Genomic DNA, 72,089 nt, shown 5'->3' on the forward strand with positions numbered 1-72,089 from the left:
CACTCTGCTGCTGAGCAAGCATGGTCTGGATCTTTTCCAGCATGCCTCCTGCTTTTGCCCTAACTTTTAGTGCTTCCAGTCTGATCACTGTCTTCCTCAACTCTGATGTGGCTTGGGGGAGGGTCAGGTCATTCCTTTGCAGGGTGAGGCTAAGTGAGGATAGCTCCTCAAACATGTCTGAAAGATAATGGCAGAATACACAAGAGTGCATTCTCCATTTCCCGCTTTTAAAGTTAAGTAGTAAGTAAATAAACTGTCACCTGTGAATTACTTGATTCTGAAAGTTAATTTGAGTCTTGAACCTATTTTTTAAAACTAGTGTGGTATGTGGTTGTTGATTGATGCTATACCAATACTATTTTCCAGTGTTGTTCACCATTGTCTCTCTGACTGGACTACGTCATCACAGAAAACTCTACTGTGGTTGGTGCATGCCGCTTGTGGAATGTGGGACTTGTAGTTTTTAAACAATTAGCAGCGGGAGGGGGGGGGTAGATTACGGTAGGTTGTAATCTTTAACCGCACACTGTGCTCGTAAATATTTTTTCCAGTTCACACATATCTATTTTTAGGGGCAAATACAAGTGAAATACTTGCACTGAACTTGTTAGGTTCATATTCGGCATCCCAGGTGGAACCTGGGTCCTGGATTGTAATAATTTTGACATGTAAAATGTGCATTTTTACATTAAATTCCAGGATTTTGCATTGGAGGGTTCCCTTTCCCGTTTCTACCACTGGTCATAGTCTAGGCTGGTGATTAACTGTTCTGTACCTGGAGTATATCAAGTACCTAGAGACAACAGATGGAAAAACTGCTGGGACTACCATACACTTGAGTCCCATATCCAGTACATAATATTATGCAGTAGATGGCAGTCATATCCTTTCTAAACTCTAGGCAAATTCGAATCAAACTCCTGTATTCATAAAGTGTCTCACAGTAGGAGTGCTGATCTGGGAACAGGTCGCTCTGTCTGTGTAATATTGTTTGTGATCTTAAAGGCAAAACTGATCCTAAATCAGCAGCCCTATCCTCGACACCAAGCTTAGTACTCTGGGTCTTGTCATGTTTTGTCATAGATTGTCATGTCTTGTCCCTGTGCTTTCTCTTCTATTCGTTTCCCCCTGCTGGTCTTATTAGGTTCTTTCCCTCTCTCTATCTCTCTCCCTCTCTCTCTCTCTCTATCGTTCCGTTCCTGCTCCCAGCTGTTCCTCATTCTCCTAACTACCTCGTTTACTCTTTCACACCTGTCCCCTATTTTGCCCTCTGATTAGAGTCCCTATTTCTCCCTCTGTTTCCGCTTCTGTCCTTGTCGGATCCTTGTTTGCTATACTGTGTCCTTGTTCCGTCCTGTCGTGTTTTTGCCTTCTTCAGATGCTGCGTGTGAGCAGGTGTCTCTATCAGCTACGGCCTGCGCCAACCCGAAGCGACCTGCAGTCTGTGGTCGCATCTCCTGTTGTTCCCCTCTACTGACTAGAGGATTTCAGTTATTCCTGTTTGGACATTACCAGTGAAAGAATTCAGGATTTATCGTTTTTTTGTTAAGACTGGAATAAACTCTGTTTCTGTTAAGTCGCTTTTGGGTCCTCATTCACCAGCATAACAGATCTGAACATCTCCCTCTGCAACTGGAACCTGGACTTCCTGACAAGCCGCCCCCAAGTGGTGAAGGTAGGCAACATTACCACACTGATCTGTTTGGGAAAGGCGTGCCGCTAGCGGGACACCTCGACAACATCCGGTGAAATTGCAGAGCGCCAAATTCAAATGAAACGACTACAAGTATTTAACATTCAAGAAAATACAAGTGTAATACATCAAAATAAAGCTTAACTTGTTGTTAATCCAGACGCCGTGTCAGATTACAAAAATACTTTACGGCGAAAGCAAACTATGAGATTATCTAAGGACAGCGCCCTTTCAACCAGGCAGATGCGACACGAAAGTCAGAAATAGCGATATGAACAATGCCTTACCTTTGATGATCTTCTTCTGTTGGCACTCCAAAAGTTTAAAATTAAAGTGAGCCGCACACTCTAGGAGCTCAGATGCAAAAATGTAATACCAATGTTATGACAGCCAAGCTGTCTTCATCAGGGCACTCCAAAAGTTACCAGTTACATCGCAAATGGTCCTTTTGTTCTATAATATCCTTCTTTGTATCCATAAAAGGTTTAGCTGGTGCGCTTCAGTTAGCTGGTGCGCTTCAGTCAATAATCCATCCAGTTTCCCTCCATCAAAATGCATACAAAATTAATCCCAAACGTTACTAATAAAATATTCCAAACAAGTCAAACAACGTTTATAATCAAACCTTAGGTATCCTAATACGCAAACAAACAATAAAATTTAAGACGGAGAATAGTATGTTCATTACCAGAGATAAATAAGAAAGAACACACTTTCCTCCACGTGCTTGGAAACACTACAGCCAAAATGGGAGCCACCTAGAAAAACTACCATTTCTGGGTCATTTTTTCGAAAAAACCAGCCTGAACCTCTCTCTAAAGACTGACATCTAGTGGAAGCCCTAGGAACTGCAATTTGGGAGGACTTATAGCCATTGAAAACAGTGGTAAGGTGAATTATTTGGGTGGGGGGGGGGGTTGTCCTCGGGTTTCGCCTGCCATATCAGTTCTGTTATACTCACAGACATCATTTTAACAGTTTTAGAAACTTTAGAGTGTTTTATATCTAAATCTAACGTGAAAATACTTCCCCCCTATTCCAAATAAGTTTTAACTTCACTAGGGCAGGGGGCACTATTTTCACTTCCGGATGAAAAGTGTGCCCAAAGTAAACTGCCTGCTACTCAGGCCCAGGAGCTGTGCATATAATTTGTAGATTTGGATAGAAAACACTCTAAAGTTTCCAAAACGGTTAAAATAATGTCTATGAGTATAACAGAACTGATTTGGCAGGCGAAAACCTGAGAAAAATACATCCAGGAAGTGGGATTGTTTTATGTTTGTGGTTTTCTATTGAATGCCATTACAGTATCCATTGACTCAAAGGACTCAAATTGCACTTCCTATGGCTGCCACTAGATGTCAACCGTCTTTAGAAATTGTTTCAGGCTTGTATTCTGAAAAATGAGGGAGTAAGACTACTCTGAACGAGTGGACACTACAGTGTCCCAGAGCTTTTTCATGCACCTGACCGAGATCGCGCCTTTCTTGTTTACCGTTTATATTGACAACGTTATTATCCGGTTGAAATATTATCGATTATTGAGGCTAAAAACAACCTGAGGATTGTTTATAAACATCGTTTGAAATGTTTCTACGAACTTTACGGACTCAATTTGGATTTTTAGTCTGCCTGTTGTGACTGCGTTTGAGCCTGTGGATTACTGAAAAGAACGCGCAAACAAGGTTTTTGGATATAAAGAGGGACTTCATCGAACAAAACAAACATTTATTGAGTAAATGGGAGTCTTGTGAGTGCAACCATATGAAGATCATCAAAGGTATGTGATTAATTTTATCTCTATTTCCGACTTGTGTAACTCCTCTACTTGGCTGGTATGCTTTCGCCGTAAAGCCTTTTTGAAATCTGGCACCATGGTTGGATTAACAAGAAGTTAATCTTTAAACCGATGTATTACACTTGTATGTTTTATGAATTTTTATAATGAGTATTTCTGTTTTTGAATTTGGCGCACTGCAATTTCACTGGATGTTGGCCAGGTGGGACACTAGCGTCCCACGTACCCTAGTGAGGTTAACACAGGGGCCCCACAGAAATGTGTGCTTAGTATGTATTCCCTGTTCACCCACAACTGGGTAGCAGCGCTCGACTCCAAGACCATTATCTATTTCTTTGACAACACGACGGTGGTAAGCCTGATCTCCGGCGACGAAGAGTCAGCCTACAGGGAGGAGGTAAGTGACCTGGCAGTGTGATGCAGGAGCAACAACCTCTCCCTCGGGCCTCCCAAGTGGCGCAGTGGTCTAAGGTACTGCATCGCAGTTGCTAACTGTGCCACTAGAGATCCTGGTTGGAGTCCAGGATCTGTTTCAGCCGGCCGGGGCCCGGGAGACCAATGGGAAGGTGCGCAATTGGTCCATCGTTGTCCGGGTTAGAGGAGGGTTTGGCCGGCAGGGATGTCCTTGTCCCATCGTGCTTTAGCGACTCCTGTGGCGGGTCGGTCGCATGCACACTGACACGGTCGCCAGGTGTATGGTGCTTCATCCGACACATTGGCGTGGCTGGCTTCCGGGCTAAGCGGGCATTGTGTCAAGAAGCAGTGCAGCTTGGTTGGGTCGTGTTTCGGGGGACGCATGGCTCTCGACCTTCGCCTCTCCCGAATCCGTATGGGAGTTGCAGTGATGAGACAAGACTGTAACTACTAATTGGATACCACAAAATGGGGAGAAAAAAAGGGGTAAAAGAAAGAAAACTCTCCCTCATAGTCAGCAAGGCCAAGGAGCTGATCGTGGACTACAGGAAACGGAGCAATCACCCCCCCCCCCCATCCACATCGCCTGGGCGGGAGTGGAGCAGGTAGACAGCTTCAAGTTCATTAGTGTGTAAATCACTAAAGACTTCAAATTGTACAAACACACGCACAGTTGTGAAAAAGGCGAGACAGTGCTTCTTTCCCCTTAGGAGGTTGAAAAAGTTTGACATGGGCTCTCAAATCCTGAAAAGGTTATACAGCTGTACCACTCAGAGCATACTGACTGGCTGCATCACTGTTGGTATGGCAATATCACTGCCCTGGATCACATGGCGCTACACAGGGTGGTGCGGACAGTCCATTACATCACTGGGGCCGAGCTCCCTGCCATCCAGGACCTCTATATCAGGAGGTGTGAAAAGAAGGCCCAGAAAATCGTCAAAGTCCCCAACCACCCAAAGCCATAGACTATTTTCTCTGTTGCTCCACGGCAAGATGTACCAGTGCATCAAGTCTGATACCAACAGCCTCTTGAACAGTTTCTATCCCCAAACAATAAGACTCACAGGGCCATACACACACACTGTCACTCCAACACACACACACAAACACTCCATCATTTGCTCACTCACACATAATATGCACATACATTTATACTGACTGTACACACACCCACTCACATGTAAGCTGCTGCTACTCTGTTTATCTAATATTCTGTTGCCTAGTCACCTTACCCCTATACATAAGGGATGCAAACTTCTGAGGGCCCAAAAAGGTGACATTTTCTTCTTCTTTTTTTTGCACTGAAACGTGCAAAAAAATCCCTGACAGGGGGAAATGCAGGTTTTAACTAATGAACCAACAAATAATATTATCTACAATGCCTTGCAAAAGTATTCGTCCCTCTTGGTGTTATCCTATTTTGTTGCATTACAACCTGTAATTTAACTGATTTATATTTGGATTTCATGTAATGGACATAGAAAATAGTCCAAAATGGTGAAGTGAAATGAAAAAATATATATATATATATTTTTTTTAAATGTAAAACGGAAAAGTGTTGCGTGCATATGTATTCACCCCTTTGCTATGAAGCCCCTAAAGAAGATCTGCTGCAACCAATTACCTTCAGAAGTCACAATTAGTCCACCTGTGTGCAATCTAAGTGTCACATGATCTGTCACATGAGCTCAGTATATATACACCTTTTCTGAAAGGCCCCAGAGTCTGTAACACCACTAAGCAAGGCACACCACCAAGCAAGTGGCACCATGAAGACCAAGGAGCTCTCCAAACAGGTCAGGGACAAATATGTGTAGAAGAACAGATCAGGGTTGAGTTTTTTTTATTTTATTACTTTGAACATCCCACGGAGCACCATTAAATCCTTTATAAAAAAATTGAAAGAATATGGCACCACAACAAACCGGCCATGAGAGGGCCGCCCACCAAAACCCACGGACCAGGCAAGGAGGGCATTAATCAGAGAGGCAACAAAGAGACCAAAGTTAACCCTGAAGGAGCTGCAAAGCTCCACAGCGGAGATTGGAGTATCTGTCCATAAGACCACTTTAAGCTGTACACTCCACAGAGCTGGACTTTATGGAAGAGTGGACAGAAAAAAAAGCCATTGCTTAAAGAAATAAATAAACAAAGATGTTTTGTGTTTGCCAAAAGACATGTGGGAGACTCCCCAAACATATGGAAGAAAGTACTCTGGTCAGATGAGACTAAAATTGAGCTATTTGGCCATCAAGGAAAACGCTATGTCTGGCACAAACCCAACACCTCTCATCACCCCGAGAACAACATCCACACAGTGAAGCATGGTGGTGGCAGCATCATGTTGTGGGGATTTTGTTCATCGGCAGGGACTGGGAAACTGGTCAGAATTGAAGGAATGATGAATGGCACTAAATACAGGCATATTCTTGAGGGAAAACTGTTTCAGTCTTCAAAGATTTGAGACTGGGATGGAGGTTCACCTTCCAGCAGGACAATGACCCTAAGCATACTGCTAAAGCAACACTCGAGTGGTTTAAGGGAAAACATTTCAATGTCTTGGAATGGCCTAGTCAAAGCCCAGACCTCAAATCAATTGAGAATCTGTGGTACGACTTAAAGATTGCTGTACACCAGCAGAACCCATCCTACTTGGAGGAGCTGGAGCAGTTTTGCCTTGAAGAAAATCCCAGTGGCTTGATGTGCCAAGTTTATAGAAACATACCCCAAGAGACTTGCAGCTGTAATTGCTGCAAAAGAGGGCTCTACAAAGTATTGAATTATGGGGGGTGAATAGTCTTTTATTGTTTCACAAGAAAAAATATTTTGCATCTTCAAAGTGGTTGGCATGTTGTGTAAATCAAATGATACAAACCCCCCCCCAAAAAACTAAATAGGAAAAATGCCAAGGGGGGTGAATACTTTCGCATGGAACTGTACATGATCAGTCTCTGTGTGTAAAATGAAAAGTGGTTCATGTGAACCTAACTCACAGCTAAAATAATGTAAAGAAAGCAAACCAATGTTATTTGTCGCCTAGACTTCACCACAAATGAGAAAGAACAATACACTAATATTGCAGTTAGCCATGATAGCCTTTATAATAGAAAGCTTGTGATCAATATTACACTTGGGGGGGGGGACATCTTAAAGTAGAAATAGAATGAAACAAACAAGCATTCTATTTTTGATCTATTATAGTGGCCACTATAGACATTGATCAAGTGCACAAAGGCTACATGTGTGCAGAAATAATGTTCACAGTGTAAAAAATGTAATAATCCCCCCCTCACTCTCACACAAATGTTTCTGTCAAGTTCACACAACAAAGCAATATCTTTAGGCTACACTGCACATCATTACATTGTACACTTTCTGTCTGTGGAAATCTACTCTACAACGTGCCAGAAGAGCATGATACCCTTTCTTGGCATAATTGATCTCTTTCAGGCAGAGAGTACACCTGGCATACCCCTTTTTTATGCAATGTATTAACAAAGTGAGAAAGAGGGAAAGTGTGTGGCGTTCCTTTCACCTCTATAGTTGCATCCAGCCAGGCCCAGCTCAAATCAAAGTTAATGCGAGTGCAGCGAAATGCTTGTGCTTCTAGTTCCGACCGTGCAGTAATATCTAACAGTAATCTAACAATTTCACAACAACTAACTTATACACACAAGTGGAAAGGAATGAATAAGAATATGGCCGAATGGCATAGGCAAGATGCAGTAGATGGTATAGAGTACAGTATATACATATGAGATGAGTAATGTAGGGTAACATTATATGAAGTGGCATTGTTTAAAGTGACTAGTGATACATTTATTACATCCAATTTTAAATTATTAAAGTGGCTATGTTGGCAGCAGCCACTCAATGTTAGTGATGGCTGTTTAACAGTCTGATGGCCTTGAGATAGAAGTTGTTTTTCAGTCTCTCGGTCCCAGCTTTGATGCACCTGTACCGACCTCGCCTTCTGGATGATAGCGGGGTGAACAGGCAGTTATTGTCCTTGATTATCTTTTTTGCCTTCCTGTGAAATTGGGTGGTGTAGGTGTCCTGGAGGGCAGGTAGTTTTCCCCTGGTGATGCGTTGTGCAGACCTCACTACCCTCTACCCTCTGGAGAGCATTACGGTTGTGGGCGGAGCAGTTGCCGTGCCAGGCGGTGATACAGCTCTCGATTGTGCATCTGTAAAGGTTTGTGAGTGTTTTTGGTGACAAGCCGAATTTCTTCAGCTTCCTGAGGTTGAAGAGGCGCTGCTGCGCCTTCTTCACCACGCTGTCTGTGTGGGTGGACTATTTCAGTTTGTCCGTGATGTGTACGCCGAGGATCTTAAAACGTTTCACCTTCTCCACTTACTGTCCCGTTGATGTGGATAGGGGGGTGCTCCCTCTGCTGTTTCCTGAAGTCCACGATCATCTCCTTTGTATTTTTGACGTTGAGTGTGAGGTTATTTTCCTGACACCACACTCTGAAGGCCCTCACCTCCTCCCTGTAGGCCGTCTGGTCGTTGTTGGTAATCAAGCCTACCGCTGTAGTGTCGTCTGCACCTTTAATGATTGAGTTGGAGGCGTGCATGGCCACGCAGTCATGGGTGAACAGGAAGTACAGGAGAGGGCTGAGAACACACTCTTGTGGAGCCCCAGTGTTGAGGATCAGCGGGGTGGAGATGTTGTTTCCTACCCTCACCACCTGGGGCGGCCCGTCAGAAAGTCCAGGACCCAAATGCACAGGGCGGGGTCGAGACCCAGGGTCCCAAGCTTACTGACGAATTTGGAGGGTACTAAGGTGTTAAATGCTGAGCTGTAGTCGAACAGCATTTTTACATAGGTATTCCTCTTGTCCAGGTGGGTTAGGGCAGTGTGCAATGTGATTGCGATTGAGTCGTCTGTGGACCTATTGGGGCGGTAAGCAAATTGGAGTGGGTCTAGGGTGTCAGGTAGGGTGGAGGTGATATGATCCTTGACTAGTCTCTCAAAGCACTTCATGATGACGGAAGTGAGTGCTATGGGGCAATAGTCGTTCAGCTCAGTTACCTTAGCTTTCTAGGGAACAGGAACAACGGTGGCCCTCTTGAAGCATGTGGGAACAAGCAGACTGGGATAGGCAGAGACTGAATATGTCCGTAAACACATCAGCCAGCTGGTCTACGCATGCTCTAAGGACACGGCTAGGGATGCCATCTTGGCCGGCAGCCTTGCAGGGTTAACACGTTTAAATGTTTTACTCACGTTGGCTGCGGTGAAGGAAAGCCAGCAGGTTTTGGTAGCGGGCTGTGTCAGTGGTATTGTATTGCCTCAGCTACACCTGTTTAATAACAAACAACGCCTCATTTTGACCTAATTCTCTCATTCTGAAAATTAACCACATAAATTACTGTAGAGGAAAAACAGTTTGTTCGTTAGCTAACCATAACTCGCAAACATTCCACAGATTGCCAGGGTCCAGTAAGCAACTAACGCGTTATAACTTGAGGAACGGCAAGGAGTCGAGGCGAATTGGGTTAGGTTACCAACGTTAGCACATCTGTTGAAACATTAGACTTTATTAGCCAGCCAGTTTTCACACCACAAACTCAATTATTTGATCAATTACGTTGGCCAACGCTCATCATTTCTCTGGCTAGCTAACAGATCATTCGAAACAGCTAGCAAGATACTTAACGCGATGATGACCTGGTACACCACACTTTCTCCCTCACCTCAAACTTTCCGATAGCTAGTTGTTGTTTTTTCCGGTTAAGGCTAATTAAGTACGCTTCATCACCTTCTCACCCCCGTCTCTGTGGTCAGACTTCTCACCTACCCCTTTGTTATCGTTCAGGGGACGCACTGCTGTAAATGAACTGACAAACTGCCTTTCCCCTCTCCTGCTGTATTTCCAGAGCTGATGCTGTAACTCCTGTGGCAAATCGGCTGTCTTTTCTCTGTTGTTATGTATGTGAACTGACTGGCTGAGCCCTGCATGCAGCCAGTATTGCGCCAAACTATTGGAACGGACTTTAAATATATATTTTTCCTGTATAGGGTATGCTTATTTACTTGTTTCTTTCATATTTCTCCTGTGCTTTTTTTAAAAATTGATTATTGTATTGTTGGGTTTTGAGTTTGAAAGGCATTTCGCCGTCCTTGTCCATGTGACATTGACACTTTAAACTGTTCAGAGACGCTCGATACATATGGCCACAGATCAGTACTGTTGGAAGGAACTGAACCCATTGTGTTGTATTGCATCCCTCAGATCTAGTTCTGCTAATCGAGCCAATATTTCTTTGCAACTGTAAGTACCTGATGTAGCGCGCACCACAACATGTTGTTTCATTTCACCCACAAGGAAAGAACAAACACACATGATAACACATCTGAGAGGTGTGAAGACTTGACTGAGGCTCCATTGCCACCTGCTACATCGGCACAGTTACACAAGTGTGCTTCAGTTTCCTCGTCTATGATTGGTTTAGATTAAGGAACATAGTGTCAACGCCTGCCAATGTCTGTCCTCGACTGGCACCTTCTGGTACACATTCAAATGAAATTACATTTACAATTAAACATGACCATTTCTCACATTAATAAACAAGTTTATTAATTCTTGCCATTATTTTTTGTTTGTTTTTCAATAACATGACATTAAATACAGAAGGCACTTACAAAAAAACAGTTCAATTATAGACATGTTATTATATAAACATTAACTTATCAATGACTTTTTTTTAAAACGTACAGATTGATGAAGGACCAGAGATGACGGCACCCTTTGCCTTTTTACAGTACATCTCATATAAGTGGTCAAATCTACCGCGCAATACAGTAAAAACAGTATTAATCGTTATAATTGTTAATGCCCCTATTATGCTTTTACATGTATAACTTAATCTAAAAAACGTAAAATATAGAAAGCATAAAACATGTTGTTTATTTTTTATCACTAGTCAGTGGTTCATTTGTCATTTTTACATGTTAGGCTTTATGGTTTCTTTGTGCAAGCCCTGGTACATCTCTGTAAGACGAGTGGCCTCTCTCTGTCCTGACAGCAATGCACCATGGGTAGTGGAATAGTATTTCCGGTGGGTGGCTTCCCCAGCGAATAACACCTGTAGAGGCTGAGAGGGTAAAGAGGAAAGGAAGGGTGAGGAGAGAGGTTGAAAAAAAAAGGAGAGGATAGAGAAGAGATATGATATACAGAAGAATAGAATAGAGAAGGAGATAGGTGGATAGAGGAGAGGGCAGAGATAGAGGTGATGAGCGGCGAGAGAATAAAAGACAAGATCTAAACAAACCAGTGAATGTCCGTCATGACCCAACATATGGCATTACTGCCTCCGGGCCATGGGCTGCATCCCAAATGGCCCCCTATACTCTACATAGCACACTGCCTTTGGCTAGAGCTCTATGGTCCCTGGGCAAAATTAGTGCACTATATTGGGAATAGTGAACCATTTAGACGCAGCCACGGGGAGCTATTTTAGGCTCTAGACAGAGTGTATCTGTCTATATGTAATAAGGCTGCTTGTGACGATCTGTCGCTCTTTTGACGGTAGGGTGTATTCCTCAAAGGTCACACTGCTCATTTAGCAGTCTTTAAGTGGCCACACACACAGTAGATACGCGCACACTCTAAGATAAGGACACATGCATCAAGTTTCAGGGGCTACGCTGCTGGCCAACAACCATGATTCATAATCGATCCAACACGGACTGTCATGTCCCTTGCTGCCTTATTAGGTGACATAGTGATGACACAGGCACTTTGACAACATGCTACGAGTTCCTCTGGTGGCTGTAAACAAGCGTCACGCCTCCAAAGACCAATGAAAGTTTTAAAACGTCTTGCTACGGTGTGCCCTAATTAACCCGACTCAGCTGATATACACTATATCCAGTCTGGGTTCAAATACATACATACATATTTAACTATGTGTTATTTAAAATACTTATTTTCTGTTAGAGTATTTTCAAATAATGTGGCCAAATCAACTTCTTCTATTTGAAGTATTTTTAAGTATTTTCAAACGACTTCCTATGAAATATACAAAACCATTTTCAAATAGCCCTAGGACCAAACAGACCTGGGTTAAAATGCATGGAGTATTTAAAATGGAAAGAAACGTCCTCTCACTATCAACTGCGTTTATTTGCAGCAAACTTAACATGTAAATATTTGTATGAACATCACAAGATTCAACAACTGAGACGTCAACTGAACAAGTTCCACAGACATGGGGGGGGTGGCCACACCAGATACTAAGTACTGCAGTGCGTCCCCTCCTCATGGACTGCACCAGATTTGCCAGTTCTTGCTGTGAGATGTTACCTCACTCTTCCACCAAGGCACCTGCAATTTCCCGTACATTTCTGGGGGGGGGGGGATGGCCCTGGCCCTAGCCCTCACCCTCCGATCCAACAGGTCCCAGACGTGCTCAATGGGATTGAGATCCGGGCTCTTCGCTGGCCATGACAGAACACTGACATTCCTGTCTTGCAGGAAGTCACGCACAGAATGAGAAGTATGGCTGGTGGCATTGTCATGCTGGAGGGTCATGTCAGGATGAGCCTGCAGGAAGGGTACCACATGAGGGAGGAGGATGTCTTCCCTGTAACGCACAGCGTTGAGATTGCCTGCAATGACAACAAGCTCAGTCCGATGGTGCTGTGACACACCGCCCTAGACTACGCGCCCTCCAAATCAATGTACATGCCTCGGTGTAACGCTCATTCCTTCGACGATAAATGCAAATCCGGCCATCACCCCTGGTGAGACAAAACCGCAACTCATCAGTGAAGACCACTTTTTGCCAGTCCTGTCTGTTCCAGTGACAGTGGGTTTGTGCCCATAGGCGACGTTGTTGCCAGTGATGTCTGGTGAGGACCTGCCTTACAACAGGCCTACAAGCCCTCAGTCCAGCATCTCTCAGCCTATTGCGAATAGTCAGCACCGATGGAGGGATTGTGCGATCCTGGTGTAACTCTGGCAGTTGTTGTTGCCATCCTGTACCTGTCCCGCAGGTGTGATGGTCGGATGTACTGATCCCGTGCAGGTGTTGTCACACGTGGTCTGCCACTGCGAGGACGATCAGCTGTACTTCCTGCCTCCCTGTAGCGCCATCTTAGGCGTCTCACAGTACGGGCATTGCAATTTATTGCCCTGGTCAGATCGGCAGTCCTCACGCCTCCTTGCAGCATGACTAAGGCACGTTCGCGCAGATGAGCAGGGACCCTGGGCATCTTTATTCTGGTGTTTTTCAGAGTCCGTAGAAAGGCCTCTTTAGTGTCCTAAGTTTTCATAACAGTGACCTTAATTGCCTACCATCTGTAAGCTGTTGGTGTCAGAACGACCATTCCACAAGTGCATGTTCATTAATTGTTTATGGGTCATTTTATGGGTCAACCCTTTACAATTAAGTTATTTGGATTTTTACAATTTTTACATCTTTGAAAGACAGGGTCCTGAAAAAGGGACATTTCTTTTTTTTTGCAGAGTTTAGTATTTTCAAATACAAGCCAATACTTTCCAAGTGTACTTCCAGATGCATTCCAAAATACTTACTTTGAAATGTCTTGAAAAATAATTGAAATAACCTAAATAGTATTTGAACCCAAGTCTGCATCCAGATCCAGATGCGGTTCTTACCGGAGCCTTGGTGCTCTTGGTGTAAGGCAAGGGCATGGCTAGCTTCTCCACGTCACCCCCACTGGAGCCCACCCGGGTGAAGGAGTAGGAGCCCCGGATGTAAGGGTTACTGCCCCACGACGAGCGCAGGATCCGCCTTGGCTTCGGAATGTTGGGGTTCCCTGAAGGAGGGAGAGAAAAGAACGGTGAGGTGGATGGTGAGGACGGTCAGTCCAATATAAACCCTTTGGATGGACACGGAAACATCAAGATCCTCTCACACACACACACACACACAGGCATGTGCGCGCACACCCTCTCTTACAACTCTTCCGCAGGTGGAAATAAGCCATTGAAAACTTCCTAAGGTAATGGCGATGCATGGTGAGTGATCCTCTACCAATCTCCCATAGGCGATCCTCCAACACATCCAATCCAACCTCCTGTATCGGTAATAAGCTACGGTCCCTCTCAGAGGCCATACACACTCACACACACTCTAGTCTGTCTGATGAATGTGCTTCGTAGGGGGATTAAACCGCACTGACCTACATCAGGGGAGTGTGTCAGTGTGTGGGTAAATGAGTTCCCGTGAGTGTGTCCTTCCTATGGAAGTAAACAAAGAGTTTTGCTCAGAGCGGAAGGCGGGGTTTAGGGTTTACTGTGTCCGTTGGCTTGGCTGCATAGGGTAGAGTAACTGCAGTGAGCTGTGTGTGTGTTTGTGTGTGTCCAGGAAAGCCTCTGACGTCATCATTAAGTGATGGTAACAGGGTCGGAGACATATGCTAAGCTTAGACCTGACTCTACTTTGACCTGTTTGTCATGCTAACTGGCTTGAGCAGTGGATAACTTACTCACTTACTGTCTGCCGTAATACCAAGATTTGTCCACCCATGAGATGGAATGCATCCCAAATGGCAACCTATTCCCTAGTGCATTACTTTTGAGCAAGGCCCATCAGACTCTGGTCAAAAGTAGTGGACTCTGTATTTTATGTTAATTCCACAGACATACACACACCTTTATCTAAACTATTTATACCAGGACAGCATTCTTATCTCTTAACCTATTTTCTCTGTCAATATGAAACAGACTGAAGCTGTACAGAGCCACATACAGAGGGCTTATCTCTATCAATGGTCATTATTTTCTTACCGGTGTAGGGCATCCCAAGAACGACTGTGTGTGTGTGTCCTGTCTGCACTATCATTTACAGTGTTTCCCAGGGAGCAGAAACTTAATATGGCCTTAACGTAAGAGAGCAATGATTCCCGTCTCATGTAGAGACCCGTCGAATCGAACAATTGATTTTCTGTCAGGTTTTCTTTAAAAAAGGCCGGTTAGTCTCGACGAAAGTTACAGCCAATTTCAATTTGCTGTGTTTCTTTTTGTCATCATTACTCTTAAAAGGGGGCTGCTCATGGGTGAAAGACAGAAATTAACAACTTGATAAAGTCGAGCAGCTATGGCATTGACTCACTCATCTCTTCTGTGAGAATACTGGGTCATTCATAAAGTATGTCTGGGATGCAGACACACAGGCAACTCCTCTACCAACTTGTGTAGGATCAGCATTTCTTCATCTGATCCGTATTCCACCTATAAAGAGCACAGTGACTAAAACTGACCCTGGACCAGTTGTTGCAGGATGCACATGTATTCAACACCTCCACTCTGCCAGACATCTATGTGACTGATTCAGCATCAGCCCCCCAAAAGCCCCTTCTGGGAAAGGCCATAACTCAAGGCTCGGGAATGATGTCCCATGATGTCATTTCCTGTATCTAATGTATACCTAGAGGCCCACTAAGGCTGAATAAGTGGAATTGCTCTTCAGTGCGTCACTGTGACTCACTGGGAGTACAGTAGTGATGCACCCATTCAGCCCTCAAGGTCACAGTGCTCGTAACAGTGTGCGTAATGTGTGTGAGAGTATTCCTGCCCTATACTGATGAGTTGAAGCACAGAGCTTGATTCATACTCAGTGAGGGAATGCTGATGATGGCTTATCTCAGTGAGTTATTTAGGTCTGTGGTCCCTCACTCCATCAAGAACATATGATTTGATTCATCAACAAGGCCTTTAAGTACCTGAAATCTAGTGTTAGTGCAAGACGTGTACAAAAGCTGCGGGTTCGATTCAGAAAACTCTGATTGTTACTGCATATCACACACACACACACACACACACACACACACACACACACACACACACACAATGTCAACTGACCTAGGTCAACGTCACAATGACAAACACACAGACATGCACACTGACCTGTGAAGCGTCGCAGCAGCTTGGTGCAGGTCTCAGCCACCGTCTCGTCATCGCAGCGCTCCATGAGCAGTGCCTCCTGGCCACAGATCCAGCCACTCAGCATGTGGCCGTAGCGCTCGGGCGGGTACAGCACATCAAATGAGCAGATCTTACGGTACCACAGCTCCTCGGGGTAGACCGGCTGCTCCAGCTGCGCCTCGTCCTCCCACACAAACTGGATGCTGTTGCACTCGGGGCTCCAGAAGGGATCGGCGAACTCCAGGAAAATCTTGTCAGTGGTGCTGATGCCGAGCTTCTCGATGGCGAGGACTTTGTCCTCGGGCAGCGAGGGTGAGAAGAGCTCCTCATGGCGGTTCTTGAGGACGCCGAGAGAGGCGGTTACGATCACGTGGTCGGCGGGGAGCGACTCAAGGTCCTCGCACTCTACGCTGATGGGGTACGCGTGACCCAGATTGGGGTTGGGCTCACCATGGCAACGTCGGTCGTCGTTATGGTCGCCATCGTCGTGCCGATTGTTGTTGTCGCCATGGGCGATCTCCTCCTGTCGCTGGGCGGAGTAGTTCCAGTGGACACAGCGGACGGGTTTCCCCAGGCGCATCACACGGGACGGAATGTCCTGCGCCAAGAGGTCCACGATCTTCATGAAGCCTCCCGGGATGACGTGGTGGGCCCCGGGGATCTCCGTCCACTCGCCAAACTCACTCAGCGAGACCTCATCCATGCTGGGGGACGAGCTCTCACAACTCTCCACCTTGGGAACGACACACAAACAAACACAGTCAGTTTGACTCAGATCAAATTGAGCTCCTTTATCAGCTGCTCTCACAACTCTCCACCTCTTTCCATCAATCAATCAACTCATCAATCAGTGAATCAGTCAAATGTATTTGAGCTCTTTTTAATATCCAAGCCTAGAAGCCCAGAGAGGAAGCAGCAGAACAGTTGAAAAACTTATTGGATGGAAGAAACGTAAAAAGAGGAACCAGACACTGGCTTTACCGTATAGAAACACAGACAAATAAGTCGGTTCAATTCTGGTCAAATGTATATCCTCCATCTTGGTGTATCTACTTATTTTCAAATATATACACTGCTCAAAAAAATAAAGGGAACACTTAAACAATACAATGTAACTCCAAGTCAATCACACTTCTGTGAAATCAAACTGTCCACTTAGGAAGCAACACTAATTGACAATACATTGCACATGCTGTTGTGCAAATGGAATAGACAACAGGTGGACATTATAGGCAATTAGCAAGACACCCCCAATAAAGGAGTGGTTCTGCAGGTGATAACCAGACCACTTCTCAGTTCCTATGCTTCCTGGCTGATGTTTTGGTCACTTTTGAATGCTGGCGGTGCTTTCACTCGTGGTAGCATGAGACGGAGTCTACAACCCACACAAGTGGCTCAGGTAGTGCAGCTCATCCAGGATGCCACAGCTCACATTGATGTGCCAAGAAGGTTTGCTGTGTCTGTCAGCGTAGTGTCCAGAGCATGGAGGCGCTACCAGGAGATAGGCCAGTAAATCAGGAGACATGGAGGAGGCCGTAGGAGGGCAACAACCCAGCAGCAGGACCGCTACCTCCGCCTTTGTGCAAGGAGGAGCAGGAGGAGCACTGCCAGAGCCCTGCAAAATTACCTCCAGCAGGCCACAAATGTGCATGTGTCTGCTCAAATGGTCAGAAACAGACTCCATGAGGGTTGTAATAGGGCCCGATGTCCACAGTTGGGGGTTGTGCTTACAGCCCAACACCGTGCAGGACGTTTGGCATTTGCCAGAGAATACCAAGATTGGCAAATTTTCCACTGGCAAATTCTCCACTGGCGCACTGTGCTCTTCACAGATGAAAGCAGGTTCACACTGAGCACATGTGACAGACGTGACAGTCTGGAGACGCCGTGGAGAATGTTCTGCTGCCTGCAACATCCTCCAGCATGACCGGTTTGGCAGTTGGTCAGTCATGGTGTGGGGTGGCATTTCTTTGGGGGGCCGCACAGCCCTCCATGTGCTCGTCAGAGGTAACCTAACTGCCATTAGGTACCGAGATGAGATCCTCAGACCCCTTGTGAGACCATATGCTGGTGCGGTTGGCCTTGGGTTCCTCCTAATGCAAGACAATGCTAGACCTCATGTGGCTGGAGTGTGTCAGCAGTTCCTGCAAGAGGAAGGCATTGATGCTATGGACTGGCCCGCTCGTTCCCCAGACCTGAATCCAATTGAGCACATCTGGGACATCATGTCTCGCTCCATCCACCAACGCCACGTTGCACCACAGACTGTCCAGGAGTTGGCAGATGCTTTAATCCAGGTCTGGGAGGAGATCCCTCAGGAGATCATCCGCCACCTCATCAGGAGCATGCCCAGGCGTTGTAGGGAAGTCATAAAGGCACGTGGAGGCAACACGCACTACTGAGCCTCATTTGGACTTGTTAAGGACATTACATCAAAGTTGGATCAGCCTGTAGTGTGGTTTTCCACTTTAATTTTGAGTGTGACTCCAAATCCAGACCTCCATGGGTTGATAAATTTGATTTCCATTGATCATTTCTGTGTGATTTTGTCGTCAGCACATTCAACTATGTAAAGAAAAAAGTATTTAATAAGAATATTTCATTCATTCAGATCTAGGATGTGTTATTTTAGTGTTCCCTTTATTTTTTCAAGCAGTGTATTTTTTTCTATTACTCTTTGATTGGCTAAAACTCCTTATTGAATTGAGGCCAATTGAACCTCCTCTATCAAAGTGCTACTTAGTCCAAGTTGAATGACCTATTTATTGGCCATTACGTATTAAACTCTCGTTGGGATATCGTTTTATGGCTCAAGTCTATGAACCCAATAGCTTATTTACCGAACTAGAGAGACAGTAAAGATGTCATCTGCATCGGTGGCTATGTAGCCTCAACAATAGAGCCTAACGTTTCCCGGAGGAAAAGTTTTAATCATGGCCTTGGCTGCCACTAAAGGAAACTTTTGACATCAGGCGATGCATCTTAAGTGGCACATTATTCCCTAGATATTGCATAGGGTTTTGGTCAAAGATAGTGCACTACATTGGTAATATGGTGCCATTTGGGATATAGCCCTAATAATTGAGTACCGGCGGACCAGGAAATTAATTGAATAAATATACAAACATAATAAGGCTTGCGATAGCTACATTTCCTGAGGAAATTGTTGGATGCCCTGCTGTACCACAGTTGGCTCTCGGTGTAATAAAAAGGGCGTCCATTTTGTTGTCCGCTGTGTTTCTATTTCATTAGCAGACTGACCTTTAAGTGATCAACACTAATTTGAATCCAATGGGTCATTGGGTATAATTACAAGGAGCAAGGATCACCGACGGAGCAATAACATTAACAAGCTAATTAAGCTATTGCTAGCATAAACAAGATAATGTAGCTATAGCTAACAGCAATGACAACATTAGCACTTGGGGATGTAGTAAGTCAGAGTTTTACACTTGATTTCCTGACCTGCTTGTTCAGTTGAGTTCTAAAACATGCCGTAAACTCTTATACTGTGTGAGACTAAACATAGCAGGAGCATTACATGTGCTACTTCAGCCATTGATCAGAGTATAAAGAACTGTGTTGAATCAGAACTGTGAGAGAGGCCACAGAGGTGCACCAATTCTCGGCAGAGATGAGTGATTCAGAATACAGCACTGTAGATTTAATATGGGGAAGAAAAAAAAAGTCATGCCTTCCGTGACGATTTTTACAACTGTTTTTCTTGCAACACAGAGCAAACCTACATACCGAGAAGGAAACCATCATTTTCTCTAATTTATTGGATTTGCATGTTTGTCTAGGCTTACCACTGCATTCCAACCATAAACCAGAGCTCTAGCATCTTTATTGCCTCTTAGAAGGACCCCCCCCCCCACACACACACACACACACACACACACACACACACACACACACACACACACACACTTGAGGTACTGCTGGAGCATGGACAGCTTGAGCCTCTTGGTGCTCTCCGAGTCGTCGGGGTCCAGCATGATCTTCTTGCGCACCACGTCCCTCGTGAACACCCCAACGCTGTTCTGGCTTTCAGCACACACAGGCTTCCCACTCTGGAAAAACTCCTGAGTCAGCTCGTACACCTAGGGAGGAGAGGGGGGAGAAGAGGAGAGGGTAGAGGGGATGGCAAGAGGGGAGAAAAATGTGAGTTTGATGGTCATGGAGTAAGCACCAGTAATGAATGTGCTGAGGGACTGCATCCCAAATGGCACCCTATTCCCTTATAGGGCACTACTTTTGACCATGGCAGATAGGGCTCTGGTCAAAAGGGTTTGTTACCAGGGTTTGTCTGGTTGCCAGTCTGTTTTCATTCTGGTTCTACACTGGACAACCCAGAGTTTCATAGACAGGCAGTATTTTGCTACTACCTTATCCAACAGCCAAGCAATCCAAAATAGCATAGAGTGTTCCTGCTACTGTGGCTATAACATTCAGAATCTACTGGGGTGCTCCTAAAACTTTAAAAGGGGCAATCTGTAAGGTGATCTCTTTGTGATCACGTTGTTTGAATGCCAAATTTGCCCTTTAAAGGGTGCCGCCAGGAGAGAATTTATAACATCATTTAACACCTTGGCATGGCTACATGGGAGGGTGGACCATAGTACATTATTCAACAACAGATCGTTTTTTAATTTATCAACACTTTCTTCCGAGGTCCGTGACTTCTACAGTACAGGATATATAGCAACACGCATGACAGAACTTCTTTATCCAAAGCACACACCTCTTTTAGAAGGAACCGCCCACTCATTGCACAATAGGGGGAGCATCATTGTGTAGGAGGTCACACAGTGAAGGGGGTAGCACTATATCCATTGGTATTTACATGGAATTGACTAGGAAATTATGTTTTTTTTAATGAATACCTTCTGGTACTTAGTTAAAACAATTCAACACAATTGGCAATGACCTGGTACCAATTGGTGCCCGTTTGAAAAACAAACAAGTCATTTATAGATTATTACCATGCACCATTTCACATGTAATTTCTCAGTAAATACCTGGGATGATGCCAAATGGCAACCTATTCCATATTTAGTGCACTACTTTTGACCCATAGGGCTCTGGTTAGAAGTAGTGCAGTATAGGCAATATGGTGCCATTTGGCATGCAACCCCTAGCCAACCGTGAAGGTGTCTTATTTAAATAAGTTAAACAGTGAGCTGAAAAAAAAAGAGGCAGGAGCGAACTGGAGCTGAGCCGTCAGTCAGTCACGAGACTGGTGATCGCCTGGGGGCCATTCCTAGGGAGTGCCGGGTTACAACAGGTAGACACCACTGGCACTGGGAAATAAGATCTATGGTAGGCTACCGCAAAGAAGCCGAAAGGCGTCCGCCTATTCAATAACCTGTGGGTATTCTGCCCATGTATGAGGGTGATGGCGGTAGGCTACCACAGAATATCTTCGGTTGATACAGCTCCAAAACCTGTGTGGCATGAGTGATACCATGCCTTGAAGCCAAAGGCATCCATCCACCTATTCCGATGCCTGTGCGGGTGATGTGATTCTGCCAAGTTATGAGTGTGTTGTAACCACATATTATTATTGTGTGCAATAATAATCATTAAAAAATGGTGTTTTTCAAGGACGCTTTTCAAGGACCCAAAGTCACGGTTGATACAGTACTGTCACGGATACACCCCCCCCCCCGGTATTGCTGCTCATTCCGTTCACCAGCTCAGGAGGTCTACGTCGCGGTCACCGAACTGGATCATTACCACCAAACCGTCTTCTCTCATTACGCACACCTGGTTCCCATTCCCCCTGATTAGTATGTGTGTATATATGTCCCTGTTCCCCATTGTCCTTGTCAATCATTGTCCTAGGTCCATTGGTCTTGTGAGCACCTATGCTCGTTTTTTAAAAATTATTATTTAGAGGTTTACACCTCGCTCTTTTGTTTTGGGTAGCGAATTCAAAAACCCTATTACTTATTTATTGCACATGTCTCCCCTCCTTATGCAACGTGATAAGGCTAAATAAATGTGTCATGTTGGGGTGTGAACGTTTAAACGTTAAAAGTTTAAATAACATTGGGATACTTAACTTTAACTATGAAACAGAAAGCATGTGTTGGAACGTGGTAACAGCTTCTTTTTATAACAACAAAACAAACATTTAGCAGACACTCTTGTCCAGAGCAATTAGGGTCATGCTCGAGGGCACAGACAGATTTTTCACATCAGGGATTCGAACCAGCAATCTCTCAGTTACTGGCCCAACCTATTAACCGCTAGGCTCGCTGCCACCCTTTACACTTAGATAGTGGCTATCTAGAACCTAAAAGGATTTTTCACCTGTCCCCATATGATAACCCTTTGAAGAACCCTTTTTGGTTCCATGTAGAACCGTTACCACAGAGGAAAAGGGTTGCCCGTAGAACCAAAAAGGGTGCTCTTATGGGGACAGCTGAAGAACTCTTTTGGAACCTTTTTTTCTAAGAGTGTAGCCTAAACATCCTTATAAGCGCCAAGTGTGCTTGATAAATAGTGAAAATCAGCACAAAAGAAATAAATGGCATTATAATGAGTAAGCTCCGATATGACAATAGTAAAAAAAAAATAGTCAATTATTGTCAGGTCTTGCTTACATGGTGTGTGTCTTAACGCAATTGCATCAGTTGGAGCATGTCCATGTCACATAAACAACAAAGCTGGTGAGCGCGTTACTGATGTTGTATTTTGCTTGAGGGCTTGCTCTCAGTGATTACATTTTGTGCTGATAATAGTCCCGTAGCATTATCACCGACTTGTTCTATCCAAACCGTGCTGTCCCTTCCTCTCTCACCGTTTCATTTGGTGGTGGCTCGGACACCTGCTCAGTGCGCACCGTTCAAGCTTTTTTGTGCTTAGGCAAACTCAGATGGTGGAAAGAAATGAATCATGACATCTCTGATGATTATTCTTCTGATTCTGAGCCTCAGCCTGAACACCGCCGAGGCCTAAGCACAAAAAAAACTAGAACGGTGAGCACTGAGCGGGTGTCCGAACAACCACCAAATGAAACAGTGTGGATATATAGAAACAAAGTGGCGCCAACAGAGAGGGGCGCCTCGCTTCTAGTCCTTAGGAAACTTCGCAGTATATTGCTTTTTTATGTATTATTTCTTACATTGTTTGCCCAGAAAATCTTAAGTGTTATTGAACAATTACATATCAGAGCAGCGTCAACTTACCAGCACTTCGACCAGGAATATGACTTTCCCGAAGTGGATCCTTTGTCCGAACTACCCAAGACCTAATTCCAGAGGCTGACCCAAAACAATGCCGCCAGAGAAGAGGTAGACGGAGCGGTCTTCTGGTCAAACTTCAAAGACGCGCAGACCATATTACTCACTAATGTCCAGTCTCTAGATAACAAGGTAGATGAAATTGGGGCAAGGGTTGCTATCCAGAGAGACATCAGGTATTGTACCATACTCTCTCGTGATATGCTGTCGGAGTCGATACAGCCACCAGGATTCTTTGTACATCGCGCCAACAGGAATAAACATCTCAGGGAAGAAGGGCGGGGTTGTATGTTTCATGATTAACGACTCATGGTGTAATTTTTTTATTTAACTAGGCAAGTCAGTTAAGAACAAATTCTTATTGACAAAGAAGGCCTACCCCGGCCAAACGCGGACGACGCTGGGTCAATTGTGCCCCGCCCTATGGGACTCCCAATCACAGCCGGATGTGACTCAGCCTGGAATCAAACCAGGGACTGTAGCGATGCCTCTTGCACTGAGATGCAGTGCCTTAGACCGCTGCACCACTCGGGAGCCCCCTAAACATACAGGAATTCAAGTCCTTTTGTTCACCTGACCTAGAATTCATCAATCAAATGCCGACCATATTATCTCCCAAGAGAATACTCCTCGGTTATTGTGACAGCCGTGTATATCCCCCCTCATGCCGATACTACGACGGCCCTCAAGGAACTTCTCTGGACTTTATGCAAACTGGAAACCATATATCCCGAAGCTGCATTTATTGTAGCTGGGGATTGTAACAAAGCAAATTTGAGAACAAGGCTACTAAATTATATCAGCATATTGACTGTAGTACGCGTGCTGGCAAAACTATAGATCACTGCTACTCTAACTTCAGCAATGCATACAAGGCCCTCCCCATTCCCTCCTTTTAGCAAATCTGACCACGACTCCATTTTGCTCCTCCCTTCCTATACACAGAAACTCAAACAGGATGTACCCGTGTTAAGAACTATTCAACACTGGTCTGACCAATCGGAATCCACGCTTCAAGATTGTTTTGATCACGCAGACTTGGACATGTTCCAGGTAGCCTTACAGAATAATATTGACGTATACGCTGATTCAGTGAGTGAGTTTATAAGGAAGTGCATAGGAGATGTTGTACCGACTGTGACTATTAAAACCTACCTTAACCAGAAACCGTGGATAGTGTGCGCAAAACTGAAAGCACGAACCACCGCATTTAACCATGGAAAAGTGACTGGGATTATGGCCAAATACAAATAGTGTAGTTATTCCCTCCGCAAGGCAATCAAACAAGTGAAATATCAGTATACAGACAAAGTAGAGTCACAATTCAACGGCTCAGACACGAGACGTATGTGGCAGGGCCTACAGACAATCACGGACTACAAAAAGAAAACCAGCCACGTCACGGACACCGACGTCTTGCTTCCAGACAAACTAAACACCTTCTTTGCCCGCTTTGAGGATAACACAGTACCACCAACGCAGCCCGTGGGCTCTCCTTCTTCTTGGCCAACGTGAGTAAGACATTTAAACGTGTTAACCCTCGCAAGGCTGCCGCAAGGCTGTCACCCTTGGACCCTTGGACCACTTCAATTTGTTTACCGCCCCAATAGATCCACAGACGATGCAATCGCCATCAAAAGGCCCTATCCCATCTGGACAAGAGGAATACCTATGTAAGAATGCTGTTCATTGACTATAGCTCATCATTCAACACCATAGTACCTTTCAAGCTCATCATTAAGCTTGAGGCCCTGGATCTCAACCCCACCCTGTGCAATTGGGTCCTGGTCTTTCTGATGGGCCGTCAACCTCAGGAGGCTAAAGAAATGTTGTCACCTAAAACATTCACAAATTGAAAGCATCCTGCCGCCTGGTACGGCAACTCCACAGCCCACAACCGCAAGGCTCTCCAGAGGGTGGTGCGGTCTACACAATGCATCGCCAGGGACAAACTAACAGGACACCTACAGCACCCAATGTCACAGAAAGGACAAAATGATAATCAAGGACAACAACCACCCGAGCCAATGCCTGTTCACCCCGCTAATCATCCAGAAGACGAGAACAGTACAGGTGCATCAAAACTGGGACCCGAAAGAATGAAAAACAGCTTCTATCTCAAGGCCATCAGACTGTTAAACATCCATCACTAACACAGAGGCTGCTGCCTACAGACAGACTTGAAATCATTGGCTACTTTAATAAATAGATCACTAGTCACTTTAATAAATGCCACTTTAATTTAATAATGATTACATATCTTGCATTACTCATCATGTATTTTATACCATATCTTGCATCTTGCCTATGCCGCTCTGCCATTGCTCATCATGTATTTTATACCATATCTTGCATCTTGCCTATGCCGCTCTGCCATTGCTCATCATGTATTTTATACCATATCTTGCATCTTGCCTATGCCGCTCTGCCATTGCTCATCCATATATGTATTCCTTTACTTACAGTAAACATTAGTAACTTTTGTGTGATTAGGTAATATTAGGTAGTTTGTGTGTATTACGTAGTTGTGGAATTGTTAGATTACATGTTAGATATTGCTGCACTGTCGGAACTAGAAGCACAAGCATTTCGCTATACTCGCAATAACATCTGCTAACCATGTGTATGTGACCAATACAATTTGATTTGATTTAGACTTATATAGGAGAAGGCAAGGACAGAGGGGGGCATGACTTTAAAAATAATATATATATATATATTTTTGTTTTATTCAAGAGCAGTTCAAATGAGTTATTTATGCTGATCAAATTAGTTAATTATGCTGATTTCCAGGTGGATTAGCGCAGTTGTAATGATACATGGTGGGGATAACCGTTTCCTGCTACTGTAAGGATGCACGTTAGGGGGGGGTTAGCCTATTTTTATTTATTTTTTTGCCTTTATTTAACCAGGCAAGTCAGTTAAGAACAAATTCTTATTTTCAATAACAGCCTAGGAACAGTGGGTTAACTGCCTGTTCAGGGGCAGAACGACAGATTTGTACCTTGTCGGCTCGGGGGTTTAAACTTGCAACCTTCTGGTTACTAGTCCAACGCTCTAACCACTAGGCTACCCTGCCGCATAGCAATGCTCTGCTGTGTCGATGCTGCTGCAGCACAGAGGTATGCAGACTGACACGCAAGCAATCAGGAGAAAAGCATGGATCACACTGTATGTTACAGCTCCCTAATTATTACCAACCATGGTTTTAGTATGAAGATATGTAGAAACGGCTTCCAGTAGGACTCCTCATACGCGCTTGTAGGCGATGCCTTGGAGACGTTGGCTAGCTAAGCTCGTCTCACGCCGAACTGTGCATGCGCAGGCCGTCTAAATCAAAAGGCACTCCTTGGACACGAAGTCATTTGGAACACTTTCACCATGTTGTAGTCATAACAAGTTCAGTTACTTATCGGCTCGAATCAAAGACGTGCTTTTAGATTTCAAGAAAATCAACAGCTGAAAAGGAAGAATTTTCCCACTTCTCATTAACTTCTCAAATTAACTTCTCGGAAGTCTCACAATGTTGCGCCTCTGGGTTTGGAAACTGCGTTATTGCCGTGTATTATTCCTGTTCGTACAGTGTGTTTTTAAAGGAACGGGTGCTGCTGTGGAGAATGCTGTGTGAAGGTGAATAGAGAAAGTGCTTCTGTGTTCAAGTGCCTTGAAATGGTTCCAGTTCCGTAAGCGTTCCCGAACATCCGTCATCACCACAAGCTTGATACACCGCTTTCTGGCCCACCCAATGTGAATCCTTTAAGAACTGACTGGCATGTGTTCTTTATTGGAACTATTGCGAGATTTACTCAGGAACACAGAAAAAGGGAAGTGTGTCGAAAGCGTCCCCCTTTGCTCTGCACCGTGTCGAATTGCACAGATCTGAATGGTAGTGGGGGGGGGAAGCCAATGGTGTGTGACTAACACAACGCTCTGAGGTAGCTGAACAGGGAATGACACGCTTCACGGTGAGTTTCCCTGCACACCTGTATTATACACATGCACCTGTATTATACACACACACGCACCTGTATTATACATACACACGCACCTATATTATACACACACACACCTGTTGTCACGCCCTGGTCTTAGTATTTTGTGTTGATATATTTATTTGGTCAGGCCAGGGTGTGACATGGGTTTATTTTGTTGTGTTTTCTTATTGGGGTTTTAGTAGGCATTGGGATTGTGGCTGATTAGGGGTGTGTCTAGCATAGGCTATGGCTGCCTGAGGTGGTTCTCAATCAGAGTCAGGTGATTCTCGTTGTCTCTGATTGGGAATCGTATTTAGGTAGCCTGGTTTCGCTTTGTATTTTGTGGGTGATTGTTCCTGTCTCTGTGTAGTTTCACCAGATAGGCTGTAATTAGGTTTCATGTTCCGTTTGTTGTTTTGTATTTTGTATCGTTATTTCATGTGTCACTTTTTCTATTAAAGTCATGAGTAACCACTACGCTGCATTTCGGTCCGACTCTCTTTCCACAAACGAAGAACGCTGTTACAGAATCACCCACCACACTCGGACCGAGTAGCGTGTTAACAGGCAGCGACAGCTTGAACAGTGAAGGGAGGACGTTATGGATAGCAGAGGCATGGAGTATATGACGTGGGAACAAAATCGACAGGTGGGCGGCCGACCCAGAGAGAGTGCAGGTGCCCGCCTGGGATTTGCTGGAGCAATGCGAAGAGGGCTATAGGCGAATGGAGTCAAAAAGAAAGACACGTCGGCGCAGAGCGAAAACCGAAAGTAACCCCCAAATATTTATTGGGGCAGGGCGCAGAGAGAGAGTGGCTGAGTCAGGGTTCAGACCTGAGCCAACTCTCCCTGTTAATCGTGAAGAGCAGTTGCAGTGGGAGAGGCTGCACCACTTGGAGAATTGGACATGGGAGGATGAATTAGACAGAAAAGGACCCTGGGCTCAGCCTGGAGAATATCGCCATCCCAAGGAAGAAATAGAGGTGGCTAAAGTGGAGAGGCGCTGGTATGAGGAGGCAGCACGTCGACGCGGTTGGAAGCAAAACTTATTGGGGGGGTGGGCTAAAAGGGAGTATGGCTATGCCAGGTAGGAGACCTGCGCAAACTCCCTGTGCTTACCGGTGGGCTAGAGAGACCGGGCAGACACCGTGTTATGCTATGGAGCGCACAGTGTTTCCAGTGCGGGTGCATAGCCCGGTGTGGCACATACCAGCCCTTCCTATTGGCCGGGCTAGAGTGGGCATCGAGCCAGGTAAGCTTGGGCAGGCTCGGTGCTCAAGAGCTCCAGTGCCCCTGCACGGTCCGGTCTATCCAGAGCCACCTCCACACACCAGTCCTCCGGTAGCAGCTCCCCGCACCAGGCTTCCTGTGCGTGTCCTCGATCCTGTAGCACCAGTTCCAGCACCACGCACCAGGCCTTCTGTGCGCCTCGCCTGTTCAGCACAGCCAGAGCCTTCCTTCCCTCCTGCGCTGTCGGAGTCTCCCGCCTGTTCAGCGCTATCAGAGCCTTCCTTCTCTACAGCGCTGCCGGAGCCTCCTGCCTGTTCGGAGCAGCCTGAGCTGTCAGTCTGCATGAAGCAGACAGAGCTGCTAGTCTGCAAGGTGCTGCCAGCCTGCATGGAGCAGTCAGAGCTGTCAATCTGCATGGAGCAGTCAGAGCTGTCAGTCTGCATGGAGCAGTCAGAGCTGTCAGTCTGCATGGAGCAGCCAGAGCTGTCAGCCTGCATGGAGCAGCCAGAGCTGTCAGCCTGCATGGAGCAGCCAGAGCTGTCAGCCTGTATGAAGCAGCCAGAGCTGTCAGTCTACATGAAGCAGCCAGAGCTGTCAGTCTACATGAAGCAGCCAGAGCTGTCAGTCTGCATGAAGCAGCCAGAGATGTCAGTCTGCAAGGAGCTGCTAGTCTGCAGTCAGCTGTCATGATCTTCCAGATGCTGCCAGACATGGAGCAGTCAGAGCTTCAGCCTGCATGGAGCAGCCAGTCTGTTCAGATCTGCATGGAGCAGCCAGTCTGTCAGCCTGCATGGAGCAGCCAGAGCTTCAGTCTGTAAGTCAAGCCAGAGCTGTCAGTCTGCATAGAGCAGCTAGATCCGCCAGTCAGCCATGATCTTCTAGATCTGCCAGTGAACCAGTCTCTTCCAGATCTGCCAGTGAACCAGTCTCTTCCAGATCTGCCAGTGAACCAGTCTCTTCCAGATCTGCCAGTGAACCAGTCTCTTCCAGATCTGCTAGTCAACCAGAATCTTCCAGTTCCACCAGCCAGCCAGGATCTACCGGAGCCTACTACCTGCCTGAGCTTCATCTCAGTACTGGGTTTCCCCTCAGTCCCGAGCTGCCCCTCAGTCCCGAGCTGCCCCTCAGTCCCGAGCTGCCCCTCAGTCCCGAGCTGCCCTCAGTCCCGAGCTGCCCTCAGTCCCGAGCTGCCCCTCAGTCCCGAGCTGCTCCTCAGTCCCGAGCTGCCCCTCAGTCCTGTGGGGTTCGGGCTGCCCCTCAGTCCCGAGCTGCCCCTCAGTCCCGAGCTGCCCCTCAGTCCCGAGCTGCCCCTCAGTCCCGAGCTGCCCCTCAGTCCCGAGCTGCCCCTCAGTCCCGAGCTGCCCCTCAGTCCCTGAGCTGCCCCTCAGTTCTGTGGGGTTCTGGTTTTTGAGGACTATTAGGCCATGGTCGGCGGCGTTATATTGATTTTCGTATTGGATTATCCCAGGACGCGAAGGGGAGGAACTAGGACATTAATGGAGGGGGTCCACGTCCCGAGCCTGAACCGCCACCATGGACAGACGCCCTGTCCTGGACCCTCCCTATGGTTTTGAGGTGCGTCCGGGAGTCCGCACCTTAGGGGGGGAGGGGGGGTTCTGTCACGACTTGGTCTTAGTGTTTTTGTTGTACATTTGGTCAGGCCAGGGTGTGACATGGGTTTATGTTATATTGTATTTTCGTATTGGGGTTTGTAGTATTTGGGTTCGCGGCTATTAGGGGTGTTGTATAGGCTTGGCTGCCTGAGGCGATTCTCAATCAGAGTCAGGTGATCCTCGTTGTCTCTGATTGGGAACCGTATTTAGGGAGCCATAGTTTCGCTTTGTATTTCGTGGGTGTTTGTTCCAGTCTCTGTGTTGTAGTCACCAGATAGGCTATAATTAGTTTCACGTTCCGTTCTGTTGTTTTTGTATTTAGTTTCAGTTATTTTCATGTACCGCGATTCTTTCATTAAAGTCATGAGTAACCTACACGCTGCATTTCGGTCCGACTCTCTTCTTTCAACAGACGAACGCCGTTACACCTGTATTGTACACACGCACCCTTATTGTACACACGCACCCTTATTGTACACACGCGCACGCACCTGTACTATACACGCGCACGCACCTGTACTATACACGCGCACGCACCTGTACTATACACACACACACCTGTATTATACGCGCACGCACCTGTATTATACGCGCACTCACCTGTATTATACGCGCACGCACCTGTATTATACGCGCACGCACCTGTATTATACGCGCACGCACCTGTATTATACGCGCACGCACCTGTATTATACACACACGCACCTGTATTATACACACACGCACTTATATTATACATACATACCTGTATTATACACACACGCACCTGTATTATACACACACGCACCTGTATTATACACACACGCACCTGTATTATACACACACGCACCTGTATTATACACACACGCACCTGTATTATACACACACACGCACCTGTATTATACACACACGCACCTGTATTATACACACACGCACTTGTATTATACACACACGCACCTGTATTATAAACACACGCACTTGTAGTATACATACACAGCTGTATTATAAACACACGCACTTATAGTATACATACATACCTGTATTATACACACACGCACCTGTATTATACACACACGCACTTGTATTATACACACACGCACTTGTATTATACACACACGCACCTGTATTATAAACACACGCACTTATAGTATACATACATAGCTGTATGATACACACACGCACCTGTATTATACACACACGCACCTGTATTATACACACACGCACCTGTATTATACACACACGCACCTGTATTATAAACACACGCACCTGTATTATACATACATAGCTGTATGATACACACACGCACCTGTATTATACACACAGGCACCTGTATCATACACACACGCACCTGTATCATACACACACGCACCTGTATCATACACAAACGCACCTGTATCATACACACACGCACCTGTATCATACACACACGCACCTGTATTATACACACACGCACCTGTATTATACACACACGCACCTGTATTATACACACATGCACCTGTATTATACACACACACCTGAGCATATGTGCCACTGTGTATGTACAGTATCTACATTCAGTCATGGGTGGCTCCCTTCATGTGCACACATCAGTGGTAATCTGGACACACACACACACACCCTCACCTCATTGTAGAGGTCACTGAACTCCTCGACCAGGTCCTTGGGGATCCTGGTACCACTGTTGGTCTGGTAGTGGGCCACGCCATTCTTGGTGTACAGGCTGATACGGCCCACGCTGTGCTCGCCGTCCGTGGTGTGCTCCAACAGCCCGTTGTCCTCCGCCAGGTGGTACACCGGGTTCCCGTTAGCGCCATGGATCCAGGTGGCGCCGAGCTCCAAAGTCGTTTGTCCTGGAATATTGAGAGGAGAATAAGATGAAGAAGAATGTGGTCCTCTCTTTAGCTCAGTTGGTAGAGCATGGCGTTTGCAATGCTAGGATAGTGGGTTGGATTCCTGGGACCATACATACAAAATGTAAGCTTTGGATAAACGCATCTGCTAAATGGCCTAAAAATATATAATAGACTTAGTCTCTGTCCCAATATGAAACAATGTTTTGGCATAGCAAGTAGTGGGGACATTGTGACAGGCCTAGGTTCTGGTCAAAAGTAGTGCAATATATTGGGAATAATGTGCCATATCAGATGCACCTTTGGGGTTACACTTACAAACTTTGTTTACCTCCCCCCAAGAACTTGATTGTTTGTGTCAATTCATTTGGGAATAAGTTGAATGGAATGAAACATGAATTCAATTAAATAAACAGAGAAATGAGAACAGGAAGTTGTTTTAATGGAATGGAAGTGAAAAGGAAGTGCAATTAGAGGGAGTCAAGTCAAAGACATTTTGAGGATGCCACAACCACCTATTCGTGAGATACTTGTGATTGAAACGACTTCGTAGAGAATGAGGAACAGGGATAAATATAGATATTTTTAAATATTGAATTAAAGCCATGTGTGGCAATGGGAGTAATCTTCTAACTTGTTCAGCTCAAAGGGGATTTCGCAGAACTAACCACACATCCATCCGAGAGATAGAGACAAATTCCCTAATCACATTTCACTTTTGAATTGTGAAAGCTTAATTGGACTTTGCAAAGCACACATTCTGATCCAGTGTTACTTTGGGAAGGCTTTTAGCATTAGCACTGATAGCGTAGCCCCATAGAGAATAGACGGACGGACGGACGGGGGGGGGGGGGGGCTGTTTGACAGCTGGATGCGGGTGCGGGGGAAACAACCTGATGATTACACACAGACATGTTGAATGTCTCAGTGGGTGAGGTTTGGAGCTTTCAGCTTACAGAAAACGTAAACTATTTAACAAACAAAAAAAAAAGACCCATTGAGTCATAACCCATGAAATTCCAAGGTCGGGTTGAGCATAATTTCCACCGCGTGTTGCTTCCTCACTCACTCTTTGTACTGTAAGGTTCACAGCATCATGTCTTACCGTGCTGAATGCTTTGAACTCTCCCTCCGACGCGGTCTGACGCCTCTAGGACTGTGACATCCGTGAAGCCGCTCTCCAGGAGGCTCTTGGTAGCTGCGAGGCCGGCCAAGCCCGCGCCGATCACTACTATTCGAGGCTGTCGACGAGTGCGGAGGTCTCTACTAAGGGGGTCATCAGTGCTGTCTGAAGATATTTCGCAACTTTGCATGCCGTCCAAGCTCCTCTTCTAGGGGGTCTGAGGAGGAAGCAGAAACAGAGAAACCGTTAGTTAAAAACAAGGAGAGCCTGGGGGGGGGGGGGGCACGGGTTCGAATGGGACTCCTTGCCCTCTCATTCTTCCTCACTGTCCTGTCCAATAAACATGAACAGAATGGGACCGCACACAATGGAGTGTTTTCAGTTCAAAGTAAAGGCCTCCGTGCACAGTACTTGACCACAAACCCTCTTTCAGATCAAATACCCATTATGACATCATTCCATTCTGGAAACAGAATTCCATCACGCCTTCCCAAGTACACATACTTTGAGTGGGAAAGGGGAACGGGTTCATCACGTTATTACAACAGGTTTTGATATTTCGTGGCCTAGTGTGGTGTAAGCTGTCTAAGCCACTGTGTCTGGAAAACATACCTACTGTCACGTTCTGACCTTTATTTCCTTTGTTTTGTCATTATTTAGTATGGTCAGGGCGTGAGTTGGGTGGGCAGTCTGTTTGTTTTTCTATGTTTTGGGGTATTTCTATGTTTCAGCCTAGTATGGTTCTCAATCAGAGGCGGGTGTCATTAGTTGTCTCTGATTGAGAATCATACTTAGGTAGCCTGGGTTTCACTGTGTGTTTGTGGGTGATTGTTCCTGTCTCTGTGTTTTGCACCAGATAGGGCTGTTTTTGGTTTTCCACGTTTATTGTTTTGTAGTGTTCATGTTTATCTGTTTTTATTAAACATGAGTCAATATAACCACGCTGCGTTTTGGTCCTCCTCTACTTCACCACAGGAAAACCCTGACACCTACTTGGTTAAAAACACCTCACTGTTACATGGCTAACAAGTAGCTGCGCTGTGTAGTTGGGGCTTATTATATTTAAGCAATAAGGTCCGAGGAGGTGTAGTACATGGCCAATATACCATGGCTAAGGGCTGTTCTTATGCACGACGCAATGTGCCTGTATATTACCCATATACCACAAACCCCCAGGTGCCTTATTGCTATTGTAAACGGGTTACCAACGCAATTAGAGCAGTAAAAATAAATGTTTTGCCATGCCCGTGGTATACGGTCTTGAACCACTCAGTGTATAATAAACGTACAGACAACTGTGTCTGAGGCAACAAACGCAATTAAAGTGCATCTCGCTGATCCCATTATACTAATCTAATATTGTCTCGAAACAAAACGCTAAGCAACACCAAATGAACGAGGCCCATTCGGGTCCTTAATGGACTGTTTTGGGGGTGACAGGGCATTGCAGGGTCGAAACTGTGAGGTGAAATGAAACACGTTCTTCCCTCACAGACTTCCTTCCACCTCTCTCATAGAAGTGGTAGTGTGTGTGTGTGTGTATACGCAAGTGAGCTGTACTGTACCCCCAGCACCTTTGCCAAGTGGAAAATAGGCACATTTGACACAAAGCAGGCAGAGGAAGAAAGGACACAGGAGAAGAAGAGAGAGAAAGAAAGAGGGGGACAAAATAGGAAAAGCAATGAGAGTCAAAGAGAAAAAAAGTGTCTGTGTGAGAAAGATGAAGAGGAGATGGAGGGACCAGGGAAGAAAATGCATTTATGAAACAGACTAAACAGAGTAGTAACGTGTTCCATTCCCCCCCCCCCCCATCTTTCAATTATTGCATCCCTGAGAGCACCCCCCCCCCCCAGAGGTGAGACCATATGCTACCTTCAGTTCCTACATGTGACGCACTGCACTCCACTCCCCTCTCCCCAAAAAACCTCCCCACTCAGTCACCGTGGCAACGCTGCTGCACATGGAAATGCTGCGGCACCATACTGAGAAATGTCTCGCAGTACACACAAGAAAAAGGCAGTTTCTTCGGGAATCGGGGTCAAACGGTCAAACCGGTTCAGTGAATCGCTTACCCCTTCTATTTAGAACTGTAGCTCCGTCTGAAGCATGCTGCTCATCTGAGCTTCCCGAAGGTTTGCTGTTTCCTGTTTCAAATCATACCATATTGGTACACAAAGTGCAAGAGGACGGAGCCAAAACGACAAACCAATTTGAGTACACTTACTATCACCCAGACCAAAATGTGAATTATAAACTGGGCGGTTTCAGCCTTGAATGCTGATTGGCTGAAAGCTGTGGTATATCAGACCGTATTCAATGGGTATGACAACTTTTTTTATTGCTTTAATTAGGTTGGTAACCAGTTTATCATAGCAATAAGGGTGTTGCCAATATACCACGGCTAAGGGCTATAACTAGTCACTCCGCGTTGCCATAGTATAATGGCCATATACCACACCCATTCGGGCCTTATTGCTCAATCATATCACAGGCAGTGTAGAGACTCTGGGAACTACCCGTCTCTTTACACAATGTGTCATGGGCAATGTGCCATGGGCAAGGCGTCTTTTCGAAGCTGGTTTCAAACTAGCTGTGTGTAATAAGGCTCTAATAGAGTACACAGTGGGTGTGTTTACACAGGCATTTTTTCACTAATTTGTCTTTTGACTAATCAGATCAACTCTGAAAAATATCTGATGTAAAAACATCTGATGTGATTGGTCAAAATACCAATTAGTGGAAAAATATCAGACATATATCAGAAATATCAGAATATTAGACACCAACATTACAGGCGCCAACTGCCGTGTGGATCATATTCAAAATGCTGTACAGCCTATGGGAACTAATATAGTTCACAGTGTGTCGCAGAAAGGTTAGATACATTTCAAGCACAAGCAGCAGTGATTGCAACACTAGAAGTTCAAAACCTTCTTCCCAGCTGTGTTCACCTTTAACCTCACAGCTGTCTGCATCCCAAGACTGAGAGTGTTAACTTAGTAGTGGGAAATGATCATCGTAGCGGGCTGAGAAGGAGGAAAAACATGTCTGGACAAGTGCTAGCTGGCTAGACCATTCAATGAGTCTGGGTGCGTCCCAAATTGCACCATATTACCTATATAGTGCACTACGTAGGGAATAGGGTTCCATTTGGGATGTGTCCTCTTTCTGCATCTGTTTCGTAGCACTTTACAAAGGTCAAAAGTAGTCTAATATATAGGGAATAGGGTGTCATTTGGGATGTTCTCTCTGTCTGCATCGATTTCTTCACATTGTATGTTTACATACCCTACATTACTCATCTCATTTGTATATACTGTACTCAATACCATCTACCGCATCTTGCCTATGCCGTTCTGTACCAGCGCTCATTCATAGATCTTTATGTACATATACTTCATTCCTTTACACTTGTGTGTATAAGGTAGCTGTTGTGAAATTGTTAGGTTAGATTACTCGTTGGTTATTACTGCATTGTCGGAACTAGAAGCACAAGCATTTCGCTACACTCGCATTAACAATCTGCTAACCATGTGTATGTGACAAATAAAAATGAGATTTTATTCATTTGACTGTAATGCCTTACCTGGAATATTCACACGATCCTGAAAAGTGCTGATCATAACTCGATCAACAAAGTTCTGGTACTTGTCACAGATGACAAACATTTAATTACAAAAAAAAGCATAATGCCGTGAATCTACTTATTATGTCAGAATGCATTCTCATTTGGCATAGCAATGGCGGTTTCTACGTATATAGGCCATGTTTAGGAACAGAGGATTATTCTTGTGGCCTTGAGGCATGGAACGAATAGCCCCAACCGAGCAGCAGGGGGGGGGGGCTTATCAGCAAGAATTGAGTGGCTACACACACATACTGTAACATCCCTCTGTTTGAGCAGGCTAAACTAGCTAGCTGTATTAGCTAGCTAAGTAAATGAATCCCACCCTCCTTCATTTTAGAATAAATGCATTTGTTCAAAACTGTGCTGCTATTGTCTTTCTCTCTCTTTGAGTCAACAACTCACCAAATTGTATGCACTGTAGTACTAGCTGGCTGTAGCTTATGCTTTCAGTACTAGATTTGTTCTCTGATCCTTTGATTGGGTGGATAACATTTCAGTTCATGCTGCAAGAGCTCTGATAGGTTGGAGGATGTCTTCCGGAAGTTGTCATCATTACTGTGTAAGTCTATACCATTTCTTTTTTATTTTATTAATTTTACCTTTATTTAACCAGGCAAGTCAGTTAAGAACAAATTCTTATTTTCAATGACAGCCTGGGAACAGTGGGTTAACTGCCTGTTCAGGGGCAGAACGACAGATTTGTACCTTGTCAGCTCGGGGTTTGAACTCTCAACCTTCCGGTTACTAGTCCAACGCTCTAACCACTAGGCTACCCTGCCGCCCCGGCTACCCTGCTGCACCATGAGCCTCCTAGGTATTTGTATTGAAGTCAATGTACCCAGAGGAGGCCCGAAGCTAGCCCTCCGGCTACAACATGGTGCTACCCTACAGAGTGCTGTTGAGGCTACTGTTGACCTTCATTGCAAAACACTGTTTCAATAAATTATTTGGTGACGTGTATATATTTAGTTCAGTTTTATCTAAAAAAAGTATACCTTTTTAAATGTTTCACTGTTTTTATGAAATTCTCTGAGGACGGTCCTCCCCTTCCTCCTCTGAGGAGCCTCCACTGGTAAACACACAAACAGAAATATTACTCCGGATAATGACAACATTCATCCATTTCTTTGGGCTAATAGGCATCCCCGGGTCACCTCACAACTGAAACGATGGTGGAGTTAAGAGTCTGAGAAAAAATACAAAAAATACAAAAGTAAGTTGTTTTAATGTAATTGAAATGAGAGGTAACGGGGGATGAAATGGACCTCTTGCTAAGTTCAGGCAGACACATGTAAGATAAGACAAGAGCACACCGCGGGCCTCCGTGAGGATACAGTGGGGTGTGATGTCTCAGTGACCTTATTGTAGGTCACTGAGACATTTCCTGTTGACCCGGGAGGAGGACCCACAGTGGAGCTCACCCAAGGCCGATAAGGTAAAGGCGTCCGCAACGCTTCCCAGCCAAAACAGTCCAGAACAGTTTGTACATATACTATGATGACATTGTGACAGTTTTTTTTCCATTCGTTTTTGACATCGGTGAAGGTTTTTTTGACTTCCAGCCGAAGTTTGGAGCTGAAGTCTACGCCCCGTTCGTCGGTGATTGGTCAACAGTAGGGATTCTTCAATAAAGTCTTTGTTGTCATTCAACGAGAGACGACTCATTTTCATGCACATCTTTTCATTGATAACTACGGCATCAAACGTCTTAGCTAGATTAAAAATTGGGCCACTAAGATCTCCTCTTGGTACTAGGGGGCAGTATTTTAATTTTTGGAGAAAAAAAAAACATTTTACACGGGATATTTTGTCAGGAAAAGATGCTAGAATATGCATATAATTGACAGCTTTGGATAGAAAACACTAACATTTCCAAAACTGTACAGATATTGTCTGTGAGTATAACAGAACTGATGTTGCAGGCAAATGCCTGAGAAAAATCCAATCCGGAAGTGCCCCAGGTTTTGAAAGCGCTGCGTTCCAATGACTTCCTATTCAGCTGTGAATGTACCAACAGTAGCGATGATTACACTCCCGCGTGCGGGTTTGGGAGTCACAAAAGGTTAATTTGGACTATTCTGAGGAAGTCTACTCTGGCTAAGAAGTCTCAAAATTAACAAACACTACTATTTCCGCTTTTTTTTTCTCATTTTATTTTTAGGGCCAAAAACAAAATGTGGAGATCTTTTTTTGTTATTAGTGCTAAGGCTGAGTTAGGGCAGCCTCTCATCAAGTCAGAGGGAATACGAGACGAAAAAGATGAAGCAAACACGTTTCCCCATGTGCTCCTTCCCCCGTCCCCACAACACAAGGTGACACGCCTAGTAGTTCTGCCCCAGTTAACCACCAACAACTACTCCCCCGAGTGCCGTGGACATTGATTAAGGCAACCCCCCCCCCCCCCCCTCCCCACACACACACACATTTCGGTTGAATGCAGGTATCCCCCTTTCCCAGAGGCTAGAAGGGCCTGTGACTATGTAATAAATGAGACAGAGGGTCCCAAATAGCGCACAACTTGGGGCCCCGGTCAGAAGTAGTGCACTGTATTGGGAATAGGGTGCCATTTGGGACAAACTGTTAGCGGGCCCTGGATTCCTTCAGTGATTCTGATTACAAAAATCGGGAAGGAAGTAACAGAAAAGCCCGCTCGTGACATATGCCTCTCCAAAGCTTTATTCCTGCATCCACATTTACTTGGGAAGCAGTGTTGCTATACAGTGAAGCTGCCTACTGTAGTCCTATTACAGTAATACTATGATACTACTATACTTTATTACAAAACAGCTGTAAGATTGTTTAAGATCACAGAATGGGGTTGCTATTTCACAGGTCACATACACACATGTACACACCCACACACACCTCTCTCTCTCTCTCTCTCTCTCCTTGGACCTAGACATAGAGCCGCTGTGATTCTATTATCCCTGGCCGGTGAATGCACTCGCCACATGTCACCTCTCCTCTCTCACCCGTCATGCCGCAGCATGCAGATTAATGGGGGGCTGGACCCGGGGTGGGGAACTCTACAGGGTGTGACCTAGAAACGAGCAACCTCGCCTACATTTGACTGACGTGGCTCGAGTTTGGTCTTTCCAGGGGCGGGCCAGGGCATAAAAGGGACTGTAAGGTTAAAAACGAAAATGGTCTGCCTGTCATTTGTTGAGTTGTAAGGTCACCACAACACCCTTTTCCTTCCCAAATACCAGCCTTCCTAAAAAATAAAAAACACACACACCATTCCTCCATCCATCTCATCCTCATCTGCACTTCAGTCCTCTCCACAGCTGCTTTCATGCCATACCCGACAACCCTGGAACATCTCTGGTCTGGATCAAACCCTTAGTGTGCCCTACGGTGCTTGCTAGTGTGGCAACATGACATCCCACTTCCTCAAAACCTCAGATATCAAAAAGGACAAGAGCCCTCTAGCCTTAGGGGCCCAGGCCCTGTGCCAGACAGGCCCCAGACATTCCACACCTCTCTCCCAGCTCCGGTGTTCCAGAGCTGGGATGTTAGGACTAGGGACTAGCAGTGCTAGAACTGATGCTTGGGTGTCATCCATTCTGGAGCCGTATAAACAGGAGTGTGGTGCTCCTAGGTCTAGAGTGGCAATGCCAAAGGTAAGCAGCAGTTAAACGGGTACCGCCCAGTCAGGGGAACAGGTTGGAATGCGCTCCTTCACAGCAGTATTCATTAGTGTACACCGTACCAAAACGCTTTGCAACCGAAAACTCAAATGAGTGTTTCGTATTGGACAAATTCAGAGTATTCCCTCTCTATTTCAATCTGTTTTCTGACATTTGGTGCCGAGTGAAGACCCAGGTTGCAGTAAACTCATTCACAAGCAAAAAGGGCAGGGACAGGAAGGGAGATTATCAAGTGGTGCACAATGGACAGTATTGACTTTTGAAAAGGTTGAAAACTGAACGGTGAATGTGTGGATATGTGGATACCACCTGACAGCATGGAGTTCAGACAGATTATATTATTTACCTCACGTAATGATAATGCTTCACTTGATTTCTAGAACAAGGCTATCACACCTTCAGGCAATGTGCATATGCTGGTAATTATTAATGCATAAACTAGTGGAATTTCACAAGAACCGATGTGGTTATTTTTTTCCCATCTATTTTCTTATTCATTGGGTTACAGATAAGGGGCTGGGATTTAATCAAGTTACAATAGCATTGTAAAACAAGTCAATTGAATGAAATGATATTGCATCCCATTAACATTCTATTCAATTCATAAATAAATGAAGAGGGATAAATAATACAGGCAAGATAGAGACGGAAAGAGAGAGAAAATGTCACTGAAATCGTCTCAAGTTTATTTTGCTGACCACAGAGAAAGTAGCCTTGAGTTCCAGACAGGCTATGCACGGCTATGTGTATCTCATCCTCTGCCACGTAATAGTCAATGTGGCAACACAGACCACAGTTGGAAACAAAGAAGAACGACTAGTTCTTTTCCTGTGAGATATCCTGATTCCCTGTAACCATTCAACCGGGGAGACATATCGAGTCAAAACGGAATAGAAAATACAATAGAATACACGTTTTTACACAGAATGAAACTTAGGCTATAGCCATAATGCTTTGAAGATCTAACCACATAATTTCACAAAGCGATGTGAATAATGAAAATTGCGATCATTTGCGTTAGATTTTATTGGCCTAATACAGCGGCACATAATTCAACATTTGGCATAAATAGACCTTGCCTACAACAAGTACACACCATAGCCTACTGACAGCTGCAGCTCAGCTGTTTACTTCTTTGCTGTCCACAATGTTGATGAATATTACAACCTGCGGCAAATGGCGTTTCGCATGTTTTACCTTCTACGAAACAAGCTTGATTTCAGGAGGCGCTCATTACCTGACTCCGTTAGTCTTCAGTTTTAAAACGTGAGAATTCTCCTCTTCTCCTTTGTGTTTTCCTCGTAGCCGGCTCCGCTTTGTATTTATATGTGCCTAGAAACCAGAAGCAGCCAGTTCCCTGATGCCGCTGCCCCCCTGCTTAAAGGAGCAGTGCAAAAACGTGATATAATTTGTTATTATTATTTATGTATTTACATTTTATGGTATTTCCGCGTAATGAGATCGCAATAACATTCTGAAATTTGGGAAATTATGATGAGGCACTGTTAGTTTAAGAGCTTTTGGAGAGGGAAAAAAAAAACGCCTAAAATTTCAACCTGTTCGGGTGGGATGGAGTTTTGGTCCTTGTTATTTGGGATCCTTGGGACTTCCCTTCCACGACTGAAGCTGATATTTACAATGGTTACGGTAAGGGTTCAGGTTAGGGTTGGGTAAGGGTTATGGTTAAGGTTATGGTTAAGGTTAGGGTCCGGATGTCCCAAGAATCTCGGATAGCACTGATAATGGAGTTTTTGGCCTAGATGATGACATCACAACCGAAATATTCTGACCAATTAATTCAATTCAATTTTCAATTCAAGGGCTTTATTGGCATGGGAAACGTGTTAACATTGCCAAAGCAAGTGAGGTAGACAACATACAAAGTGAATATATAAAGTGAAAAACAACAAAAAATTAACAGTAAACATTACACATACAGAAGTTTAAAAACAGTAAAGACATTACAAATGTCATATTATATATATATACAATGTACAAATAGTTAAAGGACACAAGATAAAATTAATAAGCATAAATATGGGTTGTATTTACAATGGTGTTTGTTCTTCACTGGTTGCCCTTTTCTCGTGGCAACAGGTCGCAAATCTTGCTGCTGTGATGGCACACTGTGGAATTTCACCCAAAAGATATGGGAGTTTTTCAAAATTGGATTTGTTTTCGAATTCTTTGTGGATCTGTGTAATCTGGGGGAAATATGTCTCTCTAATATGGTCATACATTGGGCAGGAGGTTAGGAAGTGCAGCTCAGTTTCCACCTCATTTTGTTGGCAGTGAGCACATAGCCTGTCTTCTCTTGAGAGCCATGTCTGCCTACGGCGGCCTTTCTCAATAGCAAGGCTATGCTCACTGAGTCTGTACATAGTCAAAGCTTTCCTTAATTTTGGGTCAGTCACAGTGGTCAGGTATTCCAATCACATATTTTATTTGTACAATAAGTATCCTCTTACTTTGAAGTGGTATGTGGCTATGCTCTAGACTAGTCCAGACAATCCTATCCGCCAATCAGGGCTGTGAATGTAAATATATTTGCGACTGCATCAACACAGCCACACGATCAGACTAAGCATTTCAATGGCAATTGAAATATATTTGGAGTTATTTTCATTAAAATAAACAAACACAGTGATTTATTAGACATACAGTGATGATTAAAAAAATAAAATAAAAAAGACTGCATTGGGTCTTAATTAATATGAGCAACCCTGACCTGCCCAACCAACAGTGCCTGAGGTGAGTGCCCACAATGGCTAACTGAGAAAGGATCATTTGAGACAACACAAATTGTAATTGTATATTGGCCAACAGCTGAGCTATTCACGTGCCAGACTCTAGGGAAAAGTGTTCAAGAGAAAAGGAGAAAAAAGACAGGGAAAAAAAGGTCATTTTATAGAAGGCCTACAGTAAATTAACTCTGCAGGTGCTGGTTTAGGATGTGAAAATGCTCAACTAAACTACAACCAGGGCTAGAGTTCTAAAATTCTAAACTTCCCTAAAATTCCCAGTTTAAAAAAAAACCTGGTTGGAAGAACCCTGGAATAAGGAAGGAATTAGATTAAATAAAAAACTAATCAAATTTTACTCATCGCATACAGTTTGCAGATGTTTGCAGAAGACACCTCCTCTTTCCATGACATAGACTGACCAGGTGAATCCAGGTGAAAGCTATGATCCTTTATCGATGTCACTTGTTAAATCCACTTCAAATCAGTGTAGATGAAGGGGAGGAGACAGGTTAAAGAATGATTTTGATTTTAAAGCCTTGGGGGGTGCAACTCAATATTAGGAAGGTGTTCCTAATATTTGGTAGGTGTTCCTAATGTTTGGTATATATATATATATATATATATATATATATATATATATATATATATATATATATATATATATATATATATATATATCGGCCAGTTTATTAGGCACACCCACAGGGTCGGACCCCCCTTTGTCTCCAGAAAAGCCTGAATTATTTGGGGCATGGTTTCTACAAGTCGGAAACGTTCCACAGGGATGATAGTCCATGCTGACCCGATGGTATCATGCAGTTGCTGCAGATTGGATGGCGGTACACCACCACCAGCAGCCTGTACTGTTGACACCAGGCAGGATGGGTCCATGTCGCTTCGGTCACTTCTTTTGCCAATTCTAACGTTCAATCAAACAGTAACTGAATGCCTCATAAACTACATGGCCCAAAGTATGTGGACACCTGCTCGTCGAACATCTCATTCCAAACTCATGGGCATTAATATGGAGTTATTCCCCCTTTTGCTGCGAAAACAGCATCCACTCTTCTGGGAAGGCTTTCCACTAGATGTTGGAACATTGCTGCAGGGACAGCATTAGTGAGGTCGGGCACTGATGTTGGGCGTTTAGGCCTGGCTCGCAGTCGGCATTCCAATTCATCTCAAAGGTGTTTGATGGGGTTAAGGTCAGGGCTCTGTGCAGGCCAGTCAAGTTCTTCCACACCAATCTCAACAAAACATTTCTGTATGGACCTCACTTTGTGCACGGGGGAATTGTCATGCTGAAACAGGAAAGGGCCTTCCCCAAACTATTGCCACAAAGTTGGAAGCACAGAATCGTCTAGAATGTAAATGTACACTGTAAAGTTAAGATTCCCCTTCACTGGAACTAAGGGGCTTTAGCCCAAACCATGAAAAACAGCCCTAGACCATTATTCCTCCACCACCACACTTTACGGTTGACACTATACATTTGGGAAGGTGGTGTTGTCCTGGCAACTGCCAAACCCAAGATCAACACTGCAAAGAACGCATTTCTACTGCTCCAGAGTCCAATGGCGGCTAGCACTACACCACTCCAGACAACGCTTCTCATTGTGCATGGTGATCTTAGGCTTGCGAAGCTCCCGACAAACAGTTATTGTGCTGACGTTGCTTCTAGAGGCAGTTTGGAACTCAGTGGTAAGTGTTGTAACTGAGGACAGATGATTTATACACGGCGGTCCCGTTCTGTGAGCTTGTGTAGCCTACCACTTTGCAGCTGAGCTGTTGTTGCTCCTAGATGTTGCCACTTTACAATAACAGCATTTACAGTTGACCGGGGCAGCTCTAACATGGCATAAATTTGACGAACTGACTTGTTGGAAAGGTGATATCTTTTGATGGAGCCTGGTTGAAAGTCACTGAGCTCTTTAGTACGGGCCATTCTAGTGCCGATGTTTGTCTATGGAGATTGCATGGCTGTCTGCTCGATTGTATACACCTGTCAGCAACGGGTGTGGCTGAAATAGCCGAATACACTAATTTCAAGGTGTCGCCACATACTTTTGGCCATGTAGTGTGTATATATATATGTATATATATACATATATATATATAAACATATATATATATATTTATTTTTTATTTAAGCTTTATTTAACTAGGCAAGTTAGTTAAGAACAAATTCTTATATATAATGACGGCCTAGCAACAGTGGGTTAACTGCCTTGTTCAGGGGCAGAACGACAGATTTTTACCTTGTCAGTTCTGGGATTCGATCTAGCAATCTTTTGGTTACTGGCTCAAAACTCTAACCACTAGGCTACCTGCCGCCCGAATATATACATACACTACCGTTCAAAAGTTTGGGGTCACTTAGAAATGTTCATGTTTTTGAAAGAAAAGCACATTTTTTGTCCATTAAATAACATTAAATTGATTAGAAATACAGTGTAGACATTGTTAATGATGTAAATAACTATTGTAGCTGTAAAAAGCAAAAAATATTAATCCAGAGTAAGGGCAAAGGCACAGGATGGTTGGCAGCCTCAGAGTCAAGACAGGCAATGGTCAAAACCAGGAGGTCGAGAAAAAGACAGACTGAGGAAAAGCAGGAGCTGAGACAAAACGCTGGTTGACTTGAACAAACAAGCCAATCTGACACAGACAGACAGAAAACACAGGTATAAATACCCAGGGGATACGTGGAGAAGATGGGCGACGCCTGGAGGGAGGGTTGGGGAGACAAGCACGAGGACAGATGAAACAGATCAGGGCGTGACACCAGGGACTGATTGTTAGAGAGTCATTTACTCAGAAGAGGTGGATGGTACGCACGCCTCCTGAGTCTGACTCGGAGCCCACTCCTTCTTTCTCTTCTCTGGCGTCTGGCTTTTTGGTTCAGCCCCCGGGATGAATGGAACTGACTCTGGGTGTTCAAACAAAGGATCCAATTCAGGCTTATCACATTTCTGGTTGAAATGCCAATCTAATATGCAAAGGTTATTTTGGGCTGTGGGTAATGATGCAAGCAACGTTCTGAGCAAATAATGTAAGGAATAACACACAAAAACAAAACATTTTTAATTAATCATGCAAAGTTTGGCTAGAAGCTAGAAACAGGGTCGCCATGTCTGCTGACGCCATCCTGTGTGTGTAAGCAGGAAATCCAGCATCCAACAAGGATTTCAGGAAACCTGGGAAGTTTTGGGAAAGTTACTGGAATTTTTCAACCCGAGTTGGAGTGAATTCCATTTTCAATTCAGTCAATTCAGGAGGAAACTGACATTCCTATTCCATGTTTTACTTATAGAGAAGCATTGTGGGAAATAATAATTGGATTCTCTGTTGACTTCTTGAACTGCATTGAAAAGGAATTGTCCCCAACCTTGGTAATAACCAAATGCTTTTGTAGAAATCTTAAAAGGACAACCATTGTAGCACGGTGTACTGTTGAAATATGTGTCCTCAGTGTGTTCAGCAACCATCATGGCCAAACTATAAACTGTCTGTTCCTACAAATAGGTCTTTGTCAGAGTTTGTCTGAGAATAAGAGTGGGCAGTTGGCAAAAGCAAAGCCCTTTCATTGCATATCCATCCATCATTGGGTGTTCCAGGGGGCCGGGAACTAATCTGCCTTTTGTTTCCAGAGGGACATTGATAGCCCATGGACAGTCCTGCAATCAGTTCAACTTTTTAGTATGAGTTGATTAAAGAGTATGGTCAACCCTCCCATCAGAGAGCACTAGACTAGACGGGATGGGATGTGAGGACAGCTACACTCCCCACTACGTATCTATTTGGTGAAGCTTCTTTTTCTTTCCTAGTTTTTGGCTCTTTACTCCAACATTTTGGATTGTTTCATATGAGGCGACAGAATGTCACCTTTCATTCCAGGGTATTTTCAGACATATCTGTTTTACCGTTTAAGGAAATGAAAGCACCTCATGTATCTAGTCCCCCTCATTTGAATAAATTATTTTTTCCAGAAGTATTTGGACAAATTCACTTCTATTAAAGTAGGGGGAAAAAAATGTTTTGGGGTCCCATACTCCTGGTACGCAATGATTCCATCAAGTTTATGACTATATGATGCATTTGCAGTTTGTTTTGGTTGTGATTGTGGTTCAGATTATGTTTTGCCCGGTAGTAACTGAACGGTGAATGATGTATCGTGTCATTTTGGAGTCACATTTATTGTAAATAAGAACTGATTATGTTTCTGAACACTTCTACATTAACGTGGATGCTGCCATGACTATGGATAATCCTGAATTAATCCTGAATAAGGATGAGTGAGAAAGCTACAGAGGAACAAAGGTCATACCCCCCCCCAAAAACAAATCCTAAACTCCACTGTTATTGGTCATGTTGAGAGGTTAGCATGTCTTGTGGGCATGATCTTTGTTCCTCTTTAACTTTCTCACTCGTCATTATTCACGATTCCTTCATGATTATACTGTATGGAATCATGGTAGCATCCACGTTAATGGAAAAGTGTTCAGACACAGATTCTGTTCTTATTTACAACAAAAGTGACTCCAGGAATACTTATGACACCTTCAATTGGGAGGACTAGATACAGTACATAGAGTGCTTTCATTTCGAAACGGTGAAGCAGATATGTATGAAAATACTCTCAAACAAAGGGTACCCTCAAATACCCTCAAATAGAGGTGACATTCTGTAGTGTCGCCTCATATAAAACAGTTTCTCTCAAATCCAAAATGCTTGAGTGTAGGCTAGGGACAAATGACATTTCAGCTTCACGCTCCAAATAAATACAGTACAGTACAGTACAATACAGTACACAGGGTGAGTGTACATCTCTGTCCTTTAGCTCTCCAACAGCTGTTCACAATGAGGGGCCTTTGTGTTACAGGGTCTTCTACATGAGCATCACTGGAAACCAGTCCTTTTGTGTTCACAACTTTCCACCGACACCCCTCAGGCAGTAGGGGAGTTGTTTGTTTTGGTGTGCCCTGTGCATACTGAGCCTTTAACAACTGGTTTCCTCTGCAGGTTCCTGGAAACAGCCCTTAGCTGTGGTATATTGGCCATATATACCACAAACCCTCGAGGTGCCTTATTGCTGTATAAAATGGATTACAAACATATTAAACCAATTAATTACATATTTTGATTTCAATATAGTCAATTCAGGTGTAAACCTGACATTCCTATTCCACTGTTTTCCTATAGAGAAGCATTGCAGAAAATGAGGAATTAGATTCTCTGATTACTTCTTGAATGTACTTAATTAAAAAGGAATTGTCCTCAACCCTGATAATAATAACCCAATGCTTTTGAAGATTTCCTAAAATAACAACATTGTAGCATGGTACTGTTGAAATACTGTATGTGTTCTCATTTTGTTCAGCATTTATCATGGCCAAAAAACTGTTGATTTGTGGTTAACAGGTGTGTGTGTGTGTGTGTGTGTGTGTGTGTGTGTGTGTGTGTGTGTGTGTGTGTGTGTGTGTGTGTGTGTGTGTGTGTGTGTGTGTGTGTGTGTGTGTGTGTGTGTGTGTGTGTGTGTGTGTGTGTGTGTGTGTGTGTGTGTGTGTGTGTGTGTGTGTACGTACATGTGTCTGAGAATGAGAAGAAAACTCCCCTTTGGGGCCTTCAGGCAGTAGGGGACGTGCCCTGTGCTAATAGATCCTTTAACATGTCTAAAGGCCCCTTCTTCCAATTGTTTTGTCTGCAGGTCTTAGCGCATAATTCAACAGGGAGACTTGGGGGGAAACTCAAATCAGAGGGTGAACTTCCATGGAGACGTCATCAGCATTTGTCTGAGAATTAGCCAATAATCAGTGGGTTTCATCCAACAGGACCCTCAGGTCGACTCCCATCCTGCCCTGGTTTTGTCCCTTTGTTCAGAGTTTATCATAGAATGGAGACATTTTTATTTAAAGGGATAGTATTCATCACAGGTATGACAGTTGAGTTCCTTTGTGTTCTTATCGAAAAGGAGCACGTGCAGACAGGCTGACTGTGAGCAGAGAATGTTTTTTTCATTTTTTATTTTGAAAAGCAAATTTTGAACATTGAAAACTATAACAGGACTTGTGGAGTGTCAGTCATTCACGTGCTATATCACTCTCTTTTCCTCTTGCGTCCTTTCCTTTTCCTCTTTCGTCCTCTTCTTCAATCTTTTTCCCTCTCTGTTGATTTCTCTCTCATCATGGCCTCTGATAATGGAGGTTTCAGCCTCCAAGCAGAAGCTAACGACACTTCTCCTACAGCTTTTTGTCTTGTTACTTGTAATCTATTGTCATTCTGTGTTCCTCTGTTCGCGGGACTGCGCAAACTGCAGAGATCAGAACGCAGGCTTTGAAACAGTCCACCATCACCCACAGAAATAGCTCATAGGAGCCAGAAAGGCAGATCTAGGAGCTGCATGTGCAATTGTGTTCGATAAAGTGAATTTGTGCAGCTTGTAACAAACAACGATCGCTATTAGACAAGAACATTGAAATGTCTGGGATGAAAATGAATGATATGAAACTGTTTTGTTCTTCTCGGATGACATTCGTCCTAACACTGGATGCCTTCAGAGGGACCATTTAATTTCAAAAAGGTACAATCTGTGAGAATTGAATACTTCTTCAAATGTAATGTGACAGCCAAGTGTGCTATTATCAAACGAGACGATTTGTTTCCGAAGAAAATCATTTACGCCATTTTTTAACAGAGGCTTCAATAAAAAAAAAAATCATATTATTGAAAATTGTCTCGGTACAAGTTGGCAGATGCCATTTTTATTTCTATGGGTTTGGGGCTGAAAGTGGACTGTACTATCCCTTTGTCTGTGTACCAATAGACCAAAAGAAATTAACCAGAAATAACAATCACACAATGTGGTCAGAAATGACAGATGCCGTTTCTTGAACAAAATCTGCACAAAAGCACTGTGTCGGAAAAACTTATCCCCTTGTATGGTTCCATTTGAGTGATTGGCCACTGAGTTTTCTTAAAAGAGTGTGTACATGCACTGGGTTTTGTAAAGGTCAAGTGTGTTTCATGGGGTAGTTTGGGAGGAAAGGGAACCACATGACAAGTCCCCTGTAGCTCTGGAAGAAGAAAGGGGTAGTGGGCAGTGGTGACAGGGGGCACAGATTGTCAAACAAGGCTGAGAGAGGAGAGTCCAAAAGCTGTGGTTTTTAACACACACACACACGCACACGCACACGCAAACACACACACAGACACACACACACACACACGCGCCAGCTAAATCTTAACTCTAAATGAATCCTTTGGTTTATTCAGGGTCGTGATGAAAGTAGACTTTGTGGTCAGGCTTTAGAGGGAAACAAAAAGATCTACTTGTACATTCCAGACATTCAGACTTTCACACAGCTTTCATTTTCATGCCTGTACTTATGCCCCAAGCATAGCTGAGTATGTTCATGGCTCATGCCAGTTTTAAAATACCCTTGTTTCACATCAGCAAAACTTGAATGATTTCTATATCAATACCCACCCTTGTGCTATGACGCTGCTAAAATGTGTAGTTAGGAACTTAACCACACTTACGTTGTCATTGCTTTAACCAGTATAATTGACTTAAATGCCATTTTTAGAGCCAAACATAACCTGAAATAAGTGTTTCCCCCATTGTACTGAAATTATCCAAATTCTCACAGCATCTACATAAAAATATTATACATGCCATTTATCAGACGCTTTTTTCCAAAGCAAATTACAGTCATGTGTGCATACATTTTACGTATGGGTAAAAACACTACCCTGGTGTTACAAGCGCCATGCTCTACCAACTGAGCTACAAAGGACTGTTGAAACTCTTCCATTTTCTGTGGTAAAACGTTCTGTTAAAGAGTCAATGTGTGATTGCATAGTACATTTTTGACTTTTTATATTCATGTTATAGTATATAACCAGTGACACCAAGTCCAGGGGAAAAAACATAAACTGTTGCTTATCTCTTGAAAATACAGTACTTGTAGATACTGGCAGAATAGGAAGATAGGAGGATAACGACATGCGAGTAACTAGGACATCATGTTCCTGCATTCAAATAGTGAAGCTACAGTGAAGGAAAATGTAGCGGTTCCATCGCGCCACATCAGCAGGGAAGCACATTGTCATATCTACATTTTTTTCCATGGTCTGTTTAAAGGGACACTTCATCACTTTTTAACCTCCTTACCTCCAGCACCAAACCACCTATTTATATACAGTCTATCGTTCAACTTCAACTACAGTGTAAAGCTTCACTTGCAAGTCCTACCCAACAGTGCGGTATTTAACATCAAAAAAGTATAATTAATCATCTTAAATAAATACAAAAACGTGAGAGAAAATAAATAAGAAAAGAAGCTACAGTATATACAGGGTTAGAGCCAGTACCAAATGTACAATGTGCAGGGATACTGGAGAATGTATGTATGTTTCATGTAGGCATAGATTATGAGAAAGTGACTGGTAGCAGGATAAATAATAATAACAACAATAATAATAATAGTAAATAGTATGGCAGCAGCATAAGTGGTGGGTGGGTGGGTGGGTGGGTGGGTGGGTGGGTGGTGGTGGTGGTGAGTGGGTGGGTGCGTGGTTTTGGGTGGGTGGGTGCGTGGTTGGGTGGGTGCGTGGTTGGGTGGGTGGGCGGGTGGGTGGGTGGTGGTGTGTGGGTGGTTGGGTGGGTGGGTGGGTGGGCGGGTGCGTGCGTGGTTGGGTGGGTGGTGGTGGTGAGTGCGTGGTTGGGTGGGTGGGTGGGTGGGTGGGTGGTGGTGAGTGGGTGGTTGGTTGGGTGGGTGGGCGGGTGGGTGGGTGCGTGGTGGTGAGTGGGTGTATGTAAGTGTATGTGTGTGTGTGTGTATGTGTGTGTTAAATCAAATCAAAAGTTATTTGTCACATACACGGGTTTAGCAGATGTCATTGCAGGTGTAGCGAAATGCTTTATGCTTCGAGCTCCAACAGCGCAGTAATATCTAACCATTTCACAAAAATACACACAAATCTAAAGTAAAGGAATGGCATTAAGAAAATATAAATATTTGGACGAGCAATGTCAGAGCGGCATAGACTAAGATACAGTAGAATAGGATGTACTACAGTATATAATTATGAGATGAGTAATGCAAAATATGTAAATATTAATGAAGCGACTTGCGTTCCATTATTAAAGTGGACAGTGATTTCGAGTCTATGTATATAGGGGCAGAAGCCTCTAATGTGCTAGTGATGGCTATTTTAACAGTCTGATGGGCCTTGAGATAGAAGCCCGTGTGTGAGTGTGTGTGCAAGAATGTCAGTGTAGGTGTGATAGGCAGATATGCATGTAAACAGGCCTCCATCGCTTCCAGAGCCTCCCTCCTGTCCGGAGCTGCCAGAGCCGCCCGTCAGTCAGGAGCTGCCAGAGCCGCCCGTCAGTCAGGAGCTGCCAGAGCCGCCCGTCAGTCAGGAGCTGCCAGAGCCGCCCGTCAGTCAGGAGCTGCCAGAGCCGCCTGTCACTCCGGCGCTGCCAGAGTCGCCCTTCACTCCGGCGCTGCCAGAGTCTCCAGTCTATTCGGGGCCCGCTGCAAGGGTCCCCTGTCCGAGGTCGGCGGCAAGGGTCGCCGCTCCAAAGGCGCCACTTAAGTGGGTCAAGACTATGGTGGAGTGGGGTCCACGTCCCGTGCCAGAGCCACCACCGCGGACAGATACCCACCCAGACCCTCCCCTATGGGTTTAGGTTTTGCGGCCGGAGTCCGCACCTTTGGGGGGGTGGGGTACTGTCACGCCCTGACCGTAGATTGCTTTGTATGTTTCTATTTTTAGTTTGGTCAGGGTGTGATGTGGGTGGGTATTCTATGTTTCGTTCTATGTTTGTATTTCTATGTGTTTGGCCTGGTATGGTTCCCAATCAGAGGCAGCTGTCAATCGTTGTCCATGATTGAGAACCATACTTATTGAGAACCATACTTTGTTTTTTGTCACGGTGTCTGCACCAGACAGAACTGTTTTGTGCTGGTCTATTTTTGTTATTTTGGTCGTAGTGTTCTGAGTTAAAATAAATATACATCTTGAACACGTACCACACTGCACTTTGGTCCTCTTCACCTTCTTCAACCCACGACAGCTGTTACAGGCTGGCTGGCTAACTAGCAAATGTAGCTCCACACAATAATACCAAAGTAAATTGAGCATGTGTGTAGGCTGTAAAATCACCAAAACAAACTGCACTATCAATTTAGGAGTCTACAATATCACCATGTTCAACCTGTAGATTGATGTGGATGTCATGCAGGTGAAAGAGGACCCAAAAGCGACTTGGCGAAAACAGAGTCTTTAATCCAGTAAAGTAAAATACAATCAAAAAACACAACTTTCACTCGAAATGACGAGGACCGACTGGAGACTCGATCTTGAACAGCAGGTTGCCTCGGGAAGGCACTTGAACCAAACAGACTCAGACACCTGCTCACCACGCAGCATCTGAGGGAAACACGACACGACAGGGCGATACACAAACACAGCACGGTGAATTCTAGACAAGGATCCGACAGGGCAGGAACGGAAAACAAGGAGAGAAATAGGGACTCTAATCAGGGAAAAGGATCGGGAACAGGTGTGGGAAGACTAAATGATTGATTAGGGGAATAGGAACAGCTGGGAGCAGGAACGGAACGACAGAGAGAAGAGAGAGCGGGAGAGTGAGAGAGGGAGGGGGAGAGAGGGACAGAAAGAGGGAAAGAACCCAATAAGACCAGCAGAGGGAAACGAATAGAAGGGGAAGCACAGGGACAAGACATGACAATCAACGAAAAACCTGACAGTACCCCCCCACTCACCGAGCGCCTCCTGGCGCACTCGAGGAGGAATCCTGGCGGCAACGGAGGAAATCATCAATGAGTGAACGGTCCAGCACGTCCCGAGACGGAACCCAACTCCTCTCCTCAGGACCGTAACCCTCCCAATCCACTAAGTATTGGTGACCCCGTCCCCGAGAACGCATGTCCATGATCTTATGTACCTTGTAAATAGGTGCGCTCTCGACAAGGACGGGAGGGGGGAGGGAAGACGAACGGGGGTGCGAAGAAAGGGCTTGACACAGGAGACATGGAAGACAGGATGGACGCGACGAAGATGTCGCGGAAGAAGCAAGCAGTCGCACAGCGACAGGATTGACGACCTGGGAGACACGGAACGGACCAATGAACCGCGGAGTCAACTTACGAGAAGCTGTCGTAAGAGGAAGGTTGCGAGTGGAAAGCCACACTCTCTGACCGCAACAATACCTTGGACTCTTAATCCTGCGTTTATTGGCGGCTCTCACAGTCTGTGCCCTGTAACGGCAAAGTGCAGACCTCACCCTCCTCCAGGTGCGCTCACAACGTTGGACAAACGCTTGAGCGGAGGGAACGCTGGACTCGGCAAGCTGGGATGAGAACAGAGGAGGCTGGTAACCCAGACTACTCTGAAACGGAGATAACCCGGTAGCAGACGAAGGAAGCGAGTTGTGAGCGTATTCTGCCCAGGGAGCTGTTCTGCCCAAGACGCAGGGTTTCTGAAAGAAAGGCTGCGTAGTATGCGACCAATCGTCTGATTGGCCCTCTCTGCTTGACCGTTAGACTGGGGATGAAACCCGGAAGAGAGACTGACGGACGCACCAATCAAACGACAGAACTCCCTCCAAAACTGTGACGTGAATTGCGGGCCTCTGTCTGAAACGGCGTCTAACGGGAGGCCATGAATTCTGAACACATTCTCGATAATGATTTGTGCCGTCTCCTTAGCGGAAGGAAGTTTAGCGAAATGAAATGCCGCCTTAGAGAACCTATCGACAACCGTAAGAATCACAGTCTTCCCCGCAGACAAAGGCAGACCGGTAATGAAGTCTAGGGCGATGTGAGACCATGGTCGAGAAGGAATGGGGAGCGGTCTGAGACGACCGGCAGGAGGAGAGTTACCCGACTTAGTCTGCGCGCAGTCCGAACAAGCAGCCACGAAACGGCGCGTGTCACGCTCCTGAGTCGGCCACCAAAAGCGCTGGCGAATAGACGCAAGAGTGCCTCGAACACCGGGATGACCAGCTAACTTGGCAGAGTGAGCCCACTGAAGAACAGCCAGACGAGTGGAAACAGGAACGAAAAGGAGGTTACTAGGACAAGCGCGCGGCGACGCAGTGTGCGTGAGTGCTTGCTTAACCTGTCTTTCAATTCCCCAGACTGTCAACCCGACAACACGCCCATAAGGAAGAATCCCCTCGGGATCAGTAGAAGCCACAGAAGAACTAAACAGACGGGATAAGGCATCAGGCTTGGTGTTCTTGCTACCCGGACGGTAAGAAATCACAAACTCGAAACGAGCGAAAAACAACGCCCAACGAGCTTGACGGGCATTAAGTCGTTTGGCAGAACGGATGTACTCAAGGTTCTTATGGTCTGTCCAAACGACAAAAGGAACGGTCGCCCCTCCAACCACTGTCGCCATTCGCCTAGGGCTAAGCAGATGGCGAGCAGTTCACGGTTACCCACATCATAGTTGCGCTCAGATGGCGACAGGCGATGAGAAAAATAAGCGCAAGGATGAACCTTATCGTCAGACTGGAAGCGCTGGGATAGAATGGCTCCCACGCCTACCTCTGAAGCGTCAACCTCGACAATGAATTGTCTAGTGACGTCAGGAGTAACGAGGATAGGAGCGGACGTAAAACGTTCTTTTAGAAGATCAAAAGCTCCCTGGGCGGAACCGGACCACTTAAAACACGTCTTGACAGAAGTAAGAGCTGTGAGAGGGGCAGCAACTTGACCGAAATTACGAATGAAACGCCGATAGAAATTAGCGAAACCTAAAAAGCGCTGCAACTCGACACGTGACCTTGGAACGGGCCAATCACTGACAGCTTGGACCTTAGCGGAATCCATCTGAATGCCTTCAGCGGAAATAACGGAACCGAGAAAAGTAACGGAGGAGACATGAAAAGAGCACTTCTCAGCCTTTACGTAGAGACAATTCTCTAAAAGGCGCTGTAGAACACGTCGAACGTGCTGAACATGAATCTCGAGTGACGGTGAAAAAATCAGGATATCGTCAAGATAGACAAAAACAAAGATGTTCAGCATGTCTCTCAGAACATCATTAACTAATGCCTGAAAAACAGCTGGCGCATTGGCGAGACCAAACGGCAGAACCCGGTACTCAAAATGCCCTAACGGAGTGTTAAACGCCGTTTTCCACTCGTCCCCCTCTCTGATGCGCACGAGATGGTAAGCGTTACGAAGGTCCAACTTAGTAAAGCACCTGGCTCCCTGCAGAATCTCGAAGGCTGATGACATAAGGGGAAGCGGATAACGATTCTTAACCGTTATGTCATTCAGCCCTCGATAATCCACGCAGGGGCGCAGAGTACCGTCCTTCTTCTTAACAAAAAGAACCCCGCCCCGGCCGGAGAGGAAGAAGGCACTATGGTACCGGCGTCAAGAGACACAGATAAATAATCCTCGAGAGCCTTACGTTCGGGAGCCGACAGAGAGTATAGTCTACCCCGAGGAGGAGTGGTCCCCGGAAGGAGATCAATACTACAATCATACGACCGGTGAGGAGGAAGGGAGTTGGCTCGGGACCGACTGAAGACCGTGCGCAGATCATGATATTCCTCCGGCACTCCTGTCAAATCGCCAGGTTCCTCCTGAGAAGTAGGGACAGAAGAAACGGGAGGGATGGCAGACATTAAACACTTCACATGACAAGAAACGTTCCAGGATAGGATAGAATTACTAGACCAATTAATAGAAGGATTATGACATACTAGCCAGGGATGACCCAAAACAACAGGTGTAAACGGTGAACGAAAAATCAAAAAAGAAATAGTCTCACTGTGGTTACCAGATACTGTGAGGGTTAAAGGTAGTGTCTCAAATCTGATACTGGGAAGATGACTACCATCTAAGGCGAACATGGGCGTAGGCTTCTCTAACTCTCTGAAAGGAATGTCATGTTTCCGAACCCATGCTTCGTCCATGAAACAACCCTCAGCCCAGAGTCTATCAAGGCACTGCATGTAGCACCCGAAACGGTCCAGCGTAGATGGACCGACAAAGTAGTACAGGATTTTGATGGAGAGACTTGAGTAGTTGCGCTCACCTGTAGCCCTCCGCTTACTGATGAGCTCTGGCTTTTACTGGACATGAATTAACAAAATGTCCAGCAACTCCGCAATAGAGGCACAGGCGGTTGGTGATCCTCCGTTCCCTCTCCTTAGTCGAGATGCGAATCCCTCCCAGCTGCATGGGCTCAGTCTCTGAGCCAGAGGAGGGAGATGGTTGCGATGCGGAGCAGGGAAACACCGTTGATGCGAGCTCTCTTCCACGAGCCCGGTGACGAAGATCTACCCGTCGTTCTATGCGGATGGCGAGAGCAATCAAAGAGTCCACATCTGAAGGAACCTCCCGGGAGAGAATCTCATCCTTAACCACTGCGTGGAGTCCCTCCAGAAAACGAGCGAGCAGCGCCGGCTCGTTCCACTCACTAGAGGCAGCAAGAGTGCGAAACTCAATAGAGTAATCCGTTATGGATCGATCACCTTGGCATAGGGAAGCCAGGGCCCTAGAAGCCTCCCTACCAAAAACTGAACGGTCAAAAACCCGAATCATCTCCTCTTTAAAGTTCTGGTATTTGTTAGAGCAATCAGCCCTTGCCTCCCAGATAGCTGTGCCCCATTCTCGAGCCCGGCCAGTAAGGAGTGAAATGACGTAAGCAACCCGAGCTCTCTCTCTAGAGTATGTGTTGGGTTGGAGAGAGAACACAATCTCACACTGGGTGAGAAAGGAGCGGCACTCAGTGGGCTGCCCGGAGTAGCAAGGTGGGTTATTAACCCTAGGTTCTGGAGGCTCGGCAGGCCAGGAAGTAACAGGTGGCACGAGACGAAGACTCTGGAACTGTCCAGAGAGGTCGGAAACCTGAGCGGCCAGGTTCTCCACGGCATGGCGAGCAGCAGACAATTCCTGCTCGTGTCTGCCGAGCATGGCTCCTTGGATCTCGACGGCAGTGTTACGAGCGTCTGAAGTCGCTGGGTCCATTCCTTGGTCGGATCCTTCTGTCATGCAGGTGAAAGAGGACCCAAAAGCGACTTGGCGAAAACAGAGTCTTTAATCCAGTAAAGTAAAATACAATCAAAAAACACAACTTTCACTCGAAATGACGAGGACCGACTGGAGACTCGATCTTGAACAGCAGGTTGCCTCGGGAAGGCACTTGAACCAAACAGACTCAGACACCTGCTCACCACGCAGCATCTGAGGGAAACACGACACGACAGGGCGATACACAAACACAGCACGGTGAATTCTAGACAAGGATCCGACAGGGCAGGAACGGAAAACAAGGAGAGAAATAGGGACTCTAATCAGGGAAAAGGATCGGGAACAGGTGTGGGAAGACTAAATGATTGATTAGGGGAATAGGAACAGCTGGGAGCAGGAACGGAACGACAGAGAGAAGAGAGAGCGGGAGAGTGAGAGAGGGAGGGGGAGAGAGAGGGACAGAAAGAGGGAAAGAACCCAATAAGACCAGCAGAGGGAAACGAATAGAAGGGGAAGCACAGGGACAAGACATGACAATCAACGACAAAACATGACAGTGGAGGCTGACATTCGTAACAGCCATGCAACGACACCATGCAATGCACCCTGGACTGAAGAGGCAGACAATAAGAGAAATGTGGTGGACCCTCTGTTAAATTACGCATTTCTCGAGGTAGGAATATTGCAAAAATATGATCAATGGCTCATTTGAGAGAAGAAAACTAGTATTGACATCTGACATGTATGATAGACATTTTCACAATCTAAAAATGTCCACGTCGTGGGCAAATTATTAGCTCGTAAAAGATTGTTGGTCGTCTTGGTTCGTTCAGCGTGAGAAGGTCTGCTGATTAAGTAGCACCACGTGCAGTCGTAAGGTTCCAACAAAGGTCTGTCAGTTTCAGAAATTGTGAGCATTTATCGTGTGGTGTGGCAGGTGTTACAAGACGATTCCGGTCAGTGACTAATATGAACATGCACAAAATAAAGTCAGATTCATATAATAGTTTGATTTAAACATTTGCATGCTTTGCAAGAACTTTGATTTCCCTAACAATCTTGTTCACCTGACATCTGAAATCCGGATACCTGATGCGATTTTGATAAATGCACAAAATGGGCAATCAAAATAAACGTTCTCCCACAACGACTGATTTGATTTATGAGTTCAGACATATTATATCAGACCTCAGGATAAGACCCAGATGCAGACAGTTCGAAATAACAAATGTTTATTTATGAAACAGGGGCAGGCAAAACGACAGGTAGGCAGAGGTCAGTAATCCAGTCTAGAGGTACAGAATGGCAGGCAGGCAAAATGACAGGTCATGGGTAGACAGAGGTCAGTAATCCAGTCTAGAGGTACAGGATGGCAGGCAGGCAAAACGACAGGTCATGGGTAGACAGAGGTCAGTAATCCAGTCTAGAGGTACAGAATGGCAGGCAGGCAAAATGGTCAAAACCGAGAGAGCTAGAAAATAAAACTAACAAGAAGCGGTGGTAGCCTTGATGAGACAAACTTGCAACAGACAAACAGAGAACACCTATAAATATGTACTGGGGATAATGAGGAAGATGGGCAACACCTGGAGGGGGGTGGAGACGAGCACAAAGACAGGTGAAACAGATCAGGGTGTGACACAAACTTTATGTATGTGTGAAAACTATTTCTAATGCAAAATGTCAGTTTTTCCCAAGTCACTTGGGAGGCTTGCACTGCTGGTGCATGCTCATGCAAAGATCAAACACATTGCTGCAGTTGGCGTAGGCTACGTCGGATGATGTAGCCTTGCAAGCCAATCACAGAATGTGTTGGCAGAACTGAAGCAAATTGTATAATCTGGCCAGGTTGATATCCAGATCTTAATTTGGTAGCGTTTCCTCTTGGGTATCCCGAAGATTTGGTCGGAGGTACACAAAGAACCCAAGGCAGATCAAATTAAATCAAATGTTATTTGTCACACGCGCAACCTTACCATGAAATGCTTACTTACAAGCCATTAACCATCAATGCAGTTTTAAGAAAATAGAGTTAAGAGGTGAGGGGGGTTTAATGCAAATAGTCCGGGTGGCTATTTGATTAATTGTTCAGCAGTCTTACGGCTTGGGAGTAGAAGCTGTTTCTTCGGCATCCAGGGCAGTGTTTGGAAGTTCGGATGACTGACGTGCCCAAAGTAAACTGCCTGTTCCTCAGACCCAGAAGCTAGGATAAGAATATAATTTATACTATTGGATAGAAAACACTCAGAAGTTTCTAAAACTGTTAAAATAATGTCTGTGAGTACAACAGAACTGATATGGAAAATCTATCCGGATTTTTTTATTATTTTGAGGTCACAGACCATTTCAATGCTAGCCAATGGGATATACAAATAGATAGGTCCCAGACTGCAGTTCCCATGTCTTCCACTAGATGTCACCAGTCTTTAGACAGGGTTTCAGGCTTGTTTCTTGAAAAATGAACAAGTAGTTGTAGTTTTTCCAAGGTGTCTCTCATTAGAAAAGTAGTCTTGCTGTGCGCGTGAATGATGTGCACAATGTTCGTTATTTATTTTCCCTAAATATGATCGTTTATTTAGATATCAGAGTACTTGAGGATTAATTAGAAACATTGTTTGACTTCTTTGGACAAACCTTATCGGTAACTTTTTGGATTCGTTTGTATACATGTTGAACGAGTGGATTACTGAGATCATTGGCGCCAACTAAACTGATTTTTTTGGATATAAGGAAGGACTTTATTGAACAAAACAACCATTCATTGTGTATCTGAGACCCCTGGGATTGCAAACAGAGGAAGATCTTCAAAGGTAAGTGATTTCTTTAATCGCTATTTGTGATTTTGTGACGCCTGTGCTGGTTGAAAAGTATTTTGATGTGGGGTCCTCAGATAATTGCATGGTATGCTTCGACGTAATGCCTTTTTGAAATCTGACAACGCGGTTGGATTAACAAGAGGTTAAGCATTAAAATGATGTAAGACACTTGCATTTTCATGGTTGTTTAATATTACGATTTTTGTATTTTACATTTCACGCTCTGCAATTTCAACGGATGTTGTCATAGGTGTCCTGCAAGCGGTTCATGCACCCTAAGTTAAGGAGCCTTTTGGTATTAGACTTGACGCTCTAGTACCACTTACCCTGCGGTAGCAGAGAGAACAGTCTATGACTTGGGTGACTGGAGTCTTTGACCATTTTTTGGGCCTTCCTCTGACACGCCTAGTATATAGGTCCTGGATGGCTCTAGTGATGTACTGGGCCATACACATTATCATCTGTAGCAACTTATGGATGCTGAGCAGTTGCCATACCAGGCGGTGATGCAACAGGTCAGGATGCTCTCGATGGTGCAGCTGTAGAACCTTTTGAGAATCTGATGCAGTGCCTTAGACCACTGCTCCACCCGGGAGGCCCTTTCATGACTTTCTTGGTGTGTTTGGACCATGATAGTTTGTTGGTGATGTGGACACCAAGGAACTTGAAACTCCACTACAGTCGATGCGAATAGGGGCGTGTTTCGGCCATCCTTTTCCTGTAGTCCACAATCATCTCCTTTATTTTTATGAAGGCTCTACCACGTTATAATACCGTGCTCTGTAGTACACTGTCGTAATGTCCAGTCATGAGTGTTACAACTATTTGATTGCTGAGGCGGACTGACTGTCCTACACGTGATCCATCATCTAATGACATGGTACGTGGATGATCTTATGTCAGATATGTAAGCTTGAAGCCTGTCTTGTAACTGTTTGGACAACCCTTTGCGTGACTGACACAACCTTTGAGTTCATCAAAAGGGCAGGATGTAATACACAGCAATAGAGTAGTAGAGAATCACTATTAATGTAATCAGCAGTTTGACATGAGATGGAGCCTGGGAATCCTAGTCTCATTTATGCACAGGAACTTGGTGGAAGACGAGTTAGTCAGCCGGCTACAACTGGCTTTTCCACGCCCCATCGAGTGGTTCTCCAGCACCAACAGAAGTGAATCCTGGGCGTTTTTTCCAACTCCATCAGGGCATGGGCGCATGGAAGGATGGAAATGGACCAGACTGAGAGCCAGTGTTTGATGGCTGTTTGTTATTGTGTAATCAGCATTGGTTGACAGGCAGGAAGGGCCTTTTTAGAGTGGGATCCCTGTACCAGGGAACCTCAGTGTACGTCTCAAATGGCACTCTATTCACTCTGTGGTGCACTACCTTTGACCAATGCCCATATGGGATCCTTCATACTGCAGAATAACGTTTTGCAGTATAAAGGACTTGCATGATGGTTTATCATTGATGAACAGATCAATATCAACAAAACCACGTTTGATGTGTAACTATTTGTCATTATAAAGTGTTTCTCATGATTGCAAAGTTGAGGGACACGAGTCATCGCAGTTAAAAAATGATTCAGACACTTGTGAGGGCAGAGTTATCGTCGACTTTTCTGTAGACTTTGATGACAAGCTGTCAAAAGGCAGTACGATACAGTAAGAACAAAAGTAGGTCAAAAATAATGACAGATAAGAGGAACAAAGACTTACTTTAGATCTACTTGCGTAATACAATTTGTTGCGCAAATCCCCCACGGAAGATGATCAGGCCGGCACATCTCAAAATTCCAACTGGAGTAGAAAAGCACAAACCAAAGCTATTCTATTTCAGTCAAAAAAAAAATCAATTGTCTCTTAAATGCAGCGAGCAAAGCTGGTTGAAATGACATTTACAACCAGTTGTATAACCAGTTGTAATCTGGTTATAATAATGTCATTTCAAACTGTTCTGCCCACTGGAATTGTTCTAACAGACATGAGGAGGTTTAAACATTATAATATTTCCCTTTTATGAAGAATAATGTCTTATTAAGTTTGTGTTACGTTATGTTATGAGGAAGAGGATACAATTAGTATTCTCCAATCTCTATTACAACAACTTGGATATATGATTTTATTCACTAGAATTCCAAGCCATCATTTGCTGACGTTGGCTGAGTTCCGAAATGCAACGGCCACAAATTGACACTGCTTGCATTCCAAATGGCACCCTATTTACCAATAGTGCACTTCTTTTGACTAGGGCCCTATTAACCCTGGTCAAATGTAGTGCACTACATTGGGAATAGTGCCATTTGGGATACAGTCCTTTGATGTTGACGCTCAGCTGCTTGCCAAGATAAGACATACCGGAGGCAAAGTTCACTTCCTGGTAATCAAATTGTGTGTGTGTGTGTGTGTGTGTGTGTGTGTGTGTGTGTGTGTGTGTGTGTGTGTGTGTGTGTGTGTGTGTGTGTGTGTGTGTGTGTGTGTGTGTGTGTGTGTGTGTGTGTGTGTGTGTGTGTGTGTGTGTGTGTGTGTGTGTGTGTGTGAGAGAGAGAGAGACTCACATAACATAGGACAAACCTGAAAAAATGTGTTCACCACAATAAAATGACAGGTCTTAATAAATATTGTTTTTCAAATTATTTTTCATATTTTTTATAATTATTGTTTTATTATTATTAATTTTTCAGTTGTTACATTAATTACTAAAATGTCATCACATAACAGAGGACAAAACAGAAAAAACACAGCCAAGTTTACATTTCTACTGTGGTAAGACATGGTAAATTCCCACCTCCCACTTGGTTATGAACAAACCATAACATCGCTGACCATCCACTGTAGAGCCCCTAAACATCCACTGTGTGTGTGTGTGTGTGTGTGTGTGTGTGTGTGTGTGTGTGTGTGTGTGTGTGTGTGTGTGTGTGTGTGTGTGTGTGTGTGTGTGTGTGTGTGTGTGTGTGTGTGTGTGTGTGTGTGTGTGTGTGTGTGTGCGTGCGGGCTTGCGTGCGGATGGCTTTAACTTGGATTAAAACGAGAACAAATAAAGGAAGCCCAGCCAATTCAGGCACAGCTGTAACACACACACAGCTGTGCCAAGCTGCTACAGATTGGCGAGGCAAGAGACAATCACTTCAAACAGCCCAACAGTAGCTCAGCATTAAGGGACTGTACATTATTGATAATGAGGGATACCTGGAGAAAATCAGACCTCTCTGAAATGAAAATGCATGGGCCTCCCTTCAGTAAAACACACAGTACCAGTCAAAGGTTTGGACACACCTACTCATTCAAGGGGTTTTTGACTATTTTCTACGTTGTAGAATAATAGTGTAGACATCAAAACTATGAAATAACACATATGGAATCATGCGGCAACCAAAAAAGTGTTAACCTCTTGATTCATTACCATAACGCAACGTTAACTATTCATGAAAATCGCAAATGAAATTAAATAAATATGCTAGCTCTCAAGCTTAGCCTTTTGTTAACAACACTGTCATCTCAGATTTTCAAAATATGCTTTTCAACCATAGCAAAACAAGCATTTGTGTAACAATATTGATAGCTAGCATAGCATTTAGCGTTAGCATTCAGCGGGCAACATTTTCACAAAAACAAGAAAAGCATTCAAATAAAATAATTTACCTTTGAAGAACTTCAGATGTATGACTGTAAGTCGCTTTGGATAAAAGCGTCTGCTAAATGGCATTTATTATTATTATTATTATTATTTTCAATGAGGAGACTCTCAATTAGATAGCAAATGTTCAGTTTTTCCAAAAATATTATTTGTTTAGGACAAATCGCTCCATTTTGTTCAACACGTTTAGCTACGAAAAAAAACCTGTATCCGGGAGTGTAATTATCCCGCAAGCTCATTAGCATAACACAACGTTAACTATTCATGAAAATCTCAAATGAAATTAAATAAATATATTAGTTCTCAAGCTTAGCCTTTTGTTAACAACACTGTCATCTCAGATTTTCAAAATATGCTTTTCAACCATAGCAAAACAAGCATTTGTGTAACAGTATTGATAGCTAGTGTAGCATTTAGCGTTAGCATTCAGCGGGCAACATTTTCACAAAAACAAGAAAAGCATTCAAATAAAATCATTTACCTTTGAAGAACTCTTTTAGATAGCAAATGTTTTTTTCAAAAATATTATTTATTTAGAGGAGACTCTGTATCAGTTAGATCAGCAAATTTTTCATGAAAATCTCAAATGAAATTAAATAAATGTATTAGCTCTCACGCCTTTGTTAACAACACTGTCATCTCAGTTTTCAAAATATGCTTTTCAACCAAAAAACAAGCATTTGTGTAACAGTATTGAAAATTCAGTCATCAAAACTTTTTTTACAAATTAACTCCATAATATTTTGTTCGTCGACTACCAAAAAAAAAGAAACATGAAACATGTATAGCTATTGCATTTAGCGTTAGCATTCAGCGGGCAACATTTTTTAACAAAATCAAGAAAAGCATTCAAATAAAATCATTTACCTTGGAAGAACTGTGTTTTCAACGTTGTTTAGAATCAATCCTCAATGTGTTTTTCACATATCTCTTCGATGATATATCGTTCGTGGAAGTCTCCTCTCTCCTCTGAATCACATGGATGAATGCGTGCAGCTGAAGATTACGCACCAATTTCGACAAAGGACACCGGGCGGACACCTGGTAAATGTAGTCTCTTATGGCCAATCTTCCAATGATATGCCTACAAACACGTCACAATGTTGCAGACACCTTGGGGAAACAGCAGAACGTGTAGGCTCGTTCAGGGCGCATTCACAGCCATATAAGGAGACAATGGAAAACAGCGCTTCAAAGATTTTGCTCATTTCCTGTTTGAAGTTTCATCTTGGTTTCGCCTGTAGCATCAGTTCTGTGGCACTCACAGATAATATCTTTGCAGTTTTGGAAACGTCAAAGTGTTTTCTTTCCAACGCTGTCAATTATATTCATAGTCGAGCATCTTTTCGTGACAAAATATCTTGTTTAAAACGGGAACGTTTTTTCATCCAAAAATGAAATACTGCCCCTAGTGTTCCAAGAGGTAAACAAATCAAATATACTCTATATTTGAGATTCTTCAAAGTAGCCATCCTTTACCTTGATCACAGCTTTGCACACTCTTGGCATTCTCTCAACCAGAATGAGAGAATGCGGTAGTCACCTGAAATGCATTTCCTTGTTAAAAGTTCATTTGTGGAATTTACTTCCTTCTTAATGCGTTTGAGCAAATTCATTGTGTGTGACAAGGTAGGGGTGGTATATAGAAGATAGCTCTATTTGGTAAAGGACCAAGTCCATATTATGGCAAGAACAGCTCAAATGAGCAAAGAGAAACAACAGGCCGTCATTACCTTAAGACATTAAGTCAGTCAATCCGAAAAATTTCAAGAACTTTGAAAGTTTCTTCAAGTGCAGTCGCAAAAACCATCAAGTGCTAAGATGAGACTGGCTCTCATGAGGACCGCTATAGGAAAGGAAGACCCAGAGTTACCTCTGCTGCAGAGGATAAGTTCATTAGAGTTAACTGCACCTCAGATTGCAGCCCAAATAAATGCTTCACCTGTTATGCAGGTGAATGAGGACCCAAAAGCGACTTGGCGAAAACAGAGTCTTTATTCCAGTAAAGGAAATAGGCAATACTCCTGGACAAACAGAGCAGAAAACAAAACATAAAAAACTTAATTCCACTCGTAGTGACGAGGACAGACTGGAGACTCGACCATTAACTGTAGGTTGCCTCGGGAAGGCACCGACCGTAGCAGACTCAGACACCTGCTCACACGCAGCATCTGAGGGAAACAAGACACGACAGGGCGAGACAAAGACACAGCACGGCGAACATAATACAAGGATCCGACAGGACAGAAACGGAAAACAAGGGGAGAAATAGGGACTCTAATCAGAGGGCAAGATAGGGAACAGGTGTGAAAAGACTAGATGATTGAGTAGGAGAATGAGGAACAGCTGGGTGCAGGAACGGAACGATAGAGAGAGGAGAGAGAGGGAGGGGGAGAGAGAGGGATAGAAAAAGGGAACGAACCTAATAAGACCAGCAGGGGGAAACGAACAGAAGGGAAAGCATAATGACAAGACAATATAAGACAAAACATGACAGTACCCCTCACCGAGCGCCTCCTGGCGCACTCGAGGAGGAACACTGGCGGCAACGGAGGAAATCATAGATCACAAACGGTCCAGCACGTCCCGAGAAAGAACCCAACTCCTCTCCTCAGGACCGTAACGGAAAACGATAAAAAGGGAAACTAGGGTACTACTCTAAAAAAAAATGAGACACGGGTAGAGAACTGAAAGCTTTAGAGCAAACGGGACCAAACAGGCCAGGAGAGTAACAACTAGGGACAGACTGAGACACAGCAAGGGCAGGAACAAGAACAGGAGAGATGCGGTGGCAGGGAACAGACTGAGACCCAGCAAGACCAGGAGCAGAAGCAGAAAAGAAATTACCAGACTTATTCTGCGCGCAGTCCGAACACGCAGCCACGAAACTGCGCGTGTCACGCTCCTGAGTAGGCCACCAAAACCGCTGGCGAATAGAAGCAAGCGTACCCCGAACGCCGGGGTGGCCAGCTAACTTGGCAGAGTGCGCCCACTGAAGAACAGCCAGACGAGTAGAGACAGGAACGAAAAGAAGGTTACTAGGACAAGCGTGCGGCGATGGAGTGTGAGTGAGTGCTTGCTTAACCTGTCTCTCAATTCCCCAGACAGTCAACCCGACAACACGCCCAACAGGAAGGATCCCCTCGGGATCGGTAGAAGCCACAGAAGAACTAAAGAGACGGGATAAAGCATGAGGCTTGGTGTTCTTAGTACCCGGGCAATAAGAAATAACGAACTCGAAACGAGCGAAAAACAACACCCAACGAGCATGACGCGCATTCAGTCGTTTGGCAGAACGGATGTACTCAAGGTTCCTTTGGTCAGTCCAAACGACAAAAGGAACGGTCGCCCCCTCCAACCACTGTCGCCATTTGCCTAGGGCTAAACGGATGGCGAGCAGTTCACGGTTAGCCACATCATAGTTACGTTCCGACGGTGACAGGCGATGAGAAAAATACGCGCAAGGGTGGACCCCATCGTCAGTATCGGAGCGCTGGGACAGAATGGCTCCCACGCCCACCCCCGACGCGTCAACCTCGACAATAAACTGTTTAGTGACGTCAGGTGCAACAAGGATAGGAGCGGATGCAAAACGCTTCTTGAGGAGATCAGAACAACAATCATACGACCGGTGAGGAGGAAGGGAGTTGGTTCTGGACCGACTGAAGACCGTGCGCAGACCATGATATTCCTCCGGCACTCCTGTCAAATCACCAGGTTCCTCCTGTGAAGAGGGAGCAGAACAAACAGGAGGAATAGCAGACATCAAACACTTCACATGACAAGAAACGTTCCAGGAAAGGATAGAATTACTAGACCAATCAAAAGAAGGATTATGACACACTAGCCAGGGATGACCCAAAACAACAGGTGTAAAGGTGAACAAAAAATCAAAAAAGAAATGGTCTCACTATGGTTACCAGATACAGTGAGGGTTAAAGGTAGGGTTTCACATAATATACTGGGGAGAGGACTACCATCCAAGGCGAACATGACCGTGGGCTTCCCTAACTGTCTGAGAGGAATGTCATGTTCCCGAGCCCAGGCTTCGTCCATAAAACAGCCCTCCGCCCCAGAGTCTATTAATGCACTGCAGGAAGCTGCCGATCCGGTCCAGCGTAGATAGGTAGTACAGGTACTTGACGGAGAGGACCGTCTAGTAGCGCTTATCAGTCGCCCTCCGCTTACTGATGAGCTCTGGCCTTTAACTGGACATGAAATGACAAAATGACCAGCGGAACCGCAATAGAGACAGAGGCGGTTGGTGATTCTCCGTTCCCTCTCCTTAGTCGAAATGCGAATACCCCCCAGCTGCATGGGCTCAACACCTGAGTCAGTGGGGAAAGATGGTAGTGTCGGAGAGAGGGGAGACACAGTTAACGCGAGCTCTCTTCTATGAGCTCGGTGACGAAGATCTACTTTCAGTTCAATGCGAATAGCGAGTTCAATCAAAGAATCCACGCTGGATGGAACCTCCCGAGAGAGAATCTCATCCTTAACCTTAGCGTGGAGTCCCTCCAGAAAACGAGCGAGCAACGCCTGCTCGTTCCAGTTACTGGAGGCAGCAAGAGTGCGAAACTCTATAGAGTAATCCGTTATGGATCGATTACCTTGACATAGGGAAGACAGGGACCAGGAAGCTTCTTTCCCAAAAACTGAACGATCAAAAACCCTTATCATCTCCTCTTTAAAGTTCAGATAATCGTTAGTACACTCAGCGCTTGCCTCCCAGATAGCTGTTCCCCACTGCCGAGCCCGACCAGTAAGGAGTGATATGACGTAGGCAATCCGAGCTCTCTCTCTTGAGTATGTGTTGGGTTGGAGAGAGAACACTATATCACACTGGGTGAGAAAGGAGCAGCACTCAGTGGGCTGCCCAGAGTAACATGGTGGGTTATTAACCCTAGGTTCCGGAGACTCGGAATACCAGGAAGTAGCTGGTGGCACGAGACGAAGACTCTGATACTGTCCTGAGAGGTCGGAGACCTGAGCGGCCAGGGTCTCAACGGCATGCCGAGCAGCAGACAATTCCTGCTCGTGTCTGCCGAGCATCGCTCCCTGGAACTCGAGAGTAGAGTAGAGAGAATCCATAGTCGCTGGGTCCATTCTTGGTCGGATCCTTCTGTTATGCAGGTGAATGAGGATCCAAAAGCGACTTGGCGAAAACAGAGTCTTTATTCCAGTAAAGGAAATAGGCAATACTCCTGGACAAACAGAGCAGAAAACAAAACATAAAAAACTTAATTCCACTCGTAGTGACGAGGACAGACTGGAGACTCGACCATTAACTGTAGGTTGCCTCGGGAAGGCACCGACCGTAGCAGACTCAGACACCTGCTCACACGCAGCATCTGAGGGAAACAAGACACGACAGGGCGAGACAAAAACACAGCACGGCGAACATAATACAAGGATCCGACAGGACAGAAACGGAAAACAAGGGGAGAAATAGGGACTCTAATCAGAGGGCAAGATAGGGAACAGGTGTGAAAAGACTAGATGATTGAGTAGGAGAATGAGGAACAGCTGGGAGCAGGAACGGAACGATAGAGAGAGGAGAGAGAGGGAGGGGGAGAGAGAGGGATAGAAAAAGGGAACGAACCTAATAAGACCAGCAGGGGGAAACGAACAGAAGGGAAAGCATAATGACAAGACAATATAAGACAAAACATGACATCACCGAGTTCAAATAAAAGACACATCTCAACATCAATGGTTCAGATGAGACTGTGTGAATCAGGCCTTCATGGTCAAATTGCTGCTAAGAAACCACTACTAAAGGACACCAATAGTAAGAAGAGACTTGCTTGGTCCATGAAACACAAGCAATGGAAATAGACTGGTGGAAATCTATCCTTTGGTCTGATGTGTCCAAGTTTGAGATTTTTTGTTCCAACCGCAGTGTCTTTGTGAGATGCAGAGTAGGTGAACGGATGACCTCTACATATGTGGTTCCCACAGTGAAGCATGGAGGAGGAGGTGGGATGATGTGGGGGTGCTTTCCTGGTGACACTTTCAGTGATATATTTAGCATTCAAGGCACACTTAACCAGCATGGCTACCACAGCATTCTGCAGCAATATGTGCCATCCCATCTGGTTTATGTTTAGTGGGACTATCATTTGTTTTTCAAAATGACAATGACCCAAACAAACCTTCTGGCTGTGTAAGGGCTATTGGACCATGGAGAATAATGGAGTGCTACATCAGATGACCTGGCCTCCACAACCCCCCGACCTCAACCTAATTGAGATGGTTTGGGATGAGTTGGACCGAAGAGTGAAGGAAAAGCAGCCAACCAGTGCTCAGCATATGTGGGAACTCCTTCAAGACTGCTGAAAAGCATTCCTTATGAAGCTGGGTGGAAGAATGCAAAGCTGTCATCAAGGTAAAGGGTGGCTAATCTAAAGAACCTTTATTTAACACTTTTTTGGTTACTACATTATTCCATGTGTGTTAGTTTATAGTGTTGATGTCTTCACTATTATTCTACAATGTAGAAAATATTTAAAAGAAAGAAAAACCCTTGAATGAGTATGTGTGTACAAACTTTTGACTGGTACTGTATGTATTATATACATTTAATTTTCACCCCCTTTTTGTGATTATGATCTTGTCTCATCGCTGCAAGTCCCCAACGGCCTCAGGAGAGGCGAAGGTCGTGTCATGCGTCCTCCGCTCGCTTAACCGGATGAAACTGTTCTTCATTTTGTAAGCATTTTGTAATGAAGGTAGTCAGAAAGATGTGGATTCGCAGACCACCGCAGACAATGGTAGGGGTGAATGATGGCAGGCCTGTGTGTAAAATGGCATGTTTGTATAAAGGTATAAAGGTCTACTGTATGTCTGATTGGCTATAGTGCACCGGTCTGTGTAGACTCCGGTCCTGGACAAGACAGGTGTTTTTATTTGGTTTTATTTACTGCAGTGTCTATTAATTGTCCAAGTGCACGTCCACTTTCCAACTCTATATCGCTGTAGAATTTTCACAAATGTCTTAGTATAGGTATTTCCCAAACATTCTAAGAACTTACGAAAATGTGAAAATAACCATGTCTATGTGGTTAACACGTTTAAGGTCAGACCCGGATGCAGATAGCGTTGATGAAACAAGAGTGCATTCCTAACAACAGGGGCAGGCAAACAACAGGTCAAGGCATGCAGGGGTGAATAATCCGGAGAAGGTATAAAGGGCCAAGAACGGCAGGCAGTCTCAGGCTCAGGGCAGGCAGAACGGTCAAAACCGGGAAGGAATAGAAAACAGGAGCAGGAAAACAGGGAGGAGCAGGGAAAAAAACGCTGCAAGGTATGAATGAACAAAACAAACTGGCAATAGACAAACAGAGAACACAGGTCCTGTGTAGCTCAGTTGGTAGAGCATGGCGCTTGTAACGCCAGGGTAGTGGGTTCGATCCCCGGGACCACCCATACGTAGAATGTATGCACACATGACTGTAAGTCGCTTTGGATAAAAGCGTCTGCTAAATGGCATATATATATTATTATATTATTATATTTAAATACATTGGGGATAGTGGGGAAAAATGGACGACACCTGGAGGGGGGTGAAGACCAGCACAAAGACAGGTGAAACAGATCAGGGTGTGACAGTGGTCGCTGTCAGAATGTTCTTTTTTAAGCATCATATTCTTCCTGGGGATGTATATAAACATATTTTTTATAAGATTTCATGTAGCTAAAATGCTGTCAGTTCCACTTTAAATGCAACAATGTTACACAAGAGATGGCTAACAACAG

At 44.7% G+C, this 72,089-nt stretch overlaps 1 protein-coding gene across 1 annotated transcript; it reads right to left on the bottom strand.

The window, feature by feature from the left end:
• Positions 1 to 10,472: 10,472 nt before the first annotated feature.
• On the bottom strand, positions 10,473 to 41,472 carry LOC124002164 (spermine oxidase-like). Its single transcript, XM_046309486.1, has 7 exons — positions 41,343 to 41,472; positions 32,810 to 33,044; positions 31,478 to 31,704; positions 19,739 to 19,911; positions 15,791 to 16,542; positions 13,538 to 13,698; positions 10,473 to 11,009 (listed from the first exon to the last, which is right to left on the bottom strand). Exons 2-7 carry the CDS (start codon positions 33,015 to 33,017, stop codon positions 10,860 to 10,862), a joined length of 1,671 nt encoding a protein of 556 aa, XP_046165442.1. The 5' UTR covers positions 33,018 to 33,044; positions 41,343 to 41,472; the 3' UTR covers positions 10,473 to 10,859.
• Positions 41,473 to 72,089: the final 30,617 nt, after the last annotated feature.

Source organism: Oncorhynchus gorbuscha, linkage group LG17 (genome assembly GCF_021184085.1).
Source record: "Oncorhynchus gorbuscha isolate QuinsamMale2020 ecotype Even-year linkage group LG17, OgorEven_v1.0, whole genome shotgun sequence".
NCBI classification, from domain to species: domain Eukaryota; kingdom Metazoa; phylum Chordata; class Actinopteri; order Salmoniformes; family Salmonidae; genus Oncorhynchus; species Oncorhynchus gorbuscha.

Bases quoted from the DNA above. Each gene is read 5' to 3' on its own strand.
- LOC124002164 (XM_046309486.1), bottom strand. From the start codon at position 33,017: ATGCAAAGTTGCGAAATATCTTCAGACAGCACTGATGACCCCCTTAGT. The intron at 19,912-31,477 runs GTGAGGGTGTGT...TCTCCTCCCTAG, and splicing joins TCAGTGACCTCTACAATGAG to GTGTACGAGCTGACTCAGGA. The intron at 13,699-15,790 runs GTCAGTGTGCAT...TCCCTCCTTCAG, and splicing joins GCTGCTGCGACGCTTCACAG to GGAACCCCAACATTCCGAAG.